Here is a 61612-nt window from a genome sequence, read left to right on the forward strand (position 1 = left end):
GATGGAGTTCAACCCCGGTAAGTGTGAAGTGGTTCATTTTGGTAGGTCAAATATGATGGCAGAATACAGTATTAATGGTAAGACTCTTGGCAGTGTGGAGGATCAGAGGGATCTTGGGGTCCGAGTCCATAGGACACTCAAAGCAGCTGTGCAGGTTGACTCTGTGGTTAAGAAGGCTACAGTGTATTGGCCTTCACCAATCGTGGAATTGAATTTAGGAGCCGAGAGGTAATGTTGCAGCTATATAAGACCATGGTCAGACCCCAGTTGGAATACTGTGCTCAGTTCTGGTCACCTAACTACAGGAAGGATGTGGAAGCAATAGAAAGGGTGCAGAGCAGATTTACAAGGATGTTGCCTGGATTGGGGAGCATGCCTTGTGAGAGTAGGTTGAGTGAACTCGGTGTTTTCTCCTTGGAGTGACGGAGGATGAGAGGTGACCTGATAAAGGTGTACAAGGTGATGAGAGGCATTGATCGTGTGGATAGTCAGAGGCTTTTTCCCAGGGCTGAAATAATAGTTGCCGCAGGACAACGCAGGTTTAAGGTGCTGGGTAGTAGGTACAGAGGAGATGTCAGGGGTAAGTTTTTACTTACAGAGTGGTGAGTGCATGGAATGGGCTGCCGGCAACGGTGCTGGAGGCGGATACAATAGGGTCTTTTAAGAGACTTTTAGATAGGTACATGGAGATTAGTAAAATTGAGGGCTATAGGTGTGCCTAGTAATTTCTAAGGTAGGGACATGTTCGGCACAACTTTGTGGGCCAAAGGGCCTGTATTGTGCTATAAGTTTTCTATGTTTCTACGTTAATGGACTCCAACATCTTCCCACCTACTGAGGTCAGACTAACTGTCCTATAATTTCCTTTCTTATGCCTCCCTCCCCTCTTAAAGAATGGAGTGGCATTTGCAACTTTCTAGTACACCATAACCATTCCCAAATCTAGTGATTCTTGAAAGATCATTCCTCATTCTTTAAGAGAAAAATGAGGGGGAAATTCTTCACCCAGAGGCGGTGAGACTGTAGTATGGGCTGTCAGACCAAGTGGCAGGTTCAATTTCAAAATTTCAGAGAAGTTTGGATGGGTTCATGGATCCGAGGGATATGGGTATATGGTCCCGGTGGAGTTTGCTGGAACTCGGCAGAGTAATGGGTTGGGACAGACTAGTTTTGGCAGAATGGCATTATTCTGTACTGTAGCGCTGTATGCCTCGAATATCTGCACAAACTCTTCAGCTACCACTTACTGAACCCTGTGGTGTACACCATCTGACCGGGAGTCTTATCTATCTTCAAAACCCGTAATTTCCAAACTACATTCTCTCCTTAGTAATAGCATCTATATTCACTTCTGCCTCAATACTCCTGAAGTATTCTTTGATTCGAAGAAGGAAGTCTGAGAGTCAGAGCGGGAGTGCGGAGAAAGACATTTTTGAAATTTTCATTTGTTTTCCTCCAACGGCGTTCAGAGAGGCGGGACTGCGCAGGTGTGTGACGTCGGGCAGTGCAGCGCGGCAGATTTAAAAGGGCAGAACTCCTGCTTCGGGTTTGATTCGAAGAAGGAAGTCTGAGAGTCGGAGCGGGAGTGCGGAGAAAGACATTTTTGAAATTTTTGTTTTTTTTTCTCCAACGGCGTTCAGAGAGGCCGGACTGCGCAGGCGTGTAAAAGGAACAGAGCCTCATACAGTGGGCAGCGTAGTTTGCGGGCAGCGGTGTGAGCCGGGAGCAGAGTGAAGGCTTAAGGGCTTCGGCTCAACGGGCTTAGGCAGAAACGGGCGAGGCGAGGAAGGTTTGGTATTCATTTTCTGTTGTTATTTGAGGAGAGGGGCAGTATGAGTGTGAGGGCAGTTTGTTGTTCTCGGTGTCGGATGTGGGAGGCCCTGGAGTCTCCAAGCCTCCCGGACGTCTACATCTGCGCCAAGTGCATCGAGATGCAGCTCCTAAGGGACCGCGTTACGGAACTGCAGTTGCAGCTCGATGACCTTTGTCTGGTCAGGGAGAGTGAGGAGTTGATAGAGAGGAGTTACAGGCAGGTGGTCACACCGGGGCCATGGGAGGCAGACAAGTGGGTCACGGTTAGGAGGGGGAAAGGGAAGAGTCAGGTAATAGAGAGTACCTCGGTGGCTGTGCCCCCTAACAATAGGTACTCCTGTTTGAGTACTGTTGGAGGGGACAGCTTACCCGGGGGAAGCGACAGTGGCCGTGCCTCCGGCACAGAGTCCGGCCCTGTAGTTCAGAAGGGTAGGGAAAGGAAGAGGAGGGCAGTTGTGATAGGGGACTCGATAGTAAGGGGGTCAGATAGGTGACTCTGTGGATGCAGTCCAGAGACCCGGATGATAGTTTGCCTCCCTGGTGCCAGGGTCCGGGATATTTCTGATCGTGTTCAAGATATCCTGAAATGGGAGGCTGAGGAGCCATAGGTCGTGGTACATATAGGTACCAATATCATAGGTAGGAAAAGGGAAGAGGTCCTGAAAGGAGAATATAGGGAGCTAGGAAGGGAGTTGAGAAAAAGGACTGCAAAGGTAGTAATCTCGGGATTACTGCCTGTGCCACACGACAGTGAGAGTAGGAATGTGATGAGGTGGAGGATAAATGCGTGGCTGAGGGATTGGAGCAGGAGGCAGGGATTCAAGTTTTTGGATCATTGGGACCTCTTTTGGCGCAGGCGTGACCTGTACAAAAAGGACGGGTTACACTTGAATCCTAGGGGGACCAATATCCTGGCAGGGAGATTAGCGAGGGCTACTGAGGTGACTTTAAACTAGAATGGTTGGGGGGTGGGAATCAAATTAAAGAGGCTAGGCGAGAGGAGGTTAGTTCACAACAGGGGGATGGGAACCAGAGCAGAGAGACAGAGGGGTGTAAAGTGAGGGTAGAAGTAAAAAGTAGTAAGGAGAAAAGCAAAAGTGGCAGGCCGACAAATCCAGGGCAAGCATCAAAAAGGGCCACTTTTCAACATAATTATGTAAGGGCTAAGGGAGTTGTAAAAGAGCGCCTGAAGGCTTTGTGTGTCAATGCAAGGAGCATTCGTAACAAGGTGGATGAATTGAAAGTGCAGATTGTAATTAATGATTATGACATAGTTGGGATCACAGAGACATGGCTCCAGGGTGACCAAGGAAGGGAGCTCAACGTTCAGGGATATTCAATATTCAGGAGGGATAGACATGAAAGAAAAGGAGGTGGGGTGGCGTTGCTGGTTAAAGATGAGATTAACGCAATAGAAAGGAAGGACATAAGCCAGGAAGATGTGGAATCGATATGGGTAGAGCTGCATAACACTAAGGGGCAGAAAACGCTGGTGGGAGTTGTGTACAGGCCACCTAACAGTAGTAGTGAGGTCGGAGATGGTATTAAACAGGAAATTAGAAATGTGTGCAATAAGGGAACAGCAGTTATAATGGGTGACTTCAATCTACATGTAGATTGGGTGAACCAAATTGGTAAAGGTGCTGAGGAAGAGGATTTCTTGGAATGTATGCAGGATGGTTTTTTGAACCAACATGTCGAGGAACCAACTAGAGAGCAGGCTATTCTAGACTGGGTTTTGAGCAATGAGGAAGAGTTAATTAGCAATCTTGTCGTGAGAGGCCCCTTGGGTAAGAGTGACCATAATATGGTGGAATTCTTCATTAAGATGGAGAGTGACATAGTTAATTCAGAAACAAAGGTTCTGAACTTAAAGAGGGGTAACTTTGAAGGTATGAGACGTGAATTAGCTAAGACAGACTGGCAAATGACACTTAAAGGATTGACGGTGGATATGCAATGGCAAGCATTTAAAGGTTGCATGGATGAACTACAACAGTTGTTCATCCCAGTTTGGCAAAAGAATAAATCAAGGAAGGTAGTGCACCCATGGCTGACAAGAGAAATTAGGGATAGTATCAATTCCAAAGAAGAAGCATACAAATTAGCCAGAAAAAGTGGCTCACCTGAGGACTGGGAGAAATTCAGAGTTCAGCAGAGGAGGACAAAGGGCTTAATTAGGAAGGGGAAAAAAGATTATGAGAGAAAACTGGCAGGGAACATAAAAACTGACTGTAAAAGCTCTTATAGATATGTAAAAAGGAAAAGACTGGTAAAGACAAATGTAGGTCCCCTACAGACAGAAACAGGTGAATTGATTATGGGGAGCAAGGTCTTGGCAGACCAATTGAATAATTACTTTGGTTCTGTCTTCACTAAGGAGGACAGAAATAATCTTCCAGAAATAGTAGAGGACAGAGGGTCCAGTGAGATGGAGGAACTGAGCGAAATACATGTTAGTAGGGAAGTGGTGTTGGGTAAATTGAAGAGATTAAAGGCAGATAAATCCCCAGGACCAGATGGTCTGCATCCCAGAGTGCTTGAGGAAGTAGCCCAAGAAATAGTGGATGCATTAGTGATAATTTTTCAAAACTCTTTAGATCCTGGACTAGTTCCTGAGGATTGGAGGGTGGCTAATGTAACCCCACTTTTTAAAAAAGGAGGGAGAGAGAAACCGGGGAATTATAGACCGGTTAGCCTAACGTCGGTGGTGGGGAAACTGCTGGAGTCAGTTATCAAAGATGTGATAACAGCACATTTGGAATGCGGTGAAGTCATCGGACAAAGTCAGCATGGATTTGTGAAAGGAAAATCATGTCTGACGAATCTCATAGAATTTTTTGAGGATGTAACTAGTAGAGTGGATCGGGGAGAACCAGTGGATGTGGTATATTTGGATTTTCAAAAGGCTTTTGACAAGGTCCCACACAGGAGATTAGTGTGCAAACTTAAAGCACACAGTATTGGAGGTAACATATTGATGTGGATAGAGAATTGGTTAGCAGACAGGAAGCAAAGAGTGGGAATAAACTGGACCTTTTCAGAATGGCAGGCAGTGACTAGTGGGGTACCGCAAGGCTCAGTGCTGGGACGCCAGTTGTTTACAATATATATTAATGACTTGGATGAGGAAATTAAATGCAGCATCTCCAAGTTTGCGGATGACACGAAGCTGGGCAGCAGTGTTAGCTGTGAGGAGGATGCTAAGAGGATGCAGGGTGACTTGGATAGGTTGGGTAAGTGGGCAATTTCATGGCAGATGCAATTTAATGTGGATAAATGTGAAGTTATCCACTTTGGTGGCAAAAATAGGAAAACAGATTATTATCTGAATGGTGGCCGATTCGGAAAAGGGGAGGTGCAACAAGATCTGGGTGTCATTATACACCAGTCATTGAAAGTGGGCATGCAGGTACAGCAGGCGGTGAAAAAGGCGAATGGTATGCTGGCATTTATAGCAAGTGGATTCGAGTACAGGAGCAGAGAGGTACTACTGCAGTTGTACAAGGCCTTGGTGAGACCACACCTGGAGTATTGTGTGCAGTTTTGGTCCCCTAATCTGAGGAAAGACATCCTTGCCATAGAGGGAGTACAAAGAAGGTTCACCAGATTGATTCCTGGAATGGCAGGACTTTCATATGAAGAAAGACTGGATGAACTGGGCTTGTACTCGTTGGAATTTAGAAGATTGAGGGGGGATCTGATTGAAACGTATAAAATCCTAAAGGGATTGGACAGGCTAGAAGCAGGAAGATTGTTCCCGATGTTGGGGAAGTCCAGAACGAGGGGTCACAGTTTGAGGATAAAGGGGAAGCCTTTTAGGACTGAGATTAGGAAAAACTTCTTCACACAGAGAGTGGTGAATCTGTGGAATTCTCTGCCACAGGAAACAGTTGAGGCCAGTTCATTGGCTATATTTAAGAGGGAGTTAGATATGGCCCTTGTGGCTAAAGGGATCAGGGGGTATGGAGGGAAGGCTGGTGCAGGGATCTGAGTTGGATGATCAGCCATGATCATAATAAATGGCGTTGCAGGCTCAAAGGGCCGAATGGCCTACTCCTGCACCTATTTTCTATGTTTCTAAGTATTGGCATTTTTGGGGGAAAAAAAAGACTGAAGTCAGGGTAAGAAATGTTGAGGGGACGGGGAGGAAGAAGTACAAGGTGGGATGTCATGGGTGAAACTGGAGATGGGGAGGGGTGAAGTAAAATATCTCCTAAGAATATATTTTTCCTTAATGAAACCAGGATTCAGCACTCCGTGCCGACATGTGTAAAACTAATAAGAAGTATACACCACTAAAATTAAATGAAAGCACGATCCAGAAAAATGAAGAAATGGTCACTTTGGAAGATCAAGTTAACCACTCATGTCCTCCATAGAGGCATCCCGATCTGAGCAGACAAGTTCCTCGCAAACTGAGAAATGACTATGCCTTGCGATGCCTGCACCTCAAGTCTTACCAGCTGGAGCTGAGAAACAATGATTATTATAGGTTGACAAACTCTCTAGAGACAGCCGATCACTGGACATAATGTCTTGGCCTCCAGAACTGCCCGTGGCAACAAATTCCACAGATTCACCACCCTCTGTCTAATCTCACCTTCGTTCCAAAAGGACCCTCTGCTCCTTGCCCCTATGGGTTCTTTTACCTTAGTGCTCTAATTCACTCAGGTTCATTGCACCACATCAAATCAAGAATAGCTGATCCCCATCTGGGCTCAACCAGGAGCTGCTCTAAAAGGCCATCTTGTGGGGATTTGAGGGATTCTCCGTCTTGGGATACAGCACCAACCTGATTTTCCCAATATAACTGAATGACCATCTTCCATGACTATTGTTGCAAAGCAGAGTCTACCTGACTCTGCTTTGGACACTTCTAACTTGCACTGGACACTTATAACTTGATTTTAACATGTGGCTGTTGTGTTTTACTATTCATTGTTATGTTTATTATTTAGTGTTGCGTTTGTTATGTTATGATTGCACTGCTTCTGGGAAACGCTGTCTCATTCTGCCCTGCAGAGTTGATGTACGGTTAGAATGACAATAAAGTTTTTTGAATCTTGAATTGCCCTTTCGGCCAGCATTTTCTATCTCCTGTTGTAATTTGTGGACAATATACATACTACTGTTTGGGGTCTCTAGATAACTCCTATCAGAGTCCTTTCACCCTTGCTGTTCCTTAGTTCTTCCCACAATGACTCAACACCTTCCAACCCTATATCACCTTTCTGATGATTTGATTTGATTTTTACCAACAGAGCCACAGCACCCTCTCTGCCTACCTGCATGTCCTTTCCAGAAACATACAAGTCTATGGGACACAAGAGATACTGCAGATGCTGGAAATCTAGAACAATATGGAGGAGCTCAGCAGGTCAGGCAGCATCCATCGGTGGCAACCAACGTTTTGGCCCAGGTATCTGGAATATTGACAGGCAAAGAAAATAGAAAAGCAAAAATGAAAAAAAAAGTTAGACAAAATTTGCTTCAGGGCTCAATAAGATTTGCCAAGCAGATCTCATGGTATAGCAAATACAACAAAGGCAATAAACACCTTTGTTATACCCATATTAGTGTATCCTTTCAGCAAAATATCCTGGGCCCATTCCGATCTGGAAACATCACAATGAAAAATAAGAAATGAAATGACAAATTTAGAAAACATGATTTACCACTTAGATTAAAACCAGCGAGGACAGAAGGAGGAAAAGCTATAACAGACATTTTAAAAAAAAATCACCCAACAGTCTGATAAGATTTCTTAAGTATATATTTTCATACAAAATAAACAGGATTCGAAACACCAGGCAGGTATATGCAATTCTGATAATAAATACAGGCCAGAAAACTTAAATGAGAGACCAACTCAGAAAAAATGAATCATCACTATGGAAGAAAACGTTAACCAGTGGAATGAGTATGACTCGGCATGGGAGACATCCCAATGATCTGAGCAAGCTAGATGTTGTCAAGGAAGCATCAAACTCAGAGAAACAGAGGTTCCTTGCAAAAATACAGGACAAGGTTAACATAAAAAATATCAAAATTACATAAAAGGCAAACTAGCAGATGATAAATGCAGAAAATGCCAAGAAACCAGACACAATCCAACACATTCCAAGATCCTGAAGCAGTTTAACTCAATACAATTACTTACAAAGGTACAATCAAGTTGCAAATATCATTCACCAAAATCTTGCTTTTAAATACAAACTCATGAATGACCACCGTAACTTCATTAAGGCACCATAAATTCAAGCCTGATCCAGTTATAGTCAATATCTTATGAATTATATGATAATCAGATTATTACAGATAGGACAATCCATAATAACCATCCGGATATAATATTACAGGATAAACATGCAGGAACAACTCACTCAATAGATTCCCAACACACACCCGTTCCTCGACCAATTGAGCATCTCACAACGGGCATTGTTTGTCGTCGTCAGTCAGACAACTGAATTATTTTCTCTGTCAATCAGCTTCCAAATGTTGCTACTTTGTCATTTGTTGTCACACCTCGCTGCTGATTCCATTCTCATCATACGTTCTTACCCCGACCATCGTCCAGAGCCCCAAACTCTGCCCTGTGCAGACCCGCCTCTGGTTTCTGACCCTCCTCTGTTGAACATCCAACTGATGGTTTCCCATTCTGCTTTCAGTCTTTAGAGGACAGTGGTGTTTTCTAATACCTGTTAGAAGCAGGGAAAATGACCCATAATGTGGAACTGAGTCGTGATTCAGGAGATTAACTACCAATGTCATTCTTCCTCAGCCCAGAGATTAGAGGGGCGAAGAACATCTCAGACAGAACTGCAGTCAGCTCAACTTCAGTCTGCAGAAAATTCAAGGGAAACCTCTTCACCCACAGAGTGGTGACTGTTTGGAACCCATCACCACTGGGAGAGCAAGAGGTGAGCAGCAGGGGAGGATTCAAAAAGACTGTCGTGGAACAGAATCACTGGCAGGATCCAGCCGGCCTGAGTTGACTCTCTATTGCACATTAATTGTGTTATAAATTCACTAAGTACAGGAGACAGAGTTTAAAATAGAACTGATTTATTTGTCGCAGACCCAGAATATTAAACTCCAGTCCCATTAAGGTGAATATGCAGCAGAAAAAACTCCTCCCATGCCCAGTGACCAGGGTGCAGAACTGGGTGTGGTGAGCAGCAGCAATAATTGCAGAATTCAGCACGGACAGTCACTCTCAAAATTGCATTCAGCACGGTGATGGACAATTATCCAGCTTGCAGCTTATTGACACTTTCTCCCCAGTGTGAACCCGGTAGTGTGTCACAAGGTTAGATTACTGAGTGAATCCTTCCCACATCCCTCCCCAGTGTGAACTCAATGATGCACATTTGGTGGGGATGACTGAGAGAATTTCTTCACAATCTCTGAGCAGGTGATCAGCTTCTCCCCAGTGTGAACTGACTGGTATGCCAGCAGATCAGATGACGGAGTGAATCCCTTCCCACATTCACAGCAGGTGAACGCCCTCTCCCCAGTGTGAACTGACTAGTGTGTCAATCGGTGAGATGCCTGAGTGAATCCCTTCCCACAGAGTGACCAGGTGAATTGCCTCTCCCCAGTGTGAATTGATGGTGTCTCTGTAGGTTGGATGACTGAGTGAATCCATTCCCGCAGTCCGAGCAGGTGAACGGCCACTCACCGGTGTGAACTCGCTGGTGAGCCATTAGGTCAGATGACCAAGTGAATCCTTCCTGACAAATTCAGCAGATGACCAGCCTCTGCCCAGTGTGAACTGACTGGTGCATCCACAGGTGGGAAGGCCGACTGAATCCCTTCTCACCCACAGAACAGGTGAATGGCCTTGTCCCAGTGTGAACTTATACAACCATATAACAATTACAGCACGGAAACAGGCCATTTCGGCCCTTTTAGTCCATGCCGAACTCTTACTCTCACCTAGTCCCACCGACCTGCACTCAGCCCATAACCCTCCATTCCTTTCCTGTCCATATATCTATCCTATTTAACTTTAAACGACAACATTGAACCTGCCTCAACCACTTCTGCTGGAAGTTCGTTCCACACAGCTACCACTCTCTGAGTAAAGAAGTTCCCCCTCATGTTACCCCTAAACTTTTGCCCTTTAACTCTCAACTCATGTCCTCTTGTTTGAATCTCCCCCACTCTCAATGGAAAAAGCCTATCCACGTCAACTCTATCTGTCCCCCTCATAATTTTAAATACCTCTATCGTCCCCCCTCAACCTTCTACGTTCCAAAGAATAAAGACCCAACTTGTTCAACCTTTCTCTGTAACTTAGGAGACGAAACCCAGGTAACATTCTAGTAAATCTTCTCTGTGCTCTATTTTGTTGACATCTTTCCTATAATTCGGTGACCAGAACTGTACACAATACTCCAAATTTGGCCTCACCAATGCCTTGTACAATTTCAACATTACATCCCAACTCCTATACTCAATGCACTGATTTATAAAGGCCAGCATACTAAAAGCTTTCTTCACCACCCTATCCACATGAGATTCCACTTTCAGGGAACAATGCACCATTATTTCTAGATCCCTCTGTTCTACTGCATTCTTCAATGCCCTACCATTTACCATGTATGTCCTATTCTGATTAGTCCTACCAAAATGTAGCACCTCACATTTATCAGCATTAAACTCCATCTATCATCTTTCAGCCCACTCTTGTAACTGGCCTAAATCTCTCTGCAAGCTTTGAAAACATATTTCATTATCCACAATTCCACCTATCTCAGTATCATCTGCATACTTATCCAATTTACCAGCCCATCATCCAGATCATTAATGTATATGACAAACAACATTGGACCCAGTACAGATCCCTGAGGCATACCCCTAGTCACCGGCCTCCAACCTGACAAACAGTTATCCAGCACTACTCTCTGGTGTCTCCCATCCAGCCACTGTTGAATCCATTTTACTACTTCAATATTAATACCTAACGATTAAACCTTCCTAACTCACCTTCCGTGTGGAACCTTGACAAAGGCCTCAAGTCCATATAGACAATATCCACTGCTTTACCCTCATCAACTTTCCAAGTAACCTCTTCAAAAAATTCAATAAGATTTGTCAAACATGACCTTCCACGCACAAATCCATGTTGACTGCTCCTAATCAGACCCTGTCTATCCAGATAATTATATACACCATCTCTAAGAATACTTTCCATCAATTTACCCACCACTGACGTCAAACTCACAGGCCGATAATTGCTAGGTTTACTCTTAGAACCCTTTTTTAAACAATGGAACAACATGAGCAATACGCCAATCCTCCGGCACCATCCCCGTTTCTAATGACATTTGAAATATTTCTGTCAGAGCCCCTGATATTTCCACACTAACTTCCTTCAAGGTCACTAATAGCTACCACATCATACTTCCAGGTATCAATCCATGCTTTAAGCTCATCCACCTTTCTTAAAATCTCCTAGCATTAAAATAAATGCATTTAAGGATTTTCCACCTCTTACTCTCTGTTTATCACTAACGGTGCAAACAACTTTACTATTTGCTGTTTCTTCCTTCTCCCCCACATCTGTTCCTACACTCTGGTTCCCCTCCCCCCTTGTATCTAGTTTATCCACCGGAGCCTCCCTAGCAAACCTACCTGCAAGAATATTTGTCCCCCTCCAGTTCAGACGTAAACCATCCCACCAGAACAGGTCCCACCTTCCCTGGAAAACTGCCCAGTTATCTATAAATCTGAAGCCCTCCCTCCTGCACCATGTCTTCAGCCACGTGTTGATCTGCGCTATCTTACTATTTCTAAACCCGCCCGCACGTGGCACTGGTAGCAATCCTGAGATTGCTATCCTGGAGGTCCTGTCCTTTAACTTGGCGCCTAACTCCCTAAACTCACCTTTCAGTACCTCCTCACTCTTCCTACCCACGTCATTGGCCCCTAAATGGACCACGACATCCGGCTGCTCACCCTCCCTCCTGAGAATACCGAGAACTCGATCCGAGATATCGCGGACCCTGGCACCAGGGAGGCAACAGACCATCCGGGATTCTCGATCTCTTCCACAGAACCTCTTATCTGTCCCCCTATCGAATCCCATATCACTACTGCTCTCCTCTTGCTGATGTAAAGTTGAAGTCAGAAGTTTACATACACCTTAGCCAAATACATTTAAACTCAGTTTTTCACAATTTCTGACATTTAATCCTACAAAACATTCCCTGTCTTAGGTCAGTTAGGATCACTACTTTATTTTAAGAATGTGAAATGTCAGAATAATAGTAGAGAGAATGATTTATTTCAGCATTTATTTCTTTCATCGCATTCCCAGTGGGTTAGAAGTTTACATACACTTTGTTAGTATTTGGTAGCATTGCCTTTAAATTGCTTAACTTGAGTCAAACGTTTAGGGTAGCCTTCCACGAGCTTCTCACAATAAGTTGCTGGAATTTTGCTCCTTTCCTCCAGACAGAACTGATGTAACTGAGTCAAGTTTGTAGGCCTCCTTGCTCGCACACACTTTTTCAGTTCTGACCACAAATTATCTATCGGATTGAGGTCAGGGCTTTGTGGCAGCCACTCCAATACCTTGACTTTGTTGTCCTTAAGCAATTGCCACAACTTTGAAGGTATGCTTGGGGTCATTGTCCATTTGGAAGATCCATTTGCAACCGAGCTTTAACTTCTTGGCTGATGTCTTGAGATGTTGCTTCAATATATCCACATAATTTTCCTTCCTCATGATGCCATCTATTTTGTGAAGTGCACCAGTCCCTCCTGCAGCAAAGCACCCCCACAACATGATGCTGCCACCCCCATGCTTCACAGTTGGGATGGTGTTCTTCGGCTTGCAAGCTTCACCCTTTTTCCTTCAAACATAACGATGGTCATTATGGCCAAACAGTTCAATTTTTGTTTCATCAGGCCAGAGGACATTTCTCCAGAAAGTAAGATCTTTGTCCCCATGTGCACTTGCAAATGTAGTCAGGCTTTTTTATGGCAGTTTTGGAGCAGTGGCTTCTTCTTTGCTGAGCAGCCTTTCAGGTTATGTCGATATAGGACTCGTTTTACTGTGGATATAGATACTTGTCTACCTTTTTCCTCCAGCATCTTCACAAGGTCCTTTGCTGTTGTTCTGGGATTGATTTGCACTTTTCGTGCTAAAGTACGTTCATCTCGAGGAGACAGAATGCATCTCCTTCCTGAGCGGTATGACGGCTGTGTGGTCCCATGGTGTTTATACTTGCGTACTATTGTTTGTACAGATGAACGTGGTACCTTCAGGCGTTTGGAAATTGCTCCCAAGGATGAACCAGACTTATGGAGGTCCACAATTCTTTTTCTGAGGTCTTGGCTGATTTCTTTTGATTTTCCCATGATGTCAAACAAAGAGGCACTGAGTTTGAAGGTAGGCCTTAAACTACATCCACAGGTACACTTCCACTTGAATCAGAAGCTAATTGGCTAATTGCCTAAAGGCTTGACATCATTTCTGGAATTTTCCAAGCTAGTTAAAGTCACAGTTAACTTAGTGTTTGTAAACTTCTGACCCACTGGAATTGTGATATAGTCAATTAAAAGTGAAATAATCTGTCTGTAAACAATTGTGGAAAAATTACTTGTGTCATGCACAAAGCACATGTCCTCAACATCTTCCCAAACTATAGTTTGCTAAAAGGAAATCTGTGGAGTAGTTAAACAATGAGTTTTAATGACTTCAACCTAAGTGTATGTAAACTTCCAACTTCAGCTGTACCTTCAGTTGAGATGACTGAGTGAATCCATTCCCACTGGCTGTGCAGATGAATGGGTTCCCCCCGTGTAAAATGATGGGCGTGCCAGTCGGTCAGATAATCGAGTGAATTCCTCCCCACAGTCTGAGTAGGACGGATGATCGAGTGAATCCCTTTCTCCTCTTTTTAAATATCTGGACAGAAACAGCAAAACTGGCTTGTTGTGTTCGAGATTCCTGTAGACAAATTCCTTGTCATTTTTAACCTGTAAAAAGATTTACAAAATCCATCAATGGGTTTAGGACACCATTTCAGATGAGATCACTTGAGTTGTCAAGGTGTGATCTAGCATCACACTGTTACAGTGAAGTTCAACCCAAGTTGTAGAGAAAAATCATCTTCTAACTGGGCACAGTGCTGGTATCTGGGATGACCATCAAATTCTCTGATGCTCTTCCTGTCTCTATAAGAATGGGGCATTTCTGCCATCTCCAATCTGTGACCTGGCTCAGTCTGACTCTCTCCACTGGTACTATTCCCTGTTCCCACTGAGCTGCATGGGTGTCTGGCCCCACAGGAAATGAAAAACTCTCACACAAGTAGCTGGCAGTGCATTCCACGCACCCACCACTCTCTGTGTAAAAAACTTACCCCTGACATCCCCTCAGTATCTATTTCCAAGCACCTTAACACTATGCCCCCTCATGTTAGCCATTTCAGCCCTGGGAAAGCCCTGGGAAAACACCTCTGGTTATCCACATGATCAATGTCCCTCATCATCTTATACACCTAAAAAAGGCTCTGAACATAAACAAGGAAATTATACATTGCTTTGAGGATTTGTTAGAAGTATGCAAAATTATGAGGGTATAGATAGAGTAAATGCAAGCAGCTTTTTCCACTGAGGTTGTGTGGGACATCAACCAGAGGTCATGGGTAAGTGGGGAAGGTGAAAATTTAATGGGAACTTGTGGAAAAGCTCTTTACTGAAATGGTCATGAGAGTGTGGAATGAGATACCAGCACAAGTGGTGAATATGAGCTCAGTTTCACCACTTAAAAGAAGTTTGGTTTTCAATCTTTTTATTAAGTTTCAGATTAATATACATAACAATATTAATGATACAAAAAGAGATCGGTATAACATTGATAATGGTTAACATATACAAGCATAATTCTAGTAAAAGATATAATTCAGGCCTCCCAATCTCTCGGTAACTGAACATGGAAAAAGAATTTTGTAAAGGATGCCCTAGACTTAAAACAAAACAAAACTGGTTTGTCCTATTCCTTTGGATAAGAACACTATTTGTCATTAACTCCACTCCTCCATAGATAAACAAAAGATTATTTAAAAAGGAAAAAGGATCTGAAGGAGTCAACTTACGTCATATGAAAATGTTGAATAAACGGTCTCCAGGTTTCTTCAGGCCATTTTTCTCGGCGGTTGATCGGGACAGGACTGCACAAGAGCATGTAAGTCGGTTCGTGAGGCAGAGGGAGTATTTAAAAGAGAGCAGTTTGACGGAGCATGCGACAGAGTAGAGGGAGACAGAGTAGGAAGGCTTTGTCTCGAGAGGCTTCAGCGAGCAGAGGCTGAGGACGAACTTCACTCCAAGTGAGGTAAGGCTGGGAAAGTTCCTTTAAAAGGAGAACGGTCTGCAGTGGTATTTTATTTGAAGCAAGGAAGGCGGTGAGGCTGTAGCGTACTGGGTAGGTCATGGCAGCTGAGATCGGCCCCGTGGTTTGTTCCTCCTGCAGCATGTGGGAAATCAGGGATACTTCCAGTGTCCCTGACGACTACGTGTGCAGGAAATGTGTCCAGCTGCAGCTTCTGGCAGACCGCATTGAGCGGCTGGAGCTGCGATTGGATTCATACTGGAGCACCCGCGATGCTGAGAAAGTCGTGAATAGCACGTTCAGTGAGTTGACCACACCGCAGGTAAAGGCTACAAAGGCAGAAAGGGAATGGGTGGCCACTAAACAGCGTAGCAGTAGGCAGGTAGTGCAGGAGTCCCCTGAGGTCATTTCCCTCCTAAACAGATATACTGTTTGGGATACTGTTGGGAGAGATGTCTCATCAGGGGAAGGCAGCAGCAGCTGAGTTCATGGCACCATGGGTGGCTCTGTGGCACAGGAGGGAAGGAAAAGGACTAGGAGAGGTATAGTGATAGGGGATTTGATTGTAAGGGGAATAGATAGACGTTTCTGTGGCCGCAAACGAGACTCCAGGAGGGTATGTTGCCTCCCTGGTACAAGGGTCAAGGATGTCTCTGAGTGGCTGCAGGACATTCTGGAGTGGGAGGGTGAACAGCCAGTGGTCGTGGTGCACATAGGTACCAACGACATAGGTAAAAAATGGGATGAGGTCCTACAAGGTGAATTTAGGGAGTTAGGAGATAAACTAAAAGTTAGGACCACAAAGGTAATAATCTTTGGATTACTACCAGTGCCACGTGCTAGTCAGAGTACAAATAGGAGGATATTTCAGATGAATACGTGGCTTGCAAAATGGTGCAAGGGGGAGGGATTCAAATTTCTGGGGCATTGGAACCAGTTCTGGAGGAGATGGGACCGGTACAAACAGGACGGTCTGCACCTGGGCTGGACTGGAACCAATGTCCTAGGGGGAGCATTTGCTACTGTTGTTCAGGAAGATTTAAACTAATGTGGCAGGGGGATGGGAACAAGTGCAGAGAGACAGAGGGGTGTAAAATGAGGGTAGAAGCAAAAAGTAGTAAGGTGAAAAGTAAAAGTGGCAGGCCGGCAAATCCAGGGCAAAAATCAAAAAGGGCCACTTTTCAACATAATTGTATAAGGGCCAAGAGTGTTGTAAAAGCAAGCGTGAAGGCTTTGTGTGTTAATGCAAGGAGCATTCGTAACAAAGTGGATGAATTGAATGGGCAGATAGTTATTAATGAATATTATATAGTTGGGATCAGAGAGACATGGCTCCAGGGTGACCAAGGATGGGAGCTCAACATTCAGGGATATTTAATATTCAGGAGGGATAGACATGAAAGAAAAGGAGGTGGGGTGGCATTGCTGGTTAGAGAGGAGATTAACGCAATAGAAAGGAAAGACATTAGCCGGGAGGATGTGGAATCGATATGAGTAGAGCTGCATAACACTATGGGGCAGAAAACTCTGGTGGGAGTTGTGTACAGGCCACCTAGCAGTAGTAATGAGGTTGAAATAGTGGTCTTCGAAGGCCTGTTCAGTAATATGTGGGGCATGATATTGCATTATGGCCTAATAGTTGTACATATCATTGTTATAATTACTGCTGTACGCTGTTTTTACCCACTGATAAGTCAATGCTGTACTTGGTTGGTTTTTCTGTAAAAAATTACTGTTTTGTTGATCATGTAATGATCAAAAGGAGAGAATGAAAAAGTTTGCAAAAGGGTTAACACTTTGCTAAACAATAGCAGGCAGTTTCTCTGAAAGAAACTGCTGATGATCAACAGATGTGCTAAGCCATGCTGAGCCATATTTCTTCTTGAGGGTAGCTAGCTAGGGTTTCAGGATGCTTATCTCCTTGTGCACTCATGTGTAGAGATAGGACAGCTTCAGTCTGTTGTGTGTGTGTAAGCCACTATGACTATTTTGTAATTTTCTTTAGAGGCTGTCATGTAGTAAATAACTTTGGCTCCAGCCATTCTTGTGTGGGGGGTATCTGGACAGATATATCTGTGGTGCAAGGGGAATTGTTAGTCAGTTAGTGGATTGGGCGGGAAAGGTCATAGACCGTTCCTGTTTGAGGGACTAACTAAGTAAGCCCTGGGTGCTTGGAGTAAAGAGTTTGTACTTATACGGTCTCTGAGTGACTTTATCCAGATTCGACTTCCGCAGAATGGGAGTGGTTTTAAAGGGCTGGGTTGCTGGAAGCACATTACCAGACCTGGAGTGATTGCAACTGGGTCTGATAGAGGCATAACTGGTTCTTCTGGGCACATTCAGTCTCACTCCAACTATTTCCTACCTTCCTTTGTGCAGGTATGTAATACTGTATCTAAAGGACCAGTGTTTGAGTAAATGAGACTCACCAAACTTTCTCCTGACTGAATCACTGGATTCCCCGAGTCAGATGGGTCCTATCCAGATTGAGTTGATGCTCTCAATCCTTGAGTTGGTTCACTTGCTGCTGTTCCCCCGTCTTCAGAAGTGGTTCGCTTCCAGTTGGGGTTTTTCTTCCAATAAATCTCTCACTGCAGATCTAACTTTAACCAGAGAGATAATGAAGGACATTAACAATAAAATGGAGAACCAAACAATTCTGCTCCATGTTTCTAAGAAGAAAACTCACTGAAATTTAAACATTGAAATTAAATATCATGATCTCAGTGAACAACCTTTTATTGTCCCTCACACATCACAAAACGATATGGGATAAGAAGGAGCCATCATTCAGGCATGGTAAGACATAAGACACAGGAACAGAATTAGGTGATTCGATCCATCTGGTCTGCCCCACCATTCAACCATGGCTGATTGTTATTCCAACACCATATTCCTGCCTTCCTCCTGTAACCCTGAAGCTACTTAGCAATCATGAATATATTAATCTCTGTCATAAATATACCTAAATGGCAGCCTCAGCCAACCTCTGCAGCAACAAATTCCACAGATCAGACATCTTTTGGCCAAAAAAATTTTCTCATCTCCGTTTTAAAGGGAAGTATCTTTATTCTGAGAACTGTGCTGTCAGATCACAGACTCTCCGTCTAATGGAAACATCCTCTCCATGTCCACGGTATCCAGGCTCTTCAGCATTCGGTAGGTTTATTTAACCATACATCCCTCCACCACCCCCACTGTCCCTCTGAACTCCATTGAGCACAGGTCCAGAACCATCAAATGCTCCTTGTACATAAAGCCGATCATTCCTGAGATTATTCTTGTAAACCTCATTAGCAACAACTGTACTGAACACATTTCAGGAATAACAGACAAAATGGTACCAGGATAATTTACTGGGAAAATTTGTGGTTTCTTTACTGTTCTACTATCACAGAACGAGCCATTTCCATTCCCAGGTTAAAACAGGTCCATTTCCGGAAATTTAAACCATTCCAGGGTGAATGTAATAAAAAGAAATTGGAATTACCAAAAACGCTCAGCAGGTAAGGAACAGCTGTGGGGAGAGGAACAAACTTTACAATTCAAGTTAATAACGTTTCATCAGAGTGACTTCAAACATTTTCAGTTTTTAGTACAGATTTCCAGCAACTTGACATTCTGCCTGATTCCACCAAGTGACAGACAGGTGAAAGTGAGGGGGGTGGGATTTCCAAACACAGTTTGAACACCAAACTCACGGGTCTATTTCTACTGTTGTAAACATGGAACAGCCCATTTACTCCAAGCTTCTCCTTGTGAGGGATGGAATACAAACTTATTCTCTCCGCAGGTTGAAAGCCATTGCTTCCAAAGGAACTCCAGAAACAAAGAACTGATCCCAGACCAGGAATATTCGCTCAACCTGTGCAGTTTGATCCCCGAGTCCATAGTACTTGGAGTTAAAACTGTGATATCCCAGGACCCAACCTCACAGAGTCACACTGCTGAATCTGCCACTCACCAACCCTGAGAGACTCACAAATCACCCCCACATCTCACACTGGGTAGTGCAATCCGGGATTTCCCCACAACCAATGTCCGGCTGCTCGAAATTTCTGCTTCATTGCAGAAGGACGACGATCCAGCCCCATCTGTAGAAGCACTAACCAAGGTCAAAGCCAAAACACAAACAGTTCCATATCTGGAATGCCGATCACAGGATTATAGCCCAAGCACCAACTCTCCCAGGACTCTTTGCTGCCAGTAAAATGCTGTAGTGTGTCAGCCAGTCACAGTTCAAAAACTAGCACCTCCACACCAATGCACAACAGAACTGCTACCTGATGACCCTATGGCATTCAAGCTAAAAAAAAAACGATTCTGGAAAATAACTCAGCGAGGCCAAAAGTGCAAAAGAACACTTCACAATGAAGACAAGGGTTTGAAGAAAAATTGCTGATATATAACACTGAGGTGGTTAGATACAGGGTGTACCAGGGTTGAACCAGATGGTTGATGTACATCACTGAAGCGGGGGGGCGGGGGGAGGTGGGGTTGGGAGACTGGACAGAGGTTGAACAAGATGGGCAGGAATGAGCAGACTAAACCAGGTGGGAGAAGGGATCAAGGACCATCACTGATGGTCCTCCAGCGATACCCAGATAATGAATGAATAGTACATACTACTGTATAGAAGATTCTAAAATGACAAAAGTTAGAACAAACAATAAGAACTTTGTCATATATACTTTGACCCTCACCAAATTTTTATCAACACACCATAGAAAGTTTCCCATCCGGACACTTCACGCCATTGCATGGTAACTGCTCTGCCCATAACTGCGAGGAACTGCAGAGACCTTTGGATACAGATCAGCACATCACAGAAACCATTCTCTCTTCTAGACTTCCCAGTCCCTCGGTAAAGGAGGCAATGAAATCAAAGATCCCCACAACCTGGGACGTTCTCCTTTCTCACCCACCCCAATTGGGGAGAAGATACAACAGCCATAAAGCTCAAGGACAAATGCGAGAAGCCTTAGGAAGCGAGTTAAGGGAAGTTAACGGAACTCAGTGGCCAACATCAGATTTCCCAACACAATGTGGAGGAAGCATCACCACTCATCCGGAGACTCTACACACACACCACGTGATCTTGCATCACAAAGCAGAGGGCAGGGCAGATCTGCGGCAAACAGCCTCATGTGACCTGTTGGCGGGACTCCCACTTCAATTCTGCGGAAATAGACAGCCGGGCTCCTGGTTTGGATCATTCAATGCAGATTAAGTGAAGTCGACATATTTTTGACAAGCCCAGATAACTGGAAATAAATGAGTAATTGGCCCTCAGTTCGGAGCTCACGGCCAACATCAGATCTCCCCACTTGGGATTGGTCTCAATACTCACCAACGGGAAAGTGATATCTTCGGCCCGCAGACAGTGATCCCAACCCCCAGCTCCCTGACCCAGGAGGTGAGGAACATTTCCCGATCCTGCAGATGATCCACTTCAGCACTGAGCAGAAAGGAAAACACCGCCCACCCGGAGACTCTGAGCATGCGCGAAGTGATCGTTACTCCGGCACCTCTGTAAAAAAAAAATAAACAAACGGGGAATTTAACAGCAGTCGCATATTAAATAGAGGGAATTTTACGGAAGCACGGTTTGGGGAGAGGGGGTGCTGGCTGTTGGGGAAAATACCAGTAATAACATTGGGATATTTGACCGTTTTTTTGTGAAATCCTGGAGCTGTGACTATTTTTTATTTAGGTATTTGTGAAATTCCTCCTCACTCGACCCGTTGTCCTAGGAAGCTGGGGAATACCTGTACACAAGTGTGAGCATTTTTCCGCTCTTTCCAATGGGTACCATTGGATTCCAGGTTGAGCTAGATTAAGCAAGGGATGAACATCGAAACCTAAGGTTAAAAGTCAAAAATAATGAAAGAAAAATTTACTGCTCGCTTATCTTACGGCCTGATTTTGATGAAATATTCAAGGTAATCATCCAAAATCATCTTCTACACCTGGATAAATTTAGTTGTTTTTTACAAGCCAAATGGAAAATAACATTTCTCGGCTATAAGCTAGTTTTACATTATTTCAACTATCATTAATAGCAGATCAACCCCTTGGCTTAGCTCCACCAACTACAGTTGATTGGAAAGAGGCTCGTTTTCTCTTTGTGTTGACAAGAAAAAGAGTAATTTAGTGAGGCAATGAACAAGATGAAATGCTTTTCCAAACCTCTCAAATGGTACCTCTCCTCCCCGTTAACATTTGTCACTTCCAAAATACGATATTTTTTATTCATATAGATACGATAATAATTTATGTAAAGATTCAAGCTTCTTTAACTTTTTATATATTTAAAGACTAAACAGGATCTGTATAGGTCTAACCATGTAATACCTGACGTGTGAGGATATTGAGAGTATCGACACTCACAGATACACTTCCTGTCCAACCATTTCTGCGAGAGAAACAGTACGAGGCAGAGCTGCCAACCTTTTGATACTAACATTCAGCAATATTCGTGGCTTTGGCAAAAGTTCATTAGACAGTCTTTTTTCATACTTGATTACTTGGTTCCAATTTAGGTAGCTAAAAGTGTAAGAAGCTTATTTGTTTTACTTCTGTTATTCTTTTCCTGTTTAGGAACACTGCTAAGCGCTGCAGGTCCTGCTGTCTGCTCTGACTCAGTCGTATTAGTAAAGCTACATCTATGGTGGTCCGTGGATTATTCGCTAATACAAGAGTAAATTTTTCCCACTAACAACCCTATGGCTTCTAAGCAAACAAAGTTAACTTCTTTCTTTCGTAAACAAGCTGAGTGTAACAAGAGTAACGTACAAGAGATTAATAACGGTAAAAGAGACAAAAGCTGTGTTTTGCCTGCTTCTAGTTCAAATTTTCTAACCGGGTCCAAATGCAGTTCTGAAAGTAATGGTCCTTCGAAGTCAGGCTTGTATCCCTGTTCAGGTGTTTGGACTGAAGAAATGTGGAAGAAAAAGAAGGAAACTTATCCCTGGTTAGACTTGAAGGATGATAAACTTGAGTGTAAACTTTGTGCAAACAAAAGCAATCTGACACTTTTCACTTCTAAGGGTTTGAGGCTGTCAAATGAATGGCGGATGTACCAAGTATCCTATTATGGAGCCGATCCAAGTACACGCTTGAAGTCTCTCAGAAAACAAAATTGTTGATCACAGACTATCAAAAGCTCACACTGCTGCTCTAAGTGTTGAAAATACAGCTAGTGAAGATGCTCTTGAAAAATTCTGTGACACTATGAATATTTCGCATCTAAAGGCAACTTGTTTAATTTTTCGTTCTGCATATTATTTAGCTCAGAATGACAGATCATACTCTGATCACTTTGGCTTATTGGAACTTCAAACAAAAAATGGTATTGACATTGGAATTGGACTGCATTCCCACACTAGTGCTACAGAGATAATTAATCACATAGCCATTAATATGAAAAAGAAAATCTGCCAGCATATCAAGCAGATAAATGGCAAATTTTGTGTTCTCATTGATGAATCAACAAGCCTGAGAATTAAGACCACCCTAATAATTTATTTGAAATGTGAAAGCGACAAGGAAGGTGATCCCTATTTTATGTTTTTAGATCTAATTGAACTGCCTGATCAGAAAGCTGCAACTATTGCTGAGCATCTATTGAACTGTTTCAATAACCATGGATTTGATGACTCTTACTTGAAACAGAACCTTGTAGCATTTGCTAGTGATGGGACGAGCATAATGCTTGGTGTCAAATCTGGTGTTGCTACAATTCTCAAAAGGAACATTACCCTGATGTGATAATTTGGCACTGCCTTAATCACAGATTAGAACTTGCAGTAGGTGATTCAGTGAGAGAAGTTCATGGAATAAATCATTTTCAATCATTTATGGACAAATTGTACTCTGTTTACAGTAGATCGCCTCGCTATCAAAAGGAAATGTCTGAATGTGCCTCTCAACTAGAACAACAAATTTGCAAAATAGGCCCTGTTCTTGGCAACAGGTGGGTAGCTAGCTCATTTTGAATGGTTTAGCAGTGTGACAAAATTATGAAGCACTGTGTTTTCATTTTCAAAAAGCAATGAAGGATGAAACAAGATCTGGGAGCGACAGAAAAACCTATGAAAGTCTGTTGAAAAGACTCTCTTCAGAACAGTTTCTATTGGACCTAGCTCTAATGTATGACACGGTATGACTTGGTTTACTGTCAGAGTATTTACAGAAACGCACTACTACGATTGTTTATGCAGACAAACTGATCCAACAGAGCATAAGATCACTGCATGGAATGAAAGAGCAACCTGGTACAAAAACTCTAAAAGCTCAAGGCAGTTGAAAAGGGGAAGTTTGGAGAAATTATCTTAACAAGCAACAACAAAATTGTCTCCATTAATTTTCTGCAGTTTCTTACTAGTCTTATAAACAATTTGCAGCACAATATGTTCACGGCAACATCCTTGAAAGGTTCTCAAACTTCTAAACCTCAAAGTATGTATAAATCTCCGCTAAATGAAATGTGTGTCCTTGATAAAGAACACATGCTGAAATATCGCCCAGTTATAGAGAAGCTGCAATATCATCTCTGTCTAAGAGGTTTAAGCTTTCTTCTTCCTCTGTAATAAATGCCTTCAGAGATTATGTGGAGGATTGTGGACGCTGCATTCCCCAAGATTTAAGCCAATTACTGAGCTGTTCACAAGTTATTGCTATTAGTACTGCTGAGTGTGAGACAGGATTCAGTCACATGAACTTGATAATAACAACAACACGCTCAAGGATTCTCATAGATCATGTATCAGCACTTATGTTTGTTAAGCTACACGGACCTCCTCCAGTTCAGTGGAATCCTGAGCTGTGTGCCACATCACGGCTGTGGTACCACAAATCAGATGACACCAGGACAAGAGTTGATTCAGACCGCCAAACACATATTACATCTGACCCTTTGTGGAAATTATTGTGAAATCTCTCATTGGTGGCATTTAGTAAGTAGGTAATTACTTTCAAATTGGTAAAATACATGATTACCGTCTTTTTCTTTACTTGCTTGATAATTATATTTTATAATTAATGAGTGCAAACATGTAATACTTTGTCATATTATTAAGTATTATATGTTTAATTGTACCAGTTATACACTGAAATATACTGATAGGCTATACTCTTGTTAATGTCTTAACTACAGGTGTCCCCCGCTTTTCGAACGTTCTCTTTACGAAACCTCACTGTTACGAAAGACCTACATTAGTTACCTGTTTTCACTAACAGAAGGTGTTTTCACTGTTACGAAAAAAAGGCAGCGTGCGCCTCGAGCAGTCGCTCCTCCCCCGGATTCGGAACTGCATTCTAGCCGGCATTGCTTAAACACGTGCCTGTGAGCAGCCGTTAGCAAGATGAGTTTTAAGGTATCGGAAAAGCCTAAAAGAGCTTGTAAAGGTGTTACACTTAGCGTAAAACTAGACATAATTAAGTGTTTCGATCGTGGTGAACGAAGCAAGGACAATGTGAGTTTGGCTTGTGGAAGTTGATGAAGATGATGTTGAAGAGGTTTTGGCATCCCATGACCAAGAACTGATAGATGAAGAGCTGATGCAATTGGAAGAGGAAAGGATAACAATTGAAACCAAATGCAGTAGCGAAAGTGTAGTCGTCCAGGAACTGAATGTGAAGCAACTGCATGAGATTTTCGCTGCAATCGACAACAACGATTGCAGAAAAGTATGACTTTAATTTTGAAAGGGTACGTAGGTTTAGGGCATATTTGCAAGATGGTTTGCGTGCTTACAAAGAACTGTATGACAGAAAAATGCGCGAGGCTAAGCAATCAAGGATGCCTTCCACATCAGCCACAGCAGACGATGAAGCTCAACCTTCGACATCGAAGCAGGCAGACATAGAAGAAGATGACCTGCCTGCCCTGATGGAAACAGAGGACGATGAGATGACACTCCAGTGTCCCACCACCCCAACCCCCGGCCGCGGACCGATATATTGCCGCGGAGTATGCAGCGGTAGCCGGGACGCACCCGGCACACCTTTAAGAAAAAAGCCGAAATAAACAAGCTAATTAATTAGGTGCTGCCCGGCGACTCGCCTCTGATCTGGGCCGACATTTACATGCCAGGTGGCACCTAATTAATTAGCTTATTTCGACTTTTTTCTTAAAGATGTGCTGGGTGCGTCCCGGCTACCGCTGTACCCCTGCATGCTTCGCAGCAATGTATCGGTCGGCAGCCTGGAGGGTGGGGACCATTGCACCACCCCAACCTCCGACAACTCAGCCTAACACACCATCATCAGTGTTCTCGGTGCTGTCTTTCCAACTCCGGTAACTGATACTACACTGTACATACATTATTTCTACTTTATATAAGCTGTGTATTTTTATGTATTATTTGGTATGATTTGGCAGCTTCATAGCTTATAGGTTACTGGAGAGAGTGTTTCTGCCGAGAGCGCTTGCGTGAGATTTTCGCTACGGAGAACAGCTCGTCAATGATTCTAAGGAAGTATTTCTACTTTATATATGGTGTGTATTTATCATATCATTCCTGCTTTTACTATATGTTACTGTTATTTTAGGTTTTATGTGCTATTTGGCATGATTTGGTAGGTTACTTTTGGGTCTGCGAACGCTCACAAATTTTTCCCATATAAATAAATGGTAATTGCTTCTTCGCTTTACGACATTCCTGCTTACGAACGCTCTACCTTCGGATGGCGGGAGAAACCTGTATCACTATATTTCTGTGGAGTTCTGGAATTCATATATTTCTTTCATCTTAGTTTAGTGCTTGACATTATAAGAAGCCCTATTCATTCATATAATATATATCACACCCAATTTGTGTACCTGCTCATTACATGAATGGGGCAAGGAAGTCACCCAATACATGAAAAGAGCAGGTACACAAATTGGGTGTGACATACGAGCAGTGACTGATAAGTTTGTGGCCTAAGGTGGAAGGAGTCAATTTTACAAAACCTAGCAATTTTCAATTGTCTGAAACAGAAATACCACAAAAGTTATTAACTTCAAACTTTCTGCACAATCACTCAAAGAGTTGAACTGCACATGCATGTAACGAGAGCTGTATAACCTCAGGCCACGAACTCATTAATCACCCCTAGTACAGCTCTGGCACCTAAAACATTGGCACTGCACACCTGTGAGAAGTGGCAGATGGAGTTCAACCCAGATAACTGTGAGGTGGTTCATTTCGGTAGGTCAAGTATGACCGCAGAATATAGTATTAATGGTAAGACTCTTGGCAGTGTGGAGGATCAGAGGGACCTTGGGGTTCGAGTCCATAGGACGCTCAAAGCTGCTACGCAGGTTGACTCTGTGGTTAAGAAAGCATATGATATATTGGCCTTCATCAATCGTGGAATTGAATTTAGGAGCCGAGAGGTAGTGTTGCAGCTGTATAGGACCCTGGTCAGACCATACTTGGAGTACTGTGCTCAGTTCTGGTTGCTTCACTACAGGAAAGATATGGAAACCACAGAAAGGGTGCAGAGGAGATTAGATTAGATTATGAGGACACGCAGTCCTCGTTTATTGTCATTTAGTAATGCATGCATTAAGAAATGATACAATGTTCCTCCAGTAGATATCACAGAAACACAAGACAGACCAAAACTAAAAAGCTGACAAAAACCACATAATTATAACATCTAGTTACAACAGTGCAAAACAATACTGTAATTTGATAAAGAACAGACCACGGGTACGGTTAAAAAAAAGCCTCAAAGTCCCGATAGCCCCATCATCTCACGCAGACAGTAGAAGTAGGAAGAAACTCTCCCTGCCATGAACCTCCAGCGCCGCAAACTTGCCGATGCAGCACCCTGGAAGCACCCGACTACAGCCGACTCTTGAGTCCGTCCGAAAACTTCGAGCCTCTGACACCGAGCACCATCTCTGCCAAGGGCTTCGACCCCGGCCCCGGCCGCTAGCAACAGGCAAGACCAAGGATTCGGGGCCTTCCCCTCCGGAGATTTTGGATTACACAGTAGCAGCGGCAGCAAAACAGGCATTTCAGAAGTTTCTCCAGATGTTCCTCCGTGCTTCTCACGTCTGTCTCCATCAAATCAGGATTGTGCACAGCATCCTACTTGACAGATACCGATATCATTCACCGGAAAGGCCGCGCGCGCTGCGTTGCGTTGCGTCGCCATCTTCTCCTCCTTTCAAAAGAAAGTTTGAAGATTTACAAGGATGTTGCCTGGATTGGGAAGCATGCCTTATGAAAGCAGGTTGAGTGAACTCGGATTTTTCTCCTTGGCGCGATGGAGGATGAGTGGTGTCCTGATAGAGATGTTTAAGATGATGAGAGGTATTGATCGTGTGGATAGTCAGAGGCTTTTTCCCAGGGCGGAAATGGCTGTCACAAGAGGACACAGGCTTAAGTTGCTTGGGAGTAGGTACAGAGGAGATGTCAGGGGTAAGTTTTTCTTTAAGCAGGGAGTGGTGAGTGCATGGAATGGGCTGCCGGCGAAGGTGGTGGAGGCGGCTACGATAGGGTCTTTTAAGAGACTTTTGGATATGTACATGGAGCTTGAAAACAATAGAGGGCTATGGGTATCCCTAGTAATTTCTAAGGTAGGGACATTTTCGGCACAACTTTGTGGGCTGAAGGGCATGTATTGTGCTGCAGGTTTTCTATGTTTCTCTGTTTCTATATTATGTATTGGATTGAACTGCTGCCGCAAAGTTAACAAATTTCATGACACATGCCGGTGATGATAAACTTGATTCTGATTTGGATTGTTTTTTGATCTGGGAGAGGAAAGCCAATGGGATGATAGAGTTGGCTAGAGTTGGGAACAAAAGAGGTCACGTGATGTCCTGCCATTGACCGGGCGCTTCCCTGAATAACTCCTACAAAAACTTCTTTGCAACCTGTTTATAAGGCTCTCATACAACCTTAATAAAAGCAATGGTTAAAAGGAAAAATCGTGGAAATCCTACTGGCGCTATCACTGTCAGTTTTGCACTCCCGGAAGCGTCTGGAGTTGAGGGACGCAGGAGCAATGGTGATGAGGCCTGCTCGTCAGATAGTTCCTCTGAGTCTGCGGAGGGTCCGAGGACGACGGCAGCGCGACACAGTGATGGCTCGGGTAGTGACCTCACGGCTGCGATTCATGAGTTGGCCAATGCAGTCCGGACTTTAACCAGCAGGATGGACAAATTCGAGAGTCATTTAGACTTTATCATGCAAGAATCTAAGGAAATGAAGCAGACTTTGGAATCTTTAAATTGGCGAACCCAGGATTTAGAAAATAATAGGAAGGATGTTGTGAATAGATTACAAAGCCTGGAAAAAGAAAAAGATTCCTGGAGGACTGAGAAAGTAAAAATAATGGATAAACTGGACTCCCTTGAAAACTATAGCAGAAGAAATAATTTCAAAATAGTGGGTTTAAAGAGGGATTGGAAGGAAGAGACGCAGTAACTTTCTTTCAAGAATGGATCCCCAAAGTCCTGGGGAAAAAGCATTTTGACAAAGAATTAATTATAGATAGAGTCCACAGGACTTTAATCCTCCAACCACCTCCACAGCAAAGGCCGCGCTCTATACTTATACGCTTTTTGAAGTATCAAGATATAAAGGTCTTCAATATTCTTTATAATATCCAGCAAAGCTGAGAATTACTCTGTCAGACGGAGGGAGGAAATTTTTTACTAACCCTCAGGAGGCGATAAACTTTATTCAAAAAAATATTTGAGACATCGTGATTCAGAATATTCTTCTGGAACAAGAGGCCTAGAAAGATGTATCTTGGACAAACTATAAGAAAATTATTTGATTTTCTTTATTAATATAGATCAATTTTAACAACATTATAATCTTGAGCTTTGAATCTATATGATTACAGATGAAGACTATTATGATTTAAAATATTGATCATGGATGGTCTTTTTGAATTGCACTTTTTTTTTTAAGGCATCCGTTAGTCTTGCAAGACCATGGATCTGCGCCTGGAAAGTCTTCACTCTCCAGGGCGCAGGCCTGGGCAAGGTTGTATGGAAGACCAGCAGTTGCCCATGCTGCAAGTCTCCCCTCTCCACGACACCGATGTTGTCCAAGGGAAGGGCATTAGGACCCATAAAGCTTGGCACCAGTATCGTCGCAGAGCAATGTGTGATTAAGTGCCTTGCTCAAGGACCAAACATGTTTCCTCGGCTGGGGCTCGAACTCACGACCTTCAGGTAGCTAGTCCAATGCCTTAACCACTTGGCCACGTGCCCACGTGAATTATACTACTTAGGAACTATATAGCTCATCTAATTTTGTTATAACTAGTATGAATAGCTTTGATTATATAGATGTCATCTTTTGATATAGAAACATAGAAACATAGAAAATAGGTACAGGAGTAGGCCATTCGGCCCTTCGAGCCTGCACCGCCATTTATTATGATCATGGCTGATCATCCAACTCAGAACCCTGCCCCAGCATTCCCTCCATACCCCCGATCCCCGTAGCCACAAGGGCCATATCTAACTCCCTCTTAAATATAGCCAATGAACTGGCCTCAACTGTTTCCTGTGGCAGAGAATTCCACAGATTCACCACTCACTGTGTGAAGAAGTTTTTCCTAATCTCCGTCCTAAAAGGCTTCCCCTTTATCCTCAAACTGTGACCCCTCGTTCTGGAATTCCCCAACATCGGGAACAATCTTCCTGCATCTAGCCTGTCCAATCCCTTTAGGATTTTATACGTTTCAATCAGATCCCCCCTCAATCTTCTAAATTCCAACAGTACAAGCCCAGCTCATCCAGTCTTTCTTCATATAAAAGTCCTGCCATCCCAGGAATCAATCTGGTGAACCTTCTTTGTACTCCCTCTATGGCAAGGATGTCTTTCCTCAGATTAGGGGACCAAAACTGCACACAATACTCCAGGTGTGGTCTCACCAAGGCCTTGTACAACTGCAGGAGTACCTCCCTGCTCCTGTACTCGAATCCTCTTGCTATAAATGCCAGCATACCATTCGCCTTTTTCACCGCCTGCTGTACCTGCATGCCCACTTTCAATGTCTGGTGTATAATGACACCCAGGTCTCGTTGCACCTCCCCTTTTCCTAATCGGCCACCATTCAGATAATAATCTGTTTTCCTATTTTTGCCACCAAAGTGGATAACTTCACATTTATCCACATTAAATTGCATCTGCCATGAATTTGCCCACTCACCCAACCTATCCAAGTCACCCTGCATCCTCTTAGCATCCTCCTCACAGCTAACACTGCCACCCAGCTTCGTGTCATCCGCAAACTTGGAGATGCTGCATTTAATTCCCTCATCCAAGTCATTAATATATATTGTAAACAACTGGGGTCCCAGCACTGAGCCTTGCGGTACCCCACTAGTCACCGCCTGCCATTCTGAAAAGGTCCTGTTTGTTCTCACTCTTTGCTTCCTGTCTGCTAACCAATTCTCTATCCACATCAATACCTTACCCCCAATACCGTGTGCTTTAAGTATGCACACTAATCTCCTGTGTGGGACCTTGTCAAAAGCCTTTTGAAAATCCAAATATACCACATCCACTGGTTCTCCCCGATCCACTCTACTAGTTACATCCTCATAAAATTCTATGAGATTCGTCAGACATGATTTTCCTTTCACAAATCCATGCTGACTTTGTCCGATGATTTCACCGCTTTCCAAATGTGCTGTTATCACATCTTTGATAACTGACTTCAGCAGTTTCCCCACCACCGACGTTAGGCTAACCGGTCTATAATTTCCCGGTTTCTCTCTCCCTCCTTTTCTAAAAAGTGGGGTTACATTAGCCACCCTCCAATCCTCAGGAACTAGTCCAGAATCTAACGAGTTTTGAAAAATTATCACTAATGCATCCACTATTTCTTGGGCTACTTCCTTAAGCACTCTGGGATGCAGACCATCTGGCCCTGGGGATTTATCTGCCTTCAATCCCTTCAATTTACCTAACACCACTTCCGTACTAACATGTATTTCGCTCAGTTCCTCCATCTCACTGGACCCTCTGTCCCCTAATATTTCTGGAAGATTATTTATGTCCTCCTTAGTGAAGACAGAACCAAAGTAATTATTCAATTGGTCTGCCATGTCCTTGCTCCCCATAATCAATTCACCTGTTTCTGTCTGTAGGGGACCTACATTTGTCTTTACCAGTCTTTTCCTTTCTACATATCTATAAAAGCTTTTACAGTCAGTTTTTATGTTCCCTGCCAGTTTTCTCTCATAATCTTTTTTCCCCTTCCTAATTAAGCCCTTTGTCCTCCTCTGCTGAACTCTGAATTTCTCCCAGTCCTCAGGTGAGCCACTTTTTCCGGCTAATTTGTATGCTTCTTCTTTGGAATTGATACTATCCCTAATTTCTCTTGTCAGCCATGGGTGCACTACCTTCCTTGATTTATTCTTTTGCCAAACTGGGATGAACAATTGTTGTAGTTCATCCATGCAACCTTTAAATGCTTGCCATTGCATATCCACCGTCAATCCTTTAAGTGTCATTTGCCAGTCTATCTCAGCTAATTCACGTCTCATACCTTCAAAGTTACCCCTCTTTAAGTTCAAAACCTTTGTTTCTGAATTAACTATGTCACTCTCCATCTTAATGAAGAATTCCACCATATTATGGTCACTCTTACCCAAGGGGCCTCTCACGACAAGATTGCTAATTAATCCTTCCTCATTGCTCAAAACCCAGTTCAGAATAGCCTGCTCTCTAGTTGGTTCCTCGACATGTTGGTTCAAAAAACCATCCCGCATACATTCCAAGAAATCCTCTTCCTCAGCACCTTTACCAATTTGGTTCACCCAATCTACATGTAGATTGAAGTCACCCATTATAACTGCTGTTCCTTTATTGCACACATTTCTAATTTCCTCTTTAATACCATCTCCGACCTCACTACTACTGTTAGGTGGCCTGTACACAACTCCCACCAGCGTTTTCTGCCCTTTAGCGTTACGCAGCTCTACCCATATCGATTCCACATCTTCCCAGCTTATGTCCTTCCTTTCTATTGCGTTAATCTCATCTTTAACCAGCAACGCCACCCCATGTTTAATTTATGTTTAAATTATGTTTAATTTTTGGTATGCTGGATATGTATTAAGTTACAATATTTAGGGTTATATTTAGTAAATGTCTTTGAATTCTCTTCTTTATTTGGATATATTGCTATATTAATGATATTTACTTTCAAAATTATAGATTATGTCAGATATTTAGTAATAATGGTGTGGAATATAATTTTTTACAGATGTTTAATTAAGGAGTTATGGGGGAGTTGATAATTTTTTCATTTTTTTTAAAAAAAAAATTAATTATGTTATATGTTAAAGAATGTCCATCTTTAGCGCGATGTTTATCGGACCCACAGTAAGAGGGGTTAAGGCGCCGTGGACTTGGAGCGCCAATTGGGAGGGTTTTTCTCCCTTTCTTTTTCTTTTTTTTATTTTTTTTCTTTTATTTTCTTTCCTCTTTGGTTTCCTTTCTATTTTCTATGGAACCAAATATCTCAGAGTCACTCAAAGAAGTGGGATTAATTTATACTTTTTTGTGGGCAGGATTTATCAACAAATAAAATCCAATAACTATGAATACAGCAATTATATTTTTAAGTCTTAATGTTAAGGGGATAAATGGACCAATAAAAAGGAAAAAGGTCCTGGCATATCTTAAAAAAAATCATATTGATATTACCTTTCTTCAAGAAACTCATCTTACAGTGACAGAACATAACAAATTAAAGAGAGGATGGGTTGGTTAAGTAATAGTGTCCTCCTTTAATTCTGAAGCCAGAGGAGCAGCAGTGTTGATAGGGAAGAATTTGCCAGTGAAGGTGGGGGGTACTATCATAGATCCGGCCGGGAGATTTGTTATGGTCAATTGTCAAGTATATTCAGAATCCTGGACACTCTTGAATTTATATGCCCCCAACTATGACGACGAGAAATTTATCCAAAATATTTTTTTGAAAGTTGTTCACAGATATGAAAATCTCTTAATTGGAGGTGATTTCAATTTTTGTCTGGCTCCAATTCTAGATAGATCAGTTAAAAATGTTGTGAAGGTCAGGGCAGCAAAAACCACCCTGGCCTTCATGAAGGACTTGAATAGATGCTTGGAGATGGCAGCAGCCAAGGGAAAGAGACGACTCTTTCTATTCAAAACAATATGGTTCCTACTCTAGAATTGACTTAATTCTAACATCAGCTAAATTAGAAAGTAGGATCATTCAAACAGAATATGCCACCAGACTACTATCCGACCACTCACCTTTAATTTTATCAATTGAACTGCCTGATAAACAAAAAACATTATATAGATGGCATTTTAATTCTTTGCTGTTGAAAAGACCAGAGTTTTGCAGTTTTATTAGAGTTCAAATAGAATTGTTCTGTGAGACGAACTCACCCTCTTCTGCCAATAATATTGGGACACATTTAAAGCATACTTAAGAGGACAGATAATTGGATATGTTAAGGGTATAAAAAATAAATATGTAACAGAATTAAATCAATTGGAGAAAGAAATAACACAATTAGAAAAAGATTGTCAGAATTTAACAACAGAGGAAAATTATAAACAAAATAAAAAATTAGCGTATAATACAAAACAAACCTATAGAGTAGAAGAAATGATACTAAAACCAAAACATCAATATTATGAATTAGGAGAGAGAACCCATAAAGTACTATCTTGGCAATTGAGGGTGGAACAAACTTCCGGAACAATAAATGCAATTCAAACAGGGGAAGGTAAGATTTCATAGAAGCCAAAAGAAATAAATGATACTTTTAAGCAGTTCTATTCAGAATGATATAAATCAGAATCAGTGAGTGATTCTATTCAGAACGATATAAATCAGAATCAGAAAATTGATGATTTCTTGTCTAATTTACAACTTCCCAAATTGAGTCAACAAGATCAGGAAGAATTGAATGTCCCTTTTTCTAGGGATGAAATTGAAGGAGCCCTGGACTTAATACAGGCTAATAAATCGCCAGGAGATGATGGTTTTCCCCCTGAATTTTGTAGAGAATTTAAGGATCAATTAATGCCCCTTTTTATGAGGGCTGTGACTCAGGGTGAGGAGACCCATACTCTACCGGAATCCTTTTCAACAGCAATTATTACGTTAATTCTTAAGAAGGATAAGGATCCGCTAAAACCAGTATCTTATAGGCCTATCTCACTTTTAAATGCAGACTATAAAATTATAACAAAGGCATTGGCTAATAGATTAGCTCGATATCTGCCAAAATTGATTAAATCCGATCAAACAGATTTATTAAAAATAGACAATTATCTGATAATATTGGCAGACTATTGACTATATTACATTTAGCTAGGATGAAGGTGGACCCGACTGTAGCAGTGGCTTCAGGTGCTGAAAAGGCCTTTGATAGACTTGGATGGGATTTTTTAAATTTAAAACAATGGAAAAATTTGGTCTAGGCCAAATATTCATAAATTGGATAAGAGCACTTTACCATCAGTCTAAGGCCAAAATAATTATGAACGGGCAGATTTCATCAGTTTTCTCTCTATATAGATCTAGTAGACAAAGTTGTCCACTATCTCCAGCTCTATTTGTTTTGGCAATAGAGCCATTGGCTGAGGTTGTTAGACGGGATCCAGACATAAAGGGGTTTAAAGTGGCTCAGGAAGAATATAAAATTTATTTGCTGATGACATTTTAGTATATTTGGCTGACCCGGCCGTCTCTTTGGTAAGACTTAGGGCCTTGCTGGACAATTACGGTATAGTCTCGGGATAGAAGTTAAATTTTACCTTTAGGTAGAGGTGACTATGCCCAATATCAATATGGCACTCAGTTTAGATGGGTTAAATTCAACATGAAATATCTGGGTATAAGTTTAATCGTAATTTGGATGACCTTTATAAACTTAATTATTTCCCCTTGCTGCAGAATGTCGAGGACCACCTACATAGGTGGATAAACCTTCCCATCACACTGCTGGGCAGGGTAATCTGTATAAAAATGAAGATAATGTCAAGACTTCAGTATTTTTTTCAGTCTTTACCTATCAAATTATCCAATATTTTTTTTAAGATTCTCAATGGACATATTTCTCTATTTTTATGGTCGGGTAAAATATCTAGAATCCCCATGGAAAAATTAACCTGGGACTATAAATTGGGAGGGTTAAAATTACCAGATTTTGAAAAATATTATTTAGCTGCACAAGCATGTTTTATTGCTTTTTTTTTGATGAGACAACTATTCCTTCTTGGGTTACAATTGGCTTACACATGGTAGGAGAAGAAATGGCAGAAGAATTTATATATAAATGGGACTCCAAATTAATTAAAAAGAAAACAAACAATCCTCTACTGAGACACGTAATTTATAGCTGGGAAAAAATTAAACAATTTATGGGTCTAAAAAAGGGAATATCCTCAAAGATGCCTCTGTATCAGAACAGATTAATACCCATGAGTCTGGGTAATAAATTTCTAGTCACCCGGTATCAGGCGCATTGAAGATTCTTATAATCAGCAGAAGCAATTTATGTCTTTTGAGGGGCTAAAAAATAAATATAATTTATCTAATAACACATTCTTCTGCTATCTCCAAATATGATCTTTTTTGAGGGACTGTTTGGGTCCATCACTGGCCCTACCAAGGTGCTCAGACGTGGAGATTCTAATTCAAAAGGGGAATATAACTAAATTTATTTCTAATATGCATTCTTTACTCCAAGACCAATACCCAGAGCTTGGTATATACAGATCGAGGGAGAGATGGGAGTCGGATTTGGGCATTGTAATTGATCATCAATGCTGGTCACATTTATGTTTGGATAGCGTTATCACTCTTATCAACTCCAGTTACAGAATGATACATTTTAATTTTTTACATCAGTTGTATCTCACACCTGAAAAAATACATAAAAATAAACCAGAAATTTCTGACAAGTGTTTCAGGTGTGGCATTGATGTTGGTACCTTTTTGCTTTCCACCTGGCTATGCACGAAACTGAGATCTTTTTGGATCGATCTGGGGGAGGTACTGGGAAAGATTCTGGGGATGGATTTCTCTCTAGACCCAGAATTGTTTCTTCTGGGGAATTTAGCAATTTTGAGAGTTAATCTCCCCAGCAATAAATCCAAATTTATTAAAATTGCGTTGTCAGTGGCCAGGAAATGCATAGCGGTAACATGGAAATCCGATTCCCTTGTACATATTGATCATTGGAATAAAGAAATGCAAAGTTGTATGCCCCTTGAAAAGATTATTTATACCCTTAGGAATGGATAGACTATGTTCATTGAGATTTGGCAACCATATCTGGATTACTTAAATGCCCAGATTGTTTAATCTATTTATTTTAATTTTTTAAAGTTAATATATCTCTTATTATAAGCTAGTTTCTTTAATTTGTATTTCAAACTGACTCTGAGAGCCGGGTGCCTACTCTTTTTCTCTTTTCTTCTCACCTTTCTTTCCTCTGTCTTTTATGTTTTTTTTCTCCCTCTTTTCTAAATGCAGGGAGATGGTGTTGGGATAGGTGTTCTTTTTTCTCTCAGACTTATTAATGTATTTGAATTAATATTTTTTCAATATGTATTAATTATTGTATTAATGGAGTCCTTATATTTCTTCTTCAAAAAATTAAATAAAATAAGAAAAAGATTTGGGAACAAAACCTCTGTAGATGTGAACTTACCACTATTCAGGACATTTACAAAGACAGGTGTGTAAAAAGAGTCTGAAGGATCATTGGACACCTGAGTCACCCCAACCACAAACTGTTCCAGCTGCTACCATCTGGGAAGCGGTACCACAGTGTAAAAGCCAGGACCAACAGGCTCCAGGACAGGTTCTTCCACCAGGCCATCAGACTGATTAATTCATGCCGATAGTGGCACTCGCAAGCCTTACCACTAAGATATAGTCCCCTTCTAATTCTGTTCCACTAATGAATGAATCACGTATCGCCCCTTTGACTTTCCACTGCCAGATAAAACCCCCCCACCACCAAGTTTCTAAAGTGGACTACCTGTTGCTGTGGGAGATGGCCACAAGAGTACACTGTGATGGCTATTTAACTTCATTCCCCTTCCTGACTCTCACACCCAGTTTCCTGTGTCCTGCACCTTGGGTGTAATTCACCTCTCTTCATGTCATATCTATCATCCCCCGCCCCCTACAACTCCCGGATGATCTGGAATTCATCCACTTCTAGCTCCAGCTCCTTAAAGTGAAGGGTTACAAGCTGCAGCTGGGCACATCTTCTCGGTCAGGGACACTGGACGTCTCCCCACCTTCCCAACAATGTACCCTCTAATTTGTAATGACCAGTGTGCACATAAATCTTGTATGGTGCATTTTTTTTAACCCAGTGACAACATGTGCACCGTGAATTTTATATAGAGTGGTAGTCATTTTAACAGCTAGCAAATCACTATCAATAAGAACTTTTGTCTTCTCTGGGTTCGATGAAGTTCATCTGCACTCTCACACAGCCTATGCAGCAGGCCTGCAGTGGGTTATGAAGGATTTTCTCGCCAGAGCTTTTGCACAGCGTCCATATGTGACTTGCTTGCTAAATGGTGCTTTAAAAAGTCAGATTTCCAAACATCACTCCACTTCTTCCCACTTGCAAATTCTACCCCCAACTTTCAGACCCGACAACCCGCTCTTACCTGCTTCTGAACCTGCTGAGGATTTTTTTTGTGCTGCGCGCATGCGTGATGTTCGGTGACCTCACAACCCTGACGCCTGCGCATTTGCAGCACTGGTGAAACATATGTAGGGCTTTATAGTCATACTTTATTGATCCCGGGGGAAATTGGTTTTCTTTACAGTTGCACCATAAATAATAAATAGTAATAAAACCATAAATAGTTAAATAGTAATATGTAAATTATGCCAGTAAATTATGAGATAAATCCAGGACCAGCCTATTGGCTCAGGGTGTCTGACCCTCCAAGGGAGGAGTTGTAAAGTCTGATAACCACAGGCAGGAATGACTTCCTATGACGCTCTGTGTTGCATCTCGGAGGAATGAGTCTCTGGCTGAATGTACTCCTGTGCCCAACCAGTACATTATGTAGTGGATGAGAGACATTGTCCAAGATGGTATGCAACTTGGACAGCATCCTCTTTTCAGACACCACCGTCAGAGAGTCCAGTTCCATCCCCACAACATCACTGGCCTTACTAATGAGTTTGTTGATTCTGCTGGTGTCTGCTACCCTCAGCCTGCTGCCCCAGCACACGACAGCAAACATGATCGCACTGGCCACCACAGACTCGTAGAACATCCTCAGCATCGTCCGGCAGATGTTAAAGGACCTCAGTCTCCTTAGGAAATAGAGATGGGTAATCACAGTGCTATTACAACCTTTTGCAAGCACCAGTTCCAAGTCCATACCTTAGTGTTTTTGTGTGTATAGAAAATTCAGCAGCTGTTTTAACGCAGAAAGCGTCTCCCATAAACAATATACTCAATATCAACAGGTATTCCGTGTATCTAATGCCAAAGTGCAATCCTTTTACAAACGCAGATATGAAACACAAGAGATTCTGCAGTTGCTGGTGTCACGTACTTCGTGGGTATCTTGTGACTGTCTTATGACATGATGTAATGGTCTTGTGATGGTGGGGTGATGTAATTTTCCTCCAGTGAGAGGTCACATGATGACATGTTCTCAACAAGTATATGACGGGAAACCCCTGTTGTTACGCAGTTGATTCGTTGTTTAATTCCTCAGTTAGTCCGTTATGTTGCGTATTCGTCTTATGACACAGTTTTGTTTTAAAGTGGAGTTTTACTTTCTATTGTAAGGTAAAATTGTTGTGCTGGCAGTTTCACCAATCGCTGCAGTTTTCTTTGGGGTACCATTGATTTACCTTTACAGTCTAGTACCAGAGAGTGAAGACCTTACTAAAGTACGGAAACCCGAAGGATTGAGTAAAGTTGGTGTCGTTCGGCGGTTTTATAAAGGATTGACATGATTGAATCTTCATTCAGAAATAGTGACCTGCATCTGAGATAACCCCTGTAAGATCAGGAAGGTTTCTGCAGTGTTCATTCACCAGGAAAAGGTCAGTTCCTTTAAGCCGTTTTATTTCCTTCATCATGAATGCTTTGGAGAATCAGCAGTAACGTCACATCTTCAAAGAAATCAGTTTCCAGAGAAGTCTGTCCTTATTGACTGTGTAAATCACATGGACTTTCAAATTTACCATTCTAAGACTGTGTTCGAAGTTACCACTTTAAGAACTGTTCTGGAGTTACCGTATAGCAGTTAACTTCTGGTTAAGTTAGTCGTTTGAATACTTTTCGCTATTGTTGAGCAGTTTATGTTTGTTTATAAAACTTGACTCAATTCTACATTCATTGTTGCTGGTCACGTGACACTGGAAATACAGAGACACACACACACACACACAAAATGCTGGAGGAACTCTGCAGTTCAGGCAGCAACTAAACTTGTCTATTTATTCCTCTCCACACTTGCTGCTTGATCTGCTGATTTACTCCAGTATTTTGTAGAAATTAACCACATTTTTTTCAATCATCCAGTTTCGAAATGCTTCTGCTATTTCATTGGTAGCCATATACTGCTGGTCAGGTTTCTCCTCCTCATCATAAACTCTGGACCCCATCTCTTTCTGGAGCCACAAAGCCCTGGCTCATGCTGACAACTCTTTGGTTTCTGACTTTGCTCCACTGAAGATTCACTCGCTAGTTTGCTGTCAAACTTTAGAAGCACATTGCAACAACCCAGCTGTCTGAGGCACAGTCCTTTGAAATTAGTGAAATGATCCAAAAAGTGAAAACAAGCGGGGAAGAAGGGATTTAACCATCTTAGTTCAGAGCCCTGAAGAACGTTAAAACCACAGTGAGCTTATCATCTTATTCAGCCTGGAGAAAATGATGCAGGAAATTCATGCAGGTGTAGAAGATGAGAGGGATCAGTCCTGTGAATAGCCACAGGCTTTTCTCCATGATTGAAATGGCTAACACGAGGAAGCATAGTTTTAAGCTGCTTGGAAGTAGTTGCAAAGGAGATATCAAAGATAAGTATTTTTACACAAAGAGTGGTGGGTGTGCGAAATGCACTGCCTGACAATGGTAGAGGTGGATACAATAGGGTCTTTTAAGAGATTCTTAGAGAGGTACATGGAGCTTAGAAAAATACAGGGCTCTGCAGTAGGGTCATTCTAGGCGTTTTCTAGAGTAGGTTACATGCTTGCACAACATTGTGGGCCGAAGGGCCTGTTATGTGCTGTAAGCTTCTATGATTCTATGAAATTCAAGGGAAATCTCTTCTCCCACGGAGTGGTGACTAGTTGCAACCTGTCATCAGAAGGTAGAGAGAGAGGTGAACAGCAGGGATAGAGTTTAAAATACTGATATGGAACAGAAGCATGGGCAAGGACCAGGTAGACTGAATGACCTCTCTACTGTACACTGTGAGTTTGGCAGTGACAGTAAGTACCTGAGACACGGGATTTGATACAGAACTGATTGACCTTTCACAGATCGACAATATTAAACACCAGACTAGTTTAATGCAAACATCAGCAAAACAGACTCCTCCAATGCTCAGTGACCAGGGTTCAGTCCTGGGTGCGATAAGCAGCTGCAAGAACTGCAGAATCTGACAGTAACAGTCCCTCATGAACCTGAAGCTGCCTTCCGTCACCATGATGGTTAAACATTTAACACTGAGCTTATTTGAACTACCTCCCTGATATGGCGATGCTGGTGTCGCCGCAGCTGGGATAATTGAGTAAAACTCTTTGCTCACTCTGGACAGAACTGTGGCCTCTATTTATTGTGAACTCACTGGAGCATCACAAGTTGGGTTGACTGAATGAGTCTCTTCGCACACATGGAGCAGGTGAACGGCCGTTTCCCAGTGCGAAGGATGAGAGGGGATCTGATTGAAACATATAAGATTACTAAGGGATTGGACACGCTGGAGGCAGGATGCATGTTCCCGCCGATGGGTGAGTCCAGAACCAGAGGCCACAGTTTAAGAATAAGGGGTAGGCCATTTAGAACGGAGTTGAGGAAAAACTTTTTCATCCAGAGAGTGGTGGATATGTGCAATGCTCTGCCCCAGAAGGCGGTGGAGTCCAAGTCTCTGGATGTTTTCAAGAAAGAGATAGATAGAGCTCTTCAAGATAGCGGAATCAAAGGTTATGGGGATAAGGCAGGAACTGGATACTGATTGTGGATGATCAGCCATGATCACAGTGAATGGTGGTGCTGGTTTGAAGGGCCGAAAGGCCTACTCCTGCACCTATTGTCTATTGAAGCTGTTGGTGTATCTGCGATGGCCAACTGAATCCCTTCCAAAATGAGAGCCGTGAATGACATCTCACTGTTAACAACGCCATGGCAATGTATCCAATCAGATTATGGACATGGAACATGTTCGGGCTCTCCTTGTAGCGAGCGGGGTGCTGTCTCCTCCAGCACCTCCACCTCCACATTCAAAGGTTGGCAACACTGAAGTGCTGGTGAACACAGAGATACAGCGGAACTAACGTGCTGTTGTGTTTGTGATTCCCATACACAAATTCTTTGCCTTTTCTACACTGTTAAAAGTTTAGAAGGCACGTCAGTGGGTGAAGGACAACATTTCAACTCAGATAATTTTAGTCTCCATGGTGCCTTCTGATAAAAACACTGTCACAACCCAAAACAATTTGGAGGAACAAGACTTCATCTTCTAACTGGCTACAGTTCTGGCATCAGGCACAATATCAAGCTCTCTGCTTCCCTCTCTGTATCAGAATGAATCATTCCCACCCTTCATCAGTCTGTGACTTGGCTCAATTTGTCCGTCTCCTTCGCATTCTGAGCATGCGCCACACACCAGCTAAGATCACAGTTTATTTACACGGCTGCGACTGGAGACTTTCTGATTATTATGTCCCTCCTGGCATTTGACGGTGGTAAACTCAGAGTCAGCAATGGTATTGAACCTCAGGAGTAGGTGATCAGGCTTTTTCGTTGGAGACTGATAAACTGCCGGTGGTGTGTGGCTGGATGTGTGGGTCGTTTTCAGACTGGAAGGAGGCAGCGTTTGGAGTACCCCAGAGATCGGTCCCTGACCACAGTTGTTTACAGTTTAATGGCCTGGCGGAGGCAGCGAGATGTGAGATGTCCCAGTGTGCTGGTGACGCAAAGAGAGTGGAGTTCGGGGAGGGGAGGCAATTCACATGCTATTTCGTAGCTTTTCAATCAGTACATAGTGCACTGTTGGGCTGCAGTGGCGGGATCCATTGCTGAGATCAGTCTGCAGTCACTGTGGGCTATGAGGATTATGTGAATAAAGCGCCATTCTCTAATTTAGAATCTCAAGCCGCGGAGCAAGCCTATCGTTCGTATATTTACATTATATTTATGGCAGATACTATAGCCATCCACGACCTCTCTATCCACTCCTTTCAATATTCAACTTCATTCGTAAATTTGGCCTCAGGGCCATCAACACTGTCATCCGATGCATTGACATAGAACGTAAACAGAAACTTTGCCAACACAGACCCCTGTGGACCTCGGGGGTAGTAATCTCAGGATTGCTGCTTGCGCCACGTGCTAGCGATGAAAGAATAGCATAGTAGGTTACAGCTGAACCCAAAGGACTCCAGTATCCTAGCGGGCACATTTAATAAAGCTGTTAATGAGGGTTTAAACTAATTTGGCAGGGGGATGGGAACCGGAGTGATTGGGCTGAGGAAGGGGAAAACAGAAATAAGTCAAATATAGCATGCGACAGAGATAATAGAAAGAAGAGGCAAGAGATAAAACTTAATCAAAGCTAGTGGCACGAGTTATAGGGCAGTGGAGGTGTGGTGCAATTAATACAGAAAGCAACAAACACTGGACTGAGAGTGTCGTATTTGCGAGCTGAACATCCAAAGATCAGAAAGATTGGTTAGCAGGCAGAAGGGGCGGTGTGACCCTGTGTACAAGAAATAATACTAAATCATTGGAAAGAAATGACATAGGATTGTAAGGTGTAGAGTCTCTATGGGTCGAATTAAGAGATGGCAAGGATAAAAGGACCCGAATGACAGTTGTATACAGGCCTCCAAACAGCAGCCAGGATGTGGATTGAAAATTTAGCAAGAGATAGAAATGCCTCTCAGAAAAACAATGTCATGATAATCGTTGGGGATTTTAACAGGAAAGTGGATTGGGAAAACCAGGTCAGTACTGGACCCCAAGGGAGGGAATTTGTTGAATGTCTAAAGGATGGTTTTTTAGAATAGCTTGTTGTTGAGCCCACTAGGAGATTGGGTGTTGTGCAATGATCTGGAGGTGATAAGGGAGCTGAAGGTTAAGGAACCCTTAAGGAACGGTGATGAAAATATGATCAAGTTCACATTGAAGTTTGAGAGGGAAAAATAAAATCCAATGTGTCAGCATTTCAGTGGAATAAAGGAAATTACGATCGTATAAGAGGGGAGCTGGCCGAAGTTGACTGGAAAGGGACATTCGCAGGAAGGACAGCAGTGTGGTAATGGCTGCAGTTTCTGCAAAAAATGAGAGAAGTGCAAGACAGATCTTTTTCCAAATAAGAAGAAGGACACTACCATGGCTGACAAGTGAAGTCAAAGCCGAAGTAAAAGCAAAAGAGAAGACATACAAGGAAGTCGCAGCTAGCGGGAATATAGAGGATTTGGGAACTTTTAAGAACTTGCAGAAGAAATCTAGGAAAGTCATTCGGAAGGAAAAGATGAATTATGAGAAGAGGCTGGCGACCAATATCAAAGAAGATATTAAAAGCTTGTTTAAGTATATAAAGAGTAAAAGAGAGTCAAGTGTAGATATAGGTAATACAAAATAATGCTGGAGATATTGTAATGAGAGATGCAGAGATGGCAGTGGAACTGAATAAGTGGAAGACGTCTGCAGTATACTGGATATTCAAGAGTGTAAAGGAAGTGAAGTTTGTGCAATGAAAATTATGACTAAGAAGGTACTCAGGAAGCTTAATGGTCTGAGGCTGGATAAATCTCCTGGACCTTATGGAATGCATCTTTGGGTTCTGAAGGAATTAGCTGGAGAGATTGTGGAGGTATTAACAATGATCTTTCAAGAATTAATAGATTCTGGCATTGTACCGGATGACTGGAAAATTGGAAATGTTACCCCGCTATTTAAGAAGGGTGGGCGGCAGCAGAAAGGAAACTATAGACCTGTTAGCCTGACGTCATTGGTTTGGGAAGTTGTTGGAATCAATTATTAGGGATCAGATTACAGAGTACCTGGGATACATGACAAGATATGCCAAAGCCAGCATGGTTTCCTGAAAGGGAAATCCTGCCTGAATAACCTGCCTGACTGCAAATCTTTGAGGAAATTATCAGGGGGTACGCAAAGGAGATGCGGTAGACGTGGTGTACTTGGATTTTCAGAAGGCCTTTGACAAGGTGCCACATATGAGGCTGCTTAGCAAGGTAAGAGCCCATGGAATTACAGGGAATTTACTAGCATGGGTGCAGCATTGGCCGGTCGGCAGAAAACAGAGAGTGGGAATAAAGGGATCCTACTCTGGCTGGCTGCCGGTTACCAATAAAGTTCCACAGGGGTCAGTGTTCGGCCCGCTGCTTTTTATGATGTATGTCAATGATTTGGACTACGGTATTAATGGATTTGTGACGAAGTTTGCCAATGTTACAAAGATAGGTGGAGGAGCAGGTAGTGTTGAGGAAACAGAGACCCGACAGACAGACTTAGATAGTTTAGAGAAATGGGCAAAGGAGTGGCAAATGAAATACCAAGTTGGAAAGTGTATGGTCATGCACTTTGGTGGAAGAATTAAACGGGCAGACTATTATTTAGATTGAGAGAGAATTCAAAATGCAGAGATGCAAGTAGACTTTGGAGACTTTGTGCAGGATACCCTAAAGGTTAACTTCCAGGTTGAGTCGGTGGTGAAGAAGGTGAATGCAATGTTGCCATTCATTTCTAGAGGTATAGAATATAAGAGTAGGGATGCGATGGTGAAGCTCTTTCAGGCACCTGGGAGACCACACGGAGTATTGTGTGCAGTTTTGGGCTTATTTTAGAAACGATATACTGACATAGGAGAGGGTTCAGAGAAGATTCACGAGAATGAGAGGGTTACTGTATGAGGAATATCTGGCAGCTTTTGGGCTGTATTCCCTGAAGTTCAGGAGAATGAGGGGGTATCTCATAGAAACGTTCAGAATTGAAGGATGTCCATTTAGAACTGAAATGAGGAGAAATTACTTCAGACAGAGGACATCAAAGGGTATGGTGTGAAAGCAAGGGAGCAGGGATAACTGGAAGAATTGGATCAGCCCATGATTGAATGGTGGAGCAGATTCGATGGGATGAACGGCCTACTTCTGCTCCTAAATTTGATGGACTTATGGATTCACTCATCCGTACGTATCCATCCATTTCAAATTTTCAAAAAGTATGTACATTTCAATATCTTAAACACGTGATTTTCTGCAGATGCTGGAAGTCCAAAGAAACACACACAAAATGCTGGAGGAACTCAGCAGGTCGGGCAGCATTTATGAAAATGGATCAACAGTCGACATATTGGGCCGAGACCTTTTTTTGGTTCTGGAAAGTTAGGGGGAAGATGCCAGAATAAAATGTCAAGGGGAGGGGAAAAGTGATAGATGAAGCCAGGTGTGTATGAAAGGTAAGGGGCTGGAGAGGAAGCAATCTGCTAAGAGGGGGCAGTGGAGCACAGGGAAAACTGAAGCAGGTTGAGACACCGTGTGAGGTGATAAGCAGGTGAAATTAGGCCTGGGGCCAGAGTGGTGAATGAAAGAAAAAGGGAAGGGGATGGATTTTTTTTACTGATATTCATGACGTCAGGTTGGAGGCTACCTAGACGGAAAATAAGTTGTAGCTCCTCCAACTTGAGTGTAGCTTCACCGTGGCACAAGAGGAATAAATGGACCGAAAATATCAGAATGGGATTGGGAATCAGAATTAAAATGTTTGGACACCGGAAAGCTTCGCTTGTCACGGGTGGAGCGGTGGTGCTCAATGAAATCAACCCCAATTCACCACTGGTCTCACCAATGTAGAGAAGTCTACATCAGCCACACGGGACACAATAGACGACCACAGCAGTTTGGCAGCTGAAGTGGTGCCTCCCCTGGGAGAAATGACTGGGGCCCTGACTAGTGCTGAGGGAGGAGCTGAATGGACAGCTGTCGTACTTTGGCCACTTGCAGGGAAAAGTGCCGGGAGCAAGATCAGTGGTGAGGGACGGATGAAAAAGGGAATCACGGAGGGAGCGATCCCTGTGGAGTGACGAGTATGGGAGGTACTGATATGTTTGTTTGTAGCATCCCTTTTGAAATGGATACAGCCCATCCGCGCTCATCTAATCTTCCTGCCGCCGGAATAGCGATAGAGTTCCTCTTGTCCTGACCTACCACACAATGACACTCCACAATCAACATGTTCCGCTCATGCAAGCGGGCAGTTAGCTCCACCTTGTCCATGGAGTTTCACAGCATCGATGTGTGTAGTGAGGTCTACGATATCCACGCCGATCTGTTTAATTCTCTCATGTTACAGCAATAAATTCTCCTGCGATGGGGAAATATCTCTGTCTGCCTGTGCTTCTCTCCTCTGTTTTTCTATCTTCCATCTACTTTCGTGCATTTCTCCCTCACAAAAACACACACGTTCACAGGATAATGCAGACGCGCGCGCGCGCGCGCACACACACACACACACACACACACACACACACACACTCAAACACACACACACACGCACAAACACACACACATACACACAAACACACACACACGCACACACACTCAAACACACACACACAAACACACACACATACACACAAACACACACGCACACACACTCAAGCACACACACACAAACACACACTCAAACACACACACACACACACACACACACACACACACACACAAATACCCCACGGAATTTCAATTTCTTTGACCCAGTGGAACTTCATTTTTTTCGGTCTTTTCACTTTTTCATATATTCTGCGCTTATCTTTTCACTGCTCACTGCACTTAAGGTATTCGGGAGTATTTATTGAAATTTATGCTGAAGCGCCAACTTCATTTTAGTTAGAATTTTGATAACGTTGCTCAAATTAGGCCAGATCCAGGGGGACTTGGCTTTGTGGATACCGAAATGACTTGACCACAGAAGGCAGAGGGTGGTGGTAGAGTGAGTGCATTCTCTCTGGAAGTCGGTACCCAGGAGTGTTCTTAACTGATCTGTTCAGACAACCCTGTTCGTTGTGATTTTTACTTCACTCAGAAGGTGATGCGAATGTGGATGCAGGTTCAATTACAGCATTTAAGAGATGTTTGTTCAGGTACATGGATGAGGGAGGTATTGCCATCTGTAGTCTGGGTGCACGTGGATGGGTCCAGGCAGAAAATGGCACAGACTAGATGGGCCGAAAGTCCTGTTTCTGTGCTGTAGGAAAATGAATTACATTGTGCGTTCGACACAAGTCCATTTCCCTGGAGACTTAAATCATTCCAACGAAATGTTCTAAAAAATTGCAAATACAAGAAATACTCAACGGATAAAGAATATCTGTGGAGAGGAACAAAGTTGATGCCTACGCTCCAACACCCTGTGTCGGAATGGCTTCAAACAATTTCTGATTTGATTTCCGGTCTCCAGCATTTTGAGTGTTTCTTTAATTTCCAGCTGCTCATGGACAAACGACAGTGAATGGGAATTTCCAAACACGATGAGGATACTGAACCCGAGGTAGATAACCAACGATGCAAACACTGAACAGCTCATTCCAGGTACTCACTACCTCTGTGTATTGAGATTACCTCGCAGGTCTATGCGATCTGTCTGCTCTTTTCTATCTGTGGCCATTCAGCCCCTCTAACCATCAACAAGATGACGGCTGCTCTCCCATCTCAGCCACATGTTTCTGCCAGATCCTCATTTCCTCGATCTCTTCAGTCTCCACACATCTGCCGGCCTCTGTTTTGTGTGAGGACGATCACTGAGTCTTCACCACCCTCTGCGGTGGGGATTTACAGACATTCACCACCCTCGGAGTGGAGACATTTCCCCTCATCTCAGTCCCGGACAGTCCACCCCCTTTTTCAGAGACTGAGATCCCTGGTTCAACCGGTAATGACGTTGTGCATTTCAATGTGTTCACCTCTCAGTCCTCAATTCTCTAAATGAAAGGGTTATCACATTTGATTTTTCTTCATATGATGATCCCACCACTCCAGGGATCAGTCTGGTGAATCTTCATTGCACTCTCTATAAAAAATATTCTCTATCCTCTTGGTTAATCCTTTATGGAATTAAATTCCATCTTCTGCAGCCCCGTGTTGCCCTGAATGGTGGCAAGAGAGGAGGTGTAGGGATAGGCGTAGCACCTACGCTAACAGGGATAATTGCCGGGTGGGACGTGCGGATAAGGGAGCTGCAGAGGGACTGATCCCTGTGGAAAGCGGAGACGGGTGGAGAGGGAAAGATGTGCTTAGTGTTGGGGTCCTGTTGAAGGTGGCGGAAGTTGCGGAGGATAATGTGCTGGATCCGGAGGCTGGTGGGGTGGTAGGTGAGGACAAGGGGAACTCTGTCCCTGTTGTGGTGGCGAGATCAATGATGTCCTCACCCGCATCTCCTCCATTTCCCGCACTTTGCCCCTCACCCTATCCTCCCACCCGGCACTTATCCCTGTAAGCGTAAGTGCTACACCTGTCCCTACACCTCCTCTCTTGCCACCATTCAGGGCCCCAAACAGTCCTTCCAGGTGAGGCAGCACTTCACTTGTGAGTCTGTTGGGGTCATCTATTGCATCCGGTGCTCCCGGTGCGGCCTCCTCTACATCGGTGAAACCCGACGCAGATTGGGGGACTGCTTCGTCGAGCACCTCTGCTCCGTCCGCCACAACAGACAGGATTTCCCGGTAGCCACCCACTTCAACTCTGCTTCCCATTCCCATTCACATATGTCCATATATGGCCTCCTCTACTGCCATGATGAGGCTCAACGCAGGTTGGAGGAGCAACACCTCGTACACCGCCTAGGTAGTCTCCAGCCCCTTGGTATGAACATTGAATTCTCCAACTTCCGGTAATCCCCCCCCCTCCCTTCCCCTATCCCTATGTCACTCTGCCCCCTCCCCCAGCTGCCTATCACCTCCCTCATGGTTCCGCCTCCTTCTACTACCCATTGTTTTCCTGCCTATCACCTCCCTGCTTTCCCTCCCCCACCCCTTTGTCTTTCAAGTTACTGGTTTTTCAACTGAACCTACCAGCCTTCTCCTTCCTACCTTCCCCCCACCTTCCTTATAGGGCCTCTGCCCCTTCCCACTACAGTCCTGACGGAGGGTTCCGGCCCGAAACGTTGACTGATCGTTTCCACGGATGCTGCCCGACCTGCTGAGTTCCTCCAGAGTGTTGTGAGTCTGGCAATCAATTCAATTCCTCTGTTGTGCGGGTGGGGCGTTGGCTAGTGCTTAGTAGCTCAGCCGTTAAACCGAAAAAGCTCCAGCACAGCAGCGCGTGTGTGACGTAAGGAACGGTGCTCGTGACAGCAGATGCAGATACGGGAAGAACATGGGAGACGTTAGGCGCGTGGGGGCTGCTGTGTGACGTCACGTGAGGGGGCGAGCTTCTATATTAAAGCACCTTTTGTTTTGGAAAAACAAAGTTAAATTAGGGTTTTTTGACTGAATCTGGTGTTGTGTGATGTAAGGTCATGTGTCCGGCTGTGTTGTTGGTGGAGTGGGCCGCGTGGTGCTTGTCTCGAGTTCGGTCACAAAACCACAAGTGTTTCTGGGCAATACACACAAAATGCTGGGGGAGCCCAGCAGTCCGGGCAGTATCCTGCCGAAGGGTCTCCGCCCGAAACGGCCTGGTATCTTGGCATTTCTTGGATTTCAGCATCTGCAGATTTTCTCCTGTTTATGAAATGTTTCAGGGGAGGACTTTCCAGACGGATATGGTTCAGTCAATGTCGTATCTTGTTGCTTTTTTTTTCCATAAACAACGATTTTTAAATAATGCGAACCAGAATTGCCAATGAGGTGTATATACAGTGTATTAGTCAACAGAAGTCCTCTATTCCCTACAGTATTTGTCTCCTGGTAAACGCAACATCCTGACAGTCCGGACCACAGATACCCCTTCCTCTCAAAGTCAAGGAATCATTCAGACAGCTGATCGCTGAGAGGAATCACATTTGTTGGTTAGTAAGTTTCACTCGGAGTCGGCGGGATGGAGTTGATATGGAGTTCGGGCTGTCCCAGTGAAAGAGCCGGACGCTGCTCTTCTAGGGTGCAACACAACCTGGTATGGAAGTTGTCCCGTCCAAGACGGGAAGAAGCTGCAGAAGATCGTGAACATAGCCCAGCACATCACACAAACCAATCTTCCGTCCGTGGATAGCCCAGCACATCACACAAACCAATCTTCCGTCCGTGGACTCACTTTACACCGCACGCTGTCGGAGCAGTGCTGCCAGGATAATCAAGGACACGACCCACCCAGCCAACACACTTTTCGTCCCTCTTCCCTCCGGGAGAAGGCTCAGGAGCTTGAAGACTCGTACGGCCAGATTTGGGAACAGCTTCTTTCCAAATGTGATAAGACTGCTGAACGGATCCTGACCCGGATCTGGGCCGTACCCTCCAAATATCCGGACCTGCCTCTCGGTTTTTTTTTGCATTACCTTACTTTCCATTTTTCTCTTTTCCATTTATGATTTATAATTTAATTTTTTAATATTTACTAATTTTTACTATTTTTAATATTTATTATTTGTAATCCAGGGAGTGGGAAGCGCAGAATCAAATATCGCTGTGATGATTTTATGTTCTAGTACCAATTGTTTGGCGACAATAAAGTATAAAGTATGTCTGGAGTTTGCAAAGGGGCAGAGAGAGTTTTAAGCAGGGACTCACGGTCAGGGGTGCAGGGATACGGGAGCTGTCTGATAGATGGTTTTAATTGCTTTTTTATGATCTCCCAGATAGTGACTGAGGAAGAAGCTTGTTGAGGGAGGATACCCAGAGGTGAGCAGGTCAAACACGGTATCAGGAGAGTGACAGTGATGTGATTTCCCGTGTCACGGATATAGACAGTCATCTCAAGTGAGGAGTTTGTGTGGAGATGCAGCTTCCCTGGAGGTGGAGGCAAGAGGAGACACCAACAGGTGGACCCAGCTGTGGGAAGACATGGTTTGTCAAGTCTGACGATGAGCTGAATGTATCATAACCTTCAGAATGAATCAGAAAACCATTCTGAGGGTGTTTGAAATGTGAGAAGCAGCGGAGATGTGATCGCATGTGCAGAGAGCAGGGGTGGTGTCTCCATCAGACTCTCAGTGAGATGCTTCAAGTTACAATGTGCAGGGATGAAAGCACAGTGTTTGGGACAGGATTTAATCTCTGACTCTGACACAGTGAGAGGGTTAGTTTTGCCATAAGGAGGCAACATTAATGGAAGAAGAGACAGGAACTTCATCAATTGCCAGTTGTTTAGCAGAAGTGACCAGTCTGTATGTCACCTTGACTGAAACAGATAGTGACAAAGGGGTGCAGTCTGCTTTACTTCACGTTGGAGAGGGGTGTGGAGTTTTGAAATCAAATCCTTGTGGTGCCACCATTGTTAATTTGTCATGTCTGGAAGAGTGGATCACACAGCACAGAAACAGGCCTTTGGCCGGCCATACCTGTTCTGACCATCCACTCACTGTCTACACTGCCCATTTATCAGCACTTGGTTCATAGCTGACTGTATCTTGGCAGTTTCAATGTTGTGAAGGGACCTGCCTCCACCACCACCTCGGTGTGTTCTAGATTTTAATTACCCTCTGAGTGAAAAATTTCTTCCTCAGATCCCTCCAAAATTCTGTTTAAATCTATGCCCTCTGATCTGTGACACCTGTGTCCTACGATCGTGGTCTATATGGACATCAGTGAGGCCTTTGGTAAGTTGCTGTGGAAAGTTAGATCACTGTCATGGTCCTGTCTGGCAATTCCCCACCTTGCTACTTCCTCAGTAATTGGGCCTCAATCCTCTTGTCTAACTTCCAATCATTCCCAGTTCCACTAATTACACACACCTGCCTTCCATAAAAACCCTGTAATCACAACAAGGAACTGCCAGTTCGTTTGGTCGACTCTTGTATAAGTAACCTCGTTTCATGGTTCTTTAGGACTATCAGTTCTATGTTCCGCATCATTTTCCTGGATTCTCTACGTGAACCTTGTCTCCGTGTCAAGACTCTACTGAATACTTATTCCATGCTCGCGACTGTGCTAACGCCTCTCGATCCCGCCTCCGTGCCTGTGTCCAGCACTTGGGTTCTCCCCAGCCACGTCCTTGCAACAGAATGAACTGGCCAAGAATGAACCCAGTGGACATGGAGCCCGTGCAACAGGCCCTCGCCAGCCGGGGCTACTTACTGAACGCCCATGACCAACTGCTCAGGGAGGTCATGGAAAACCTTCGTACGCTCTCCACGAATGTGAGAAAGGTCAGTGAACAAGTGGACCGGATATCCGCTTCCCTTACTCCGTCCCCCCCAAGAACCCCGACTGCCCAAACCGTAGAGTCAGGGATGGCTACGCTCCTGGGATCGGCAACACAATCCCCTCGAGAGCCGTACATACCCGAACCGGAACCCTACGCTGGGGACCTAGGGAGGTGCCGGGCCTTCTTATTACAATGCTCTTTGGTCTTTGAGCTACAGCCAAGTACGTACACTTCGGATAGATCAAATATTGCATACATCATGGGTCTGTTACGAGGGGATGCCTTGGCATAGGCCACCGTGATCTGGGACAACCGACCAGAGGTCTGTTCCTCCTTCCCCTCCTTCGTCTCTGAAATGAGGAAGGTCTTCAAACAGCCCATTCGCGGTAAGGACGCCGCAAGGCGCTTGCTGACTTTGTCAGGGTTCGTGTAGCGAAGTACTCCATCAAGTTTCGAACCTTAGTGGCCGACTCAGGGTGGAATGACGAGGCCCTACGGGAGGTGTTCCAACAGGGCCTCTCAGATAAGATAAAAGATGAACTGGCAGCGAAGGATGATACTGACAGACTGGACACTCTGATCTCTCTAGCCACCAGGCTCGATAATAGACTTCGAGAGCATCTGAGAGGAACAAAAAAAGTCCTCGGGTCAGCCCACATCCCACCTTCCCATCTTCTATCAGCACTAACCTCTCTCTCCCCTCTGGTACTCGCAGAGATCCCATTCCTACTGTTCTGGTGAGTCAGCACCTCTTCCCCAGGGCACCACTGCTCAATACAAGAGAACATGGCTTTAAGGTAAGGGGTGGAAAATTCAAGGGGGATATTAGAGGAAGGTTTTTCACTCAGTGGTTGGTGTGTGGAATGCACTGCCTGAGTCAGTGGTGGAGGCAGATACACTAGTGAAGTTTAAGAGACTACTAGACAGGTATATGGAGGAATTTAAGGTGGAGGCTTATATGGGAGGCAGGGTTTGAGGGACGGCACAACATTGCGGGCTGCAGGGCCTGTACTGTTCTGTACTATTCTATGTTCTTAAGTTTTCTGGTCGGTATTTCTTATCACGATTGCATATACAGACATGGAGTGCTGAATCCTGTTCATTTTTGATGAAAATATATACTTGGAAGTTTTTATCTGACTGTCGTGTGTGGTTTTTTCATATGTTATTTTAAATTTTACTGATAGAAATTGGACCAAGATATTAGATTAGATTATGAGGACACTCAGTTCTCGTTTATTGTCATTTAGAAATGCATGAATTAAGAAATGATACAATGTTCCTCCAGAGTTATATAACAAAAACAACAAGACAAATCAAAGACTAACACTGACAAGACCACATAATTATAACATTGTTACAGCAGTGCAAAGCAATGCCATAATTTGACAAGGGGCAGCCCATGGGAACAGTTTTTAAAAAAAAAAAAAAAAGTCTCAAAGTTCCTACCGACTCCCAATAGTCCCCAATAGCAGGCGGCCGAAGGGAGAAACACTATCTGCCATAAACCTCCAGGCACCGATAACTATCGATGCATTGGAAGCACCCGACCACAGCCAACTCTGAGTCCGTCTGAAATCTTCGAGCCTCCGACCAGCCCTTTGACACCGAGCACCATCCCAGCCGAGCGCTTCAACCCCATCTCGGCCAAGGATTTGGGGCCTTCCCCTCCGGAGATTTTGGATCCCACAGTAACAGCGGCAGCGAAAAAGGCATTTCAGAAGTTTCTCCAGATGTTCCTCCGTTCTCTCACGTCTGTCTCCATCAAATCAGGATTGTGCACGCCACCCTACTTGACAGATTATAGATATCATTCACTGGACTGGCCGCGCAAGCTGCGACGCGCCGCCGCCTTCTCCTACAATTTTTCATTAAAAAAGTCAATGTCAGCATTGATGGAAGTGTTTATTGGCCTTGTTGTATATGTTAACCATTGAGCTCTGTTTGGCAGGGTTTTTTTCATGAGTGAACTAAATTTTATCAAAGGTTTTCCCTATTTTGCACTACTTTCTATTTTCGTTGCTTGTTAATATTCCAGATACATGGGTATCCAGAGTCCCGATGAAGGGTCTTGGCCTGAAGTGTTGATTCCCATCCCGAGATGCTGCCTGACATGTTGAGCTCTCCAGCACTTTGTGCGTAGTTCTCTAGATTTCTAGTATCTGCAGGTCCTCTTGTTTGCCAGATATTTATGTTTCTTGAAAGAACAAGCCAAAAACAAGCTGGGTTGTGTGGCTCTGCTGGTAAAATATTAAATAAAATCATTAGAAAGAGGTGGCATAGGTTTGGAAGGTGTAGAATCTGTGGGTAGAATTAAGGAAACCTTTATTTAAAAAAAAACGTTTATGAATGTTTAAGGAAACAAACGTTTATATATAAAAAAAAATCCCTGATGGGAATTGCATAGAGACCTCCAAACAGTAGTGAGTGTGTGATCCACAAATTACATTTGGAGACAAAAAATGCGTGCCAAAAGATCAATGTTACAATAGTCATGGGGGATTGTCATGCAGGTGATTAGGAAAATTAGGATGGTGTTGTTCTCAAGAGGAGGAATTCCCAGAATGCCTACAAGATGCTTTTTTAGAGCAGCTTGTGGTTCAGCCAACTTGGGGATCAGTTATTCTGCATTGGGTGTCGTAATGAACCAGAATTAATTAGGTCACTTAAGTTCAAAGAACTCTTGGGGGCAAGTGATCTTAATATGATCAAGTTCATCCTGGCATTAGAGAAGGAGAAGCTAAAGTCAGGTATGGAATGAAGATGATTTGAGAGCAAGAGAGAAGAATTGGTCAAAATTGATTTGAAAAGAACACGGCAGGGATGAAAACAGAGCAGCGACAGCTGAAATTTCTGGAAGAAATTCAGAAGGCACAGGATGTACACCTCACAAAGAGGAAATAGTATCCTGAAGGTAAAGTGACAAAGCCGTGGCTGATAAGAGAAATCAAATACAACATAAAAACCAAAGAGAGCATAGAGCAAAAATTACTAGCAAGTTAGAGGATTGGGAAGCTTTTAAAAGCCAACAGAATGCAACTAAAATAATTAAGGAAAAGATGGAATATATTGGTGAGCTAGCCAGTAATAAAGAGGATACCAAATTTTTCTTCAGGTACATACAGTGTAAAAGAGAGTCGGAAGTGGATATCGGACCACTGAAAAATGGAGAGGTAGTAATGGGGTGGGGGTGCAAGGTGATTGCAGATGAACTGAATAAGCATTGTCCATCACTCTTATATGTCGAAGACACTGGCAGGAATATATGAATCCCAGATGTCAGTGGTCAGAATGTGTAAAGTTACGTTACTCGGGAGAAGGTTCTTGGGAAACAGAGATGGTCTGAAGATAAGTTGGTCACCTGGACCAGATGGTGTATACCCCAGAGATCTGAAAGAGGTGGCTGAAGAGATGTAGTGGCATCAGCAATGATCTTTCAAGAATCGTTAAGAAAATTATATCCTGGAAGTTTTTTCCTTCACTACTCCTCTCCCAGTTTCACCTATCACCTACAACTTCTTCCACCCCTTTCACCCCCACACTACTTCCTCTGACGTCTCATATTTTTCCCCAGTCCTGATGAAGGGTCTTGGCCCAAGATGTCGCCTGTTTACTATTTCCCATATATGCTGCCTGGCCTCCTAGGTCCCTCCAGCATCTTGTGTATGCATTGCTTGGATTTCCAGCATCCACAGATTTTCTCCTGTTTTGATAAAAGCAAAAGTGGAGTCATATAATATAGCAAGAAAATAGTGGGCAGTTAGTGGATTGGAAAGCTTTTACATAACCAACAGGAGACAACTAAAAAAAACACAGGCGAGACAAGATGGAAAATTAAGGCAAGTTAGACAAAAATATCAAGTATCAAAAGTTTTTCAGATATATAAAGAGTAAAACAGAGGGAAAAGTTGATATTGTACCGCTGGAAGATGATGCTGGAGTTAGTAATAGAGCAAAGAAATAGCGGTGGAATGTAATAAGTATTTTGTGTCAGTCTTCACTGTTAGACACTAGCAGTATAAGACCATAAGACATAGGAGCAGAATTAGGCCATTCAGCCCATCGAGTCTGCTCCGCCGTTCTATCATGGCTGATCCCAGTTGTCGCTGAACCCCATGTACCTGCCGCTTCGGTATATCCTGTAATGCCCCGACTGATCAGCAAACTCTTAACTTCTGCCATAAATGTACCCACTGACTTGGCCCCCACCGCCGTCTGTGTCAGAGAATTCCACAGATTTACTGCTCTCTGACTAAATAAAATCCTCCTTAACTACTCTAAAATGTCGCTCCTCAGTTTTGAGGCTGTGCCCCCTGTTATGGCTACCCCCACCATATGAAAAGTCCTCTCCTCATCCACCCTATCTAGACCTTTCCACATTCGGTGGGTTTCAGTGAGATTTACCCCCCACCACCCACATTTATTAAACATAGGTCAGTGCAGGAGTACAGACCCAAGGCTGGCAAACGCTCTTCATATCTTAACCCCTTCATTCCCGGATCATCTTCTTGAACATTCTCTGGACTCTCTCCAATGGCAACACACATTTTCTGAAATATGGGTCCCACATACTCTAAGTGCAGCTAATTAGTGTCTTATAAAGTACCAGCATTATCTCCCTGCTTATATATTCTGCTTCACCTTAAATAAATGCCAGCATTGCATTTGCCTTCTTTACCACAGGCTCAACCTGTAAATTAACCTTCTGGGAGTCTTGCACAAGGACTCGTATTTCCTTCTGTACTTCTGTTTGAACCTTCTCCCCAGTCAGATAATAGTTCACTATTGTTCCTTTTGCCAAAATACATTATCGTACATTTTCCAATATTGTATTCCATCTGCCACTTTTTTCCCCATTCTTCAAATTTGTCTGTGTCCTGCTGCAATCGCATTGCTTCCTCAGCACTACCAACCTCTCCACCTGTCTTTGTATCATCCACAAAGCCATCAATTCCATTTTCCAAATCATTGACAAACAATGTGAAAAGTAGCAGACCGAATACTGACCCCTGAAGACCACTAGTCACTGCTAGCCAACCAGAAAAGACTCCTTTTATTCCCACTCGCCGCCTCTTGGCTGTCAGACATTCCTCTATCCATGCCAGTATTTCTTCTGACCTTTTTATCCTGTTAAGCCATCTCATGTGTGACACCTTATCAGATGTCTTCTGAAAACCCAAGTAAATGATATCCACTGCCTCGTTTCTCCATCCTGCTTATGACTTCCTTGACGAACTCTAACAGATTTGTCAGGCAAGATTTCCCTGTACAGTAGCTATGCTGGCTTTGACTTATTTTATCATTAGTCTCCTAGTACCCCAACACCTCATCTGTTATAATAGACTCCAGCACTTTCCCAGCCACTGAGGTTAGGCTAACTGGACTATAATTTGCTTTCTTTTGCCTTCCTCCCTTCTCAAAGAGCAGATTCACATTTGCAAACTTCCTGTCCTCCGGGACCATGCCAGAATCAAGTGATTCTTGACAGGTCATGACCAATGCATCTGTTATCCCTTCAGCAACCTCTCTCAGGACTCTGGGATGTAGTGCATCTGGTCCAGGTGACTTAACCACTTTAACAATCTGAGTTTGCCTATCACGTTTGCCTTTGTAATACAAATGGCACTCACTCCTGCTCCCTGACACTCACAGTATCTGGCACACTGCTAGTGTCTTCCACAGAGAAGATGGATGCAAAGTACCTGTCAAGTTCATCTACCATCTCTTCCCCATTTCTACCTCATGAGCATCATTTTCCAGTGCTCCAATATCAACTCTCGCCTCCCTTTCACATTTTTTATAACTGGTTTATATTATTATTTTATATTACTGATTATTGTCTGTTTGCCCTCATATTTCACCTTTCCCCTTGTAGCTTTTTTTTAGTTACCTGTTGTTGGATTATAAAAGCTACCCAATTTTCTAACTTCCTACTCACTTTTGCTACCTTATATACACTTTCCTTTGCTTTTGTATTGTCCTTAACTTCCTTTGTCAGCCACGGGAGCCTAGCCCCACCGTTTGAGAACTACTTCTGTGGGACATATCTATCCTGTACATTATGAACTATTCCCAGAAATATCAGCCATTTCTGCTCTGGCAACTTCCGCACCAGTATCCTTCTCCAATCCAGCTGGGGAATCACCTCTCTCATGCCTCTGTAATCCCCTTTATTCCACTGCAAGACCACACGTGACCTATGCTTCTCCCTCAGAAATTCCAGTCGGAATTCAATCTTATTATGACCACTGCCTTCTAATGGTTCCTTTACATTAAAGTCTTTAATAAGATCTGGGTTATCACACGACACTCAATCTAAGATAGCAGTTCCCCAAGTAGGCTCAACCGTCAGCTGCTCGAAAAAGCTATTTCATAAGCATTCAAAACATTCCCTCTCTTGCAATCTGACACCAATCTCACTTTCCCAATTCTCCTGCAGACTGAAGTCACCCACTGCAATTGTCATTGAATTTATTACATAAGTGCCAAACATTCAAGAGTATCTGGGGCAGAAGTGAGGATACATGTTTTTACCAAGGAGAGAAGGTGTTTTGGAAGCTGAAAGGCCCGAAGGTAGATAAGACTCCTGGACCAGAAGGTGAACACCACAGGGTTTAGAAAGAGATAGCTGAAGAGATTGTGAAGGCATTCATAGAACACCACAACACTGGAAAATGGCATTTGGCCAATCTAGTCTGTGCCAAAGCATCAATCTGCCGAGTTTCAACAACTTCCACCTGGACTATAGCCCTCCATATCCTTCTCACCCATGGACCTAAGCAAACTTCTCTTAAGGGTTGAAATTGTCCCTGCCACTTGCTCTGTCAGCTCGTTGCACACTCTCCCCACCTCTGAATGAAGAGGTTCCCCCAGAGTTTTCTCTTAAAGTAATGAGTAATGATTTATCACGTATCACTAGATTTTGGAACGGTTCCGGAGGACTAGAAAGTTGCAAATGTCACTCCACACTTTAAGAAGAGAGGGAGGCAGAAGAAAGGAAATGATAGGACAGTTAGTCTAATCTCAATGGTGAGGAAGAGGTTAGAGTGTATTAAGGGTGAGTTTTTTGGGGACTGTAATGGGGGACGCATGATGAAGTAGGCCAAAGTCAGCAGGATTCCTTTAGAGGAAATTCTGTCTGACAAATCACTTGGAATTCTTTGAGGAAATAACAGGCAAGATAGATAAAGCAGAGACAGTGGATGTTGTTTGCTTTGAATTTCAGGTGACCTTTAACAAGGTACCCCATGCAAGGCTTATTGAGAAAGTAAGGAAGCATTGGTTCCGAGGGGACATCGCTTTGTGGATCCAGAACTGGCTTGCCTACAGAAGGCAAAGAGCGGTTGTAGATGGGCCATATTCTGCATGGAGGTCGGTGACCAGTGGTGTGCCTCAGGGATCTTTTCTGGGACCCCTACTCTGTGATTTTTTTTTATAAGTAACCTGGATGAGGAAGTGGAGGGATGGGTTAGTAAATTTGCTGATGACACAAAGGTTGGGGGTGTTGTGGACAGTGTGGACGGCTGTCAGAGGTTACAACAGGACCTTGATAGGATGCAAAACTGGACTGAGAAGTGGCAATTGGAGTTCAACCCAGATATGTGTGAGGAGGTTCATTTTCTTAGGTCAAATATGATGGCAGAATATAGGATTAATGGTTAGACTCTTGGCAGAGTGGAGGATCACTCAAAGTTGCTATACAGGTTGACTCTGTGTTTAAGAAGGCATACGGTGCACTGGCCTTAATCAACCATGGGATTGAGCTTAAAAGCCGAGAGGTAATGTTGCAGCTGTATAGGACCCTCGTCTGACCCCACTTGAAGTACTGTGCTCAGTTCTGGTCACCTCACTACAAGAAGAACGTGGGAACCATAGAAAGCATGCAGAGGAGATTGACAAGGATGTTCCCTGGATTGGGGAAGATGCCTTATGAGAATAGGTTGAGTAAGCTCGGCCTTTTCTCCTTGGAGTGACGGAGGATGAGAGGTGACCTGATAGAGGTGGACAAGAAAATGAAAGACGTTGATCGTATGGATAGCCAGAGGCTTTTCCCCAGGGCTGAAATTGCTAGCACGAGAGAGTATAGTTTTACGGTGCCTGGAAGTAGGTACAGAGGAGATGTCAGGGGTAAATGTTTTACTCAGTGGTGAGTGCGTGGAATGGGCTGCCAACAGCGGTGGATGCGGAAACGATAGGGTCTTTTAAGAGACTCCTGGATAGGTACATGGAGCATAGAAAAATAGAGGGCTATGGGTAACCATAAAAACCATAGAAACCATAACTACAGCACAGAAACAGGCATTTTGGCCCTTGGCTGTGCCGACCCATTTTCTGCCTAGTCCCACTGACCTACACACGGACCATATCCCTCCATACACCTCCCATCCATGTATCTGTCCAAATTATTCTTAAATGTTAAAAAAGAACCCGCATTTACCACCTCGTCTGGCAGCTCATCCCATACTCCCACCACTCTCTGTGTGAAGAAGCCCCCACAATGTTCCCTTTAAACTTTTCCCCCCTCACCCTTAACCCATGTCCTCTGGTTTTTTTTCTCCCCTTGCCTCAGTGGAAAAAGCCTGCTTGCATTCACTCTACCTATACCCATCATAATTTTATATACCTCTATCAAATCTCCCCTCATTCTTCGACGCTCCAGAGAATAAAGTCCTAACCTATTCAACCTTTCTCTGTAACTGGGTTTCTCAAGTCCCGGCAACATCCTTGTAAACCTTCTCTGCACTCTTTCAACCTTATTTATATCCTTCCTGTAATTTGGTGACCAAAACTGAACACAATACTCCAGATTCGGCCTCACCAATGCCTTATACAACCTCATCATAACATTCCAGCTCTTATACTCAATACTTTGATTAATAAAGGCCAATGTACCAAAAGCTCTCTTTACGACCCTATCTACCTGTGACGCCACTTTTAAGGAATTTTGTA

The 61612-nt window shown here is 43.4% G+C and overlaps 1 long non-coding RNA gene across 2 annotated transcripts; it reads right to left on the reverse strand.

The window, feature by feature from the left end:
• Window positions 1-7572: 7572 nt before the first annotated feature.
• Window positions 7573-37873, reverse strand: LOC140210914 (uncharacterized). 2 transcript variants are annotated; one of them, XR_011889333.1, is made up of 5 exons: window positions 37819-37873; window positions 20514-20693; window positions 17593-17766; window positions 13568-13809; window positions 7573-8516 (listed from the first exon to the last, which is right to left on the reverse strand). It is a non-coding gene; the product is annotated as an uncharacterized lncRNA (long non-coding RNA). The 2 variants fall into 2 exon arrangements; XR_011889332.1 differs by having other exon boundaries at window positions 7573-13809.
• Between the last annotated feature and the right edge of the window lie 23739 nt (window positions 37874-61612).

Source organism: Mobula birostris, chromosome 16, assembly GCF_030028105.1.
Source record: "Mobula birostris isolate sMobBir1 chromosome 16, sMobBir1.hap1, whole genome shotgun sequence".
In the NCBI taxonomy this organism is placed as follows: domain Eukaryota; kingdom Metazoa; phylum Chordata; class Chondrichthyes; order Myliobatiformes; family Myliobatidae; genus Mobula; species Mobula birostris.